At 43.7% G+C, this 72,089-nt stretch overlaps 1 protein-coding gene across 1 annotated transcript; it reads right to left on the reverse strand.

Annotated features, from left to right (window-relative positions):
- Positions 1-10,940: 10,940 nt before the first annotated feature.
- Positions 10,941-52,746, reverse strand: CREG2 (cellular repressor of E1A stimulated genes 2). The gene is made up of 4 exons (XM_021669813.2): positions 52,261-52,746; positions 48,780-48,949; positions 16,586-16,699; positions 10,941-12,447 (listed from the first exon to the last, which is right to left on the reverse strand). Exons 1-4 carry the CDS (start codon positions 52,699-52,701, stop codon positions 12,300-12,302), a joined length of 873 nt encoding a protein of 290 aa, XP_021525488.2. The 5' UTR covers positions 52,702-52,746; the 3' UTR covers positions 10,941-12,299.
- Between the last annotated feature and the right edge of the window lie 19,343 nt (positions 52,747-72,089).

Below are 72,089 nucleotides of genomic sequence, written 5' to 3' on the forward strand. Positions count from 1 at the left end.
TGATAATCTTGCTTTTGTAATTTATCTAATATTTTTGCCTTGGGGCTTTGGGATTTAATCTCAGTCTTTGAAGTCTAATCTTTTTCTTGGGCTATGTCTCAGAGTTGATATGAGTTAGTTTCCCGCTTCCCCAGCAAGCCCCTTCAATGGGCATTTTTTTTTTTCATTTCTTCCTGCCATTCCTGTGTGTCATGAAATTAGTACTCAGGTCCTATAACTACCCATATAGTTACCTTCTGGAATCAGAAAAGAGCAAGCAACTCTTTGAATTAAGATATCAATGTATGCTAAACACTAGACTATATTAGTTCTAACTAGCAACCTAAATATTGTATAGAGAAGCTGACTATAATAAATATTAGGCAAATAAGAGCCTGGAGTGGTGGTGCATACCTATAATCCCAGCTATGTGGGAGGCTGAGGCAGGAAGATTGCTTGAGCCCAGGAGTTTGAAACTAGCCAGGGCAAAATAACAAGACCCCTGAGGTTCTGTGTCCCCACCCAAATCTCATGTTGAATTATGATTTTTAGTGCTGGAGGAGGGCCCCAGTGGGAGGTGGTTGGATCATGGAAGTGGATATCCCCCTTGCAATAAGGCAGAGGGTCCCTTGAGCTGATGAACACACAAGCCATCTGCAGACGGTAAATCTAAAAGAGCTTGGTAACAGACACCCACTTGGGCTTCCAGAGTCGAAGACACCCACTGTTAGATGCTGCTGTGGGGCCAGAGCCCAAAAGTGCTTGGGTGGGCCTCTGCGCCTGCCTGTCTGCATGCTCCCCTTAGGGGTTTGAGCTGTGGGGCAACCAAGCGGGGGACACCCCTGTCACATGTCCTGTGAAGGGAATCAGGGAACTCTCCTGTTTCATTAGAACCTAACAAAAGCTGTATTTGTATTACTGACCTGAGGAACATGAATGTGCTGTTACACTAAAACACACAACAACAAAATCTTCCACAAAAAAATATGAACTTATTTAAGTAGATAATATCTTCATTAAATAAGGAATAGTATCAAATTTATTTTTACCTGGATTTGAACTCCCTAAACATTCTAACAGTGTGCATAATGTGCATTGCTGGCCTTAGAAACTGTGACATAATACATGTTTGCTGTTTTAAGCTGTTAAATTTTGGGGGTAATCTGTTACACAGCAGTAGATAATGAAAGCAGTGAGATGTAATCTAGATTACCTAAGCGGAATATTTGGAAATTGTTGGTTGCCATGGCAGGACGTCCCAGGACTTACTGAGTAGTTCTAATTAAATCAATATATAATACATTGTTGGAGACAGAATATCTCATGGCTTGTAGTACAGTGCCTTGAAATACAACTTCATCAGTGACATTAAGCATTCCCCATCCCTGTCTCCTGGCAGGAGACAGCCACCACATCTGGGTTATGAGAGTAATTTGTTTGCATTCTCTGTTGGAAAATCAAGATGAACTTACTTGCCTGTTTCTGAATTTAGTAAATAATATCTTCTGTTCGTATGCTCATCAAACAACTCTGAATAATCACTTGGCTTCCCTAGGGGCTAGGCAGGAGGGTGGGGTGCCCTCGTTATAAAATGCCAGCATTTAGGTCTGTGGATATTGTTCTAGCCAAAGGTCATCAGGGCAGATCTGATGGACAGGACAGGACAGACGTCCAGTGAAATCAGGCTTATTGGCTCTTGGAAATGAGGTAGACTGCATGTCAATGGAACTACTGGGCATTTCACCAAATAAAGAAAGAGATAAGGTTATGTGATTTGGGGGAAGGGATTAGGTAAAATTTAAATGAAGCAATGTTTTGATGGAGTCCAGGCGAACAGGCTATGGGTTAGGGTTCAGTGCTGGGCCTAAACTGCAAAGTTCCCTGTTTCTTGAAAATTAGGATGTTAAGCCGGGTTCAGTGGCTCACGCCTGTAATCCCAGAACTTTGGGAGGCTGAGGAGGGGGGATCACCTTATGTCAGCAGTTCGAGACCAGCCTGACCAACATGGAGAAACCCCATCTCTACTAAAAATACAAAATAAGCTAGGCATAGTGGCGCACGCCTGTAATTCAGCTACTCAGGAGGCTGAGGCAGGAGAATTGCTTGAACGCGGGAGGCGGAGGTTGCAGTGAGTGGAGATCGTGCCATTACATTACAGCTTGGGCAAGAGCAAAACTCCATCTCAAAAAAAAAAAAAAAACAAAGAAAAAGAAAATTAGGAAGTTAAATAGCTTTGCTGTGTTGTGTCTAGAAGCCATTATCTGCAGCCTGCATCTGCAGCCAGGTGGGGGTGGTGGGGAGGAGACTGAGGCTGCTTCTCCTTGTTAAAAGACTTGGATCCTCTGGGCAAAAGTGGAACATTTCATTTTTACTGATTTGATTTCTAGCAGCTAAGTTTCTGACTGCCTAAGACTTCAGAACAAGGTTTCTCACTGAGGCAGAAAGCAGAAATCACTCAGAACTGGGTTTGTGACATTTTACAGATGTAGCATGACCCTGGGAGAAACACTGTTTCCAGTTACCTTTGCAGCTGCCTTTGTCTGTGTCTGTTAGGTTGGCCTGATTCATGGCAGGGAAGAGTTTTCCTTTCTCAATTTGATTTGATTTTTACTTTCTCAATAAAGTGCCTGGAATGAGAATTATTTGGGTCTTTACAAAAATATCACCAGCTACTTTGCAGAATATAATACACCATTGATGAATACAATAAAAAATTTTTCTGTTAAAAACCAAACAAAAAACCCAAAACATTTGTACCTTTTTTTTTTTTTTTTTTGTACCTAAGTACTTTTAGGTCAATTACATGATTCTTTCAAAAGTATCTTGGCCAGCCAAGGTGGCTCACGCCTGTAATTCCAGCATAAGGTGGGAGGATCACTGGAAGCCAGGAGTTTGAGACCAGCCTGGCCAACATAGTAAAACCCCATCTCTACTAAAAATACAAAAATTAGCCAGGTGTGGTGGTGGGCACCTGTAATCCCAGCTACTCCAGAGGCTGAGGCACGAGAATCCCTTGAACCTGGGAGGTGGAGGTTTCAGTGAGCCAAGATCGTGCCACTGCACTCCAGCCTAGGTGACACAGCCAGACTCTGTTAAAAAAAAAATTATTACTAGTGGCTTTCATATTAAGATAGATCCAGAGCCTGGTTTCAGAAATAATTAAAATATAATAAGATGACACAGGAAATGTGAAATGTCATGATAGAACAAATGCTTTCATTCCATGAGAAACTAAGAGATCAATGTGCTGAAAATGTCTGTTAGGAAGCATGTCGGTCAGCGTCCAAGCAGGAAAACAGACACACTATTTCAAACAGAGGCTTAATTTAGGGGATTCGCTATAGAGAGGTTGGTAGGGCTGGCAAAGCAAAAGTCCTAAGAAAGGAAGGGGTGGAGCCAGGGCGGGGCCAAAGCTCCCCAGCCTGGCGAGAGGCCATCATGAGTCCACACTGAAGTTATGGTTCTTGTAAATATCATTGAATTAAAATCAAAATGTCAATCACAATCGAATACCAAAAAATACATAAATACTCCAGGGTAAGACTATTGGGTGGTAGTTCAGAGCATGAACCTAGGCTCACAATGGACCATAGCCTTGTGATTCTGAGTTGGCAAGTAGCGAGAGTGGGAGGACCTGCCTCACAAGGTGGCCGGTAGGACCAGGGAAGACGCGGCTTGTGAAGGATGCAGATGGAGCCTGGTCTTGGCCACCGTCCGGAGCAGGAAGAGGGTGGGGTGCTGAGAACGGAAGGAAGAGAAGGAAAACTGCAGGAGGGGAACATAGGTCTGACTGCGCTCTGGAAACCTCTAAAGCGCTCTGGAAACAGAGAGGAGAAAGGAGGTTGGAGTCAGTCCTGGGTTTAATACCTGCTCAGCCTCCTCCCTGACCCTGGGATCCCAGGGGCGCAGGTCTGTGAGCTTGCTGAGCCTCAGGTTTCCCATGTGAAAAACTGAAGCATTTCTTTCTTGCAGGGCAGATGTGAACACTAGATGCGGTTCATGTCTGCACCTAGCTCGTGGCAGGATGCTAGGCTCCAGGAAAGGCGAGGTTTCCAAGATGGAGCCACCAGGGGGCGCGGTGGTCCTTTGCCTTGGCTGCAGTGAAAATTACCAGGCTTGCAAACCAAGGAGTTGGTCAGAACCTCCGGGAGGCTCAGGGGATAATCTGGAAGTGGTTAGGCGGGTGGGAGACCTCAGTGAGGCGGGGTAAGAAGGCGAGGGAGGAGAGTCACGGGAGAGAAGGAAAAAAACAAGCGTGTCCGCAAGGCTACCCACGGAGATCTGGGCAGGGGCTCTGGGCCAAAGCCCTCAGAAAACGAACTCATCCCTTCTTTCTAGCCATTTGCTGAGCACCTACCTGAAGCCAGAAACGGCAGTGTGCAAAATCAGCCCCTCTACTGGCTCCCAGTCTTGCTAAGGAGGCTGACACGTGGACAAATGTCATCTATACGATGTGCAAATGAGAAGTCCTATAACACCACCATGTCTGTAACCTTTATAGCATGCCAGGTATTGCATAATAATTGTCCAGTTTTACACAAGGCAAAACTGAGATTCGAAGGATTCACTCATTCCCGAAATTCACAAAGCTAAGAAATAGTGGATGCAAGCTAGTTAGGCTATTTTAAAGCTGTGTTGGTGCTTTACAGATCACTCCTCCTCTGGTAAAGCAACATAAAAACAACCCAGCTCCTTGAAAACTCAGGCCGGTAGCCCTCAGCAATAGCTGACAAGCAGGATGGCAGTACTCTCCCGCACCCCCATGGCTCCCAGTCAGCCTGTTTCCTCTTCCCTGCTGGCCTTGCCCCCTCCTGCTCACCTCCACTGTGACCCGCATCTGGCTCACCCCAGGCAACATGTTCCCAGTCACCTCCACCATCCGTGGCCACAGCCTCAGCCTGGCCTTGTCATTGCTGTCATCTCTCTGGAACTAGGCGTTCACATGTCTTTCTGTGGACAATGCTGAGCCTTCCAGATCGTGGGCTCAGGTCCCCTGCTGCAGCTGCCACAGCCGCCTGCTGCCTGCACTATCTTCCTTCCTGCCCTAGCCACTCTTAGAAAATACCCTAAATGGCGGGGCACAGTGGCTCACGCCTGTAATCCCAGCACTTTGGGAGGCTGAAGCGGGTGGATCACCTGAGGTCAGGAGTTTGAGACCAGCCTGGCCAACATGGTGACACCCTGTCTTTATTAAAATACAAAATTAGCCAGGTGTGGTGGAATGCACCTGTAATCCCAGCTACTCGGCAGGCTGAGGCAGGAGAATAACTTGGAACCCGGGAGGCAGAGGTTGCAGTGAGCCGAGAGCATGCCATTGCACTCCAACCTGGGTGACCGACTGAGACTTTGTCTTAAAAAAAGAAAAGAAAAAAGAAGAAAAAAAAGAAAACACCTTAAATGCCTTTGTTTCCCCTTCTTCCATCACACCTGTCTCTACCTGCTCCTGCCCCCATCCAGGCAGAGTAACCCAGCCCCAGAAAACCATCCAGCAAGGCAGGTAGGAGGAGGAAGTGGCTGCTGCCACTGGAGAAATTCTCCAGGGAGTTGAGGGAGTGCTCATTGGAGAGAGCCCAGGTCTCTGGGAGCATACGGGAGAGGGTGGAAGGCAGCGGCAGGGAGCGCCTTGCTACAGGCAGGGCCTAGTCAGGGATGGCAGCCCTTGGATTTAAGGCCGAAGCAATCCTTGTGAATGTTATTCAGCTGTAGAGATGAGTGCTGAATTTATCCAGGCTGGAGTTTGTCACGTGGTTCTGATGAAAACCGTGGGGATGTTGAGAATACTGGCTGAAGTGACAGGGCACTGAATCTACAGAACGATGACCTGGGGTCCAAACGTGCTTGTTTACTTACTGCTTAGAAACCACATGTATCTTGAGTGCAGGGCCTGGCCGTGTTCTCCACTGCAATTCCATCCTGCTGTTGGCCACTTTCCTGATCAAGTGCTCTGGCGGCAGGGGAGAAAGGCTGGAAGGGCAGAAGTGTGGTTGGAGATGTCTGAGTGTGTGGTCAGAAGTGGGTCGCCCTGGAGATGGCCTGCTCCAGGGGGTGGCCCAGGATGTGGGAGACTAAGGTGGCATTGAGGGGGGTACTAACCTCTCTCAGTATGCCAAGATTTTCCTGACTTTATGGCCGAAAGTCCCACGTTCCAGGAACCTGCCCATTCCTAGGTGAACCAAGCCTGTTGGTTACCCTAAGCGGAGGACAAGAATATCCTGGAGAAGCCAGGGTGTTGGCAGGTGGTCTGTGGAAGCTACCCAGGATTGGCCTCGTGGGCACACATCATTTCTTGCCACACTTTATATGCGTGACCCCTTGTGCATGCTTTTTCATCAGTGGGATTGGGCTTTTTCCTAGCCCTAAACTCCAGGAATAACAACTACATTTTAAATGGCAAATATTTCAAGAGTAGGAATACCAAAGTGTGGCTACACTGGCATTTTCAAGTCTGCAAATTAGGTGCATTTTACTCAGAGCCTTAAGAAACCAACAAAAGTAACCCAGCTGATTATTTCTTTTCTTTTTTCTTTTTCTTTTCTTTCTTTTTTTTTTTTTTTTGAGATTGAGTTTCACTCTTGTTGCCCAGGCTGGAGTGCAATGGAACAGTCTTGGCTCACTGCAACCTCCGCCTCCCAAGTTCAAGTGATTCTCCTGCCTCAGCCTCATGAGTAGCTGGAATTACAGGCACCCACCATCACCCCCCGGCTGATTTTTGTATTTTTAGTAGAGACAGGGTTTCACCATGTTGGTCAGGCTGTTATGAAATTCCAGACCTCAGGTGATCCACCCACCTCAGCCTCTCAAAGTGCTGGGATTACAGGTGTGAGTCACTGTGCCTGGCCTAATTCTTTCTTTTCTGTTGGAAAATTAACTGCTGATTATCTGTAGTTGTGTCTTTATTTTTTTTAGAAATCTAGCAATGGTGATTTGCAGTATGACGTAAAAGGACTATATATTCATATCATAATTTCATTTAATCAAACACACAAATCATATCAGGAATGAAATAGTCTTTGGTTAAATAGATCTAGTCTTGAAAACAGATTTTGCATTCTACATGCATTACATGGCACAATCACATCATTACAACTCAAATTTTACAATAATTGACTTTCTGTTATGGCAATCAAATAAGCATAAATAAATTATTCCAGAGAGGTTTTATTTTCAGAACAGTATTTGATAGTTCAATTATTTAAATAAATACAGACATTTTGGAAAAATTTTAGAAATATCTTTTTTTTTTTTTAAAGGGACAAGGTCTCACTCTATCACTCAAGTGTGGTGGCATGATCATAGCTCACTGCAGCCTCAAACTCCTGGCCTCAAAGCAATCCTCCCACCATAGCCTCTTGAGTAGCTAGGACTACAGGTGTGCTGAGTCTTTTTTTTAAAAAAGAAAAACAACATTCTTTGTAGATATGGGGTCTCATTATGTTGCCCAGGCTGGTCTTGAACTCCTGACCTCAAGTCATCCTCCTGCCTTGGTCTCCCAAAATGTTGGGATTACAGGCATGAGTCACCTCACCCAGCGTAAATACTTTTCAACCAAAAAGCGACTATCTTATAAACTGCCAATATATACAAGGCATATTGAAACAAGTAACATCAGAATTATACTCTATGTCAAAATCATGGATATGTACAGTCACTGTAAATAAAAACATGGTGGTCTGGATAGGCTTTAATTAGCTTATTCACTAAAACAGAATTCTTTTCCGCAATATTTAGAGGAAGATTACTCGAAATATAGTTCTTCTCTATAAAATCAGTGGAGAATCATTATATGTAGACTTGGATGCCTATATATACCTACAGCTTACTCAACATATTTATATCAGAAATTTGAAGATGTCCTCTCCTCCTAAGTGACCCACTTAAAATCTATACAGCAGATTTGCTGAATTCTTGTTAATTTGTATTTAACATTAAATTGAATATAGTTAGAAAAATTTTAAAGAATTTTGCATCTTTTCAGCAAATGCATATATTAACGGTTAACAAATGAAATACTATCCCTTTGTTCTAAATTTTAGCCTATAGCTCAGTTCCTCATTTTATTAGGGACTAATAAGAGAGAGAGTATGAATGCTTTATTAAGCTAATCCTTAAATCTTGTTTATGTTAAGCTTTTTACTCAGAGATAATTGTAGATGCTGAGATAGTTGTAGATAATTGTAGAGTCACATGAAGTTGTTAAGAAATAATACAGAGATCCTGTGTTCTTTTCACTGAGTTTTCCCCAATGGCACATCTTGCTAAACTATACTACAATATTCCAACCAGGATTTTCACATTGATTTGGTCAGGATACTGAACACGTCCATCACCATGAGGATCTCTTGTGTTATCTTTTTACAGTTACACCAACTCTCTTGTTCTCCCCATTCCTCCCTGGCAACCCCTTAACTATTCTCCATTCCTATAAATTTACATTTCAAAATGTTACGTAAATGGAACCATACAGTGTGTAAACTTTTATGATTGGCTTCGCTCTCTCAGAATAATTCTCTGGAATTCGTCCCAGTAGTTGTCCGTGTCAGTTTAGTTCTTTTTTTTAATTGCTGAGTAGTAGTCCAGGCGTGGAGGCACCACCCACTGCTTCGCCAGCCACCTGTTAAAGGCCATCTGATTGCTCCCAGTTTTTGAACGTTATCAATAAAGCTGATATGAATGTCCTTGCACAAATTTTTGTGTGAACCTCTTTTCATTTCTCTGGGATAAATTCTGGGAGCAATTGAGGGTCAGTATGGCAGTTGTATGTTTAGTTTAGTTTTATAGGAAATTGCCAAATGGTTTTTCGGAATGGCTGTTCCCTTTTACATTCTCACCACTAGTATATGCCTGACCCAGTTTATCTGCATCCTTGTCAGCATTTGGTGTTATCATCACTTTTTTATTTTAGCCATTTTGGCAGGTATGTAGATGTGTCTTATTGTAGTATTAGTTTGCAGTTCCCTAGTGACTAGTACTGTTGAGTATCTTTTCATATGCTTATTTGCCATTAGTATATTCTCTGCAGTGAAATGTCTGTTCATGTGCTCCATTTTCTAATTAAATTTTTTTAACTGTTCAATTTTGACAGTTCTTTACATATTCTAGATACTAATCTTTTGTTGGATGTGTGATTTGGAAATATTTTCTCTCAGTATGTAGCCTGTCTTCTCGGCCTTTTAACATGGTCTTTTGCAGAGCAAATGTTTTAAATTCTGATGAAGTTTAATTTATCAAATTTTCTTTTATGAATTGTGCTTTTGGTATTAAGTCTAAAAACTCTTTGCTTAGCCCTTGTTCCCAAAGATTTTCTATAGTTTCATAGTTTTACATTTTATGTGTACAGATACGATCTCTTTTGAGTTAATTTTTGTATAAGGTATGAAGTTTAGTCCAAGGTTCATTTTATTTGCCTACAGATGTCCACTTGCTCCAGTTTATTAAAAAGACTATGCTCTGTTGAATTAGTTCTGTACTTTTGTAAAAAAAAAAAAAATCAGTTGAGCCTATTTGTGTGGGCCCTCTAGATTCCCTATTCTGTTCCATCAATGTGTGTTTCTAGGCCACCAAATACCACTTTCTTGAGTACTGTCGCTACATAATAACTCTTTGTATTAAATAGAATGATTTCTCCAACCTTATTCTGCTTTTCCAAGACGGTTTTAGCTATTTGAATGCCTGTGCCTTTCAAATAACTTTTAAAATAAGCTTGTATAGGTCTACAAAATCCTCGCTGGGATTTTGATAGGAATGGCATTAAACCTAGAGATAAAGATGGGGAGAACCGATCTCTTTATTGTTTTGTATCTTCCAATCCAAGAACATGGTATCTCTCTTTCTTTGTTTAGATCATTAATTTCTTTCCTTAGTATTAAAAAATTTTCGCTACACAGATCCTGGGTAAGTTTTGTTTATACATAAATATTTCACTTTGGAGTGATTGCAAATGGTATTGTGTTTTCAGTACCCCCCCTCCACCCCCTGACATGTTCATCGTTAGCATAGAGAAATGCAATTGACTTTTGTATGCTGGTCTTGTGTCCTGAGACCTTGCTGCATTCACTTACTAGTTCTAGAGTTTTTTTTTTTTTTTTTAAATAGTTTATTTGGAATTTTCTATGTAGGCAATCCTGTCATCTCTAAATAGGGATACATTTTTTTTCCTTTCTGATCTGTATGCACTTAATCTCTTTTTCTTGCCTTATTGCCATGTCTGGAACTTCCAATACAGCCGCTAAAATTTTAATCAATGTAAATTTCTAGAGATTGCTGAAACACACTTGCCTGAATGGAATCCATCAAACTTAAAACTATGAATTTTCAACACAGTTCTTATCCAACCTTTTCAGGTTTCATTTCCTGTAATTTGGATAAATAGCATTTGTCAGTGGTTATAAATGGCATCCACTCTGCAAAGCCCTTTGAAGCAGCAGTGACCTTTAATGAGCTAAATGGAACCTGACTATAAAACAAACCTAGCATGGGGACCTTATCTGTAAGACAGGATCAGGAGGTAGCGAAGCTCCAAGTATTAAGGTTTGAGGTTGACTTATGCAATACATTTGAGCATGTCATTTGTTCTTCCAGCTTTCTCCCTTTTTTCTAAATTGGGAGTAGCAATAATTTTAAACTCTGAAAATATGAAGTTCCCTCAGAGGTACCTTATTCTTATATATTACACATCACCATTGTTAGGAACTCTTTTGAGTATTGGCTTATGACAAGGAAATCTCTGCATCTTACTATGTTTTTAGCAACAGATGCTTAAAATATATGTTGACAACTCAAACTCTCATCGTGTGTTATTTTGTTAAGCAAAAGTATATAACCATTAATAACACTTTTATTTACATGAACAATGTAGATTTCATAAATAAATAAATATATATAGTGATGTGTTTTTATGTTACACAACCTCCCTAACCTACCAAATAAAGTTTATAGCCATTACAGAAAGACAGGATACTTGGGACGGCTCAATCCTTTATAGGTTTTAATGATCAGAGGTCTTAGATATATATACATAGGTCCATGTGGGCCTTAGAAGTGTACACAGGTACAGTCTAATTTCTTGAAAACACTAGAAGCACCTACATGTAATATGTAGAAAGTTTAAATCTGTAGTAAGAATCAAATTTCAAAGACTGTTTTTTCCAAAAGCAAGAAACATCGTCTCTAGGCAGGCTAGTCCTTCTCTTTTACAATCACTTTGCTGATTTTCCTGGTTCAGTTTCTACCCATGCATTTCATTAACTCTTTCCTTCTTAAAACTGGATGTCTTCTAGGAACCATTCCACCCGTGTTTGCAGTGCACCGTCTGGGATGTGGACTCAACCTCTCTGAGTCTGGTTTTCTTGTCTGTAAGAGGCAATGATGATGTGCGTCTCATTGGTTGCAGGGCTTAAACGCGATGGCTTCCCTTGAGGGCCTGGCCCAGGGCTGGGCAGGCAGCAGGCCCTCAGTTACCGGCTTCCTTTCTTCCTTCTCTAATGTGCTGCCTTTACTTTCCCAGCTTCACCCTCTCCCCTTTCCCCTTTCTCCACCACAGAATGGGGCACTTCTTATTCTGGATGCCCCGTTCACGCGGGAGAGAGGGGAACCCTTGCCAGAAGTGTGAGCAGCTCAACCTTTTGGGACGCTTAATGTCGAAGCTACTCGTTCCTCTTTAATGCACTGCCATGGTTGGTTATGTAGAGAAGGGCTGTGCACAAAGCATCCTAGGTTCTTAACTGTTTTCACGTTATGGTGGGGAAAAAAGTTGCATCAGTGACCAGTATATTCTAGCCAGTATGACTTAATAATGCATTTGCAATCCACCAGCAGGAGGAGTAATCCACAGACACACAGTCCTCCACCCTCACCCTAATACAATGTTGTGGCTGTGTGATGCACAGTCAGCTCCTTCGTGGTTGCAGTCAGCTTAGAACCAAGACTGCGTTTGGCACAGCAAGCAACAAAAGTACTCTCACAATACACAGTAATCACATTGTACGTACAGGCAGTTTTTTTCTTAAGGAAACAGCAACGATCTCAACATGTCATTTTGACCACCACTATTATACGATTTCTGAATAGGTGAGTCTGGATTGAATACAATGGAATAAAAACTATCTATGCGAAGTATCCATGTGAGTTGGAGATCTGCAAATGACCACTTTAATCTCACATCTAGCATAGAGTTCCCTGTTCCCCTTCTCTCATTCTGCTGTAGGGATGGCAGGGCTGCTGTGAACCCTTCAACAAAGAGACACTGGTCAATAGCTGTCTGGCTTCATCACTGAAAAGGTTTTCATTTAAGTGCAAACACTAAGGACTTTCTTCTTACTCCATCAGGCCTTTCTGGGAACTGCTTTGAAATATTCCTCCTTTGAAATATCAGATACGCCTCCATACCATTTCTGAAGCCAGATATGTTCTACCCTCATCTTCATAAAGAACCATTCATACTGACGAGGCCACTTCCTCATCCCTGGGTGCCTGCAGAAATAAAGAGAGACCACAGTAAAGCTGTTATTATCAGAGAGGGGCACCCTGGGCCAAGTCACAGAACCTCCAGAGTCCAGGCCTCATTTGCACTGACAGCTGCTCAGATCAGCCAGAGCCAGAGCCGGGGAGCTGGGTATCAGTGCCTGGGACCTCGGTAGGAAGGCAGGGACTGTAGACCCTACCCCATGTGGCTAAAGGCTCAAGTCTTGAGCCAGGCTCCTTGGTGTGAATCTCAGTTCAACTGCTAATGAGCCATGATGCCCGTGGGCTATTGGCACTCACAAGCCTCTGTGTCCTTACCTGTCACGTGGGGTGATGCTGATGGGGCTCTTCATAGGGCTGTGTGGGGAAGGAGACAAAGAACCACACATAATACACCCACAGAGAGTAAGTGCTCAGTGGAGGCTGGTTACCATTATTAGGAAATGTAAAGAAAGGTTTTATGCATCTCTGTAGGAAATTTTCACAAAATGGAGTGTGCCCGTGAAATCAGTCTGCCCATGGAAAGATTTCTAGTCATGGAGCAGGCTGAGAGCTACTGAGGCAAGTGAGAGCCAGCTAGATTTGACAGGCGACGTCACATCCTGGCTCGCACTGTTTACTGACTTGCCTCTCCCCGATGCATACCCCTAAACTTGCTGCAGTGTCTTTGAGGGCAGGAACTGTGGTTCACTTCTTTTTTTTTTTTAACTTCATAAACATTTCCTTTATATCTAAAAATGGTGTAAACATAATTCAAAGACCAGGTCCAAACTGGGAAAAACATTTATTACAAAGGAAATGCAACCATAGGTTGATGATCTTTATTTATTTATTTATTTATTAGAAATGGGACCTTGCTCTGTTGCCCTGGCTGGAGTGCAGTGGCAGGATCATAGCTCACTGTAGTCTTGACCCCCTGGGCTCAAGCGATCCTCCAGCCTTAGCCTCATGAGTAGTGTGCCACCATGCCCAGCTAATTTAAAAAACAATTTTTGTAGAGATGTAGTTTTACTATGTTGCCCAAGCTGGTCTTGAACTCCTGGTCTCAAGCAATCCTCCTGCCTCAGCCTTCCAAAGTGCTGGAATGGCAGGTGTGTGCCACACACTCAGTCAATCGTCTTTTTAAAGAATAATTTATTTTGAAACAATAATAAACATACAGGGAAATTGAAAGTACAGTATCCAAAACTATTTTCTTTTCTTAATCCATTTGAACAAAAGTTGCTAATCTGTCACTATAACACCCCAAATATTATTCAGCCAAGATAGTAACATGATTGCTGTTGTTTTAAGCAACATACTTTTGTACTGATAACTGGAACAAAGTTTGATACCTGGAAGTGGTGCTGGTGCAACAAACCCTAATCCATGGGGCACTGGCTTTGGCCCAGGCAGTGGGTGGAAGCTGGAAGGATCCCGAGGAGACTGACAGTGAGGGCTTATAAAATGGTAGTAGTGCCCGGCTGGATGCAGTGGTTCACACCTGTCATCCCAGCACTTTGGGAGGCCAAGGCGGGAGGACCACATGAGGCCAGGATTCAAGACCAGCCTGAACAACATGGCAGACCCTTTCTCTACTAAAAATACAAGAATTAGCCAGGCGTGGTGGTGCACACCTGTAATCCCAGCTACTTCGAAGGCTGAGGCACAAGAATCACTTGAATTTGGGAGGCAGAGATTGCAGTGAGCCAAGATTGTGCCACTGCACTCCAGCCTGGTTGACAGACAGAGACTCTGTCTCAAAAAAAGTTTGTGCCTGTAGGTAGTCCCAGCTACTCAGGAGGCTGAGGCAGGAAGATCCTTTGAGCACAGGAGTTGAAGGCTGCAGTGAGCTATGATCATGCCACTGCATTCCAGCCTGCACAAAAGAACAATACCTTGTCTCTAAAATTAAAAATAAAAGTATAGGAAGGCTACTGAAAGTTGGAGGTAAAGGTACCTATATTACGTAGTGGCAGGCAAACTTGGCAATGTTGTTGTTTGTTGTTAGGCAGAAAATAGGAAATGTTCATATCCTTCCACTTTTTGATAGGGTTGTTTGTTTTTTTCTTGTAAATTTAAGTTCCTTGTAGATTCTGGATATTAGACCTTTGTCAGATGGGTAGATTGAAAAAATTTTCTCCCATTCTGTAGGTTACCTGTTCACTCTGATGATAGTTTCTTTTTCTGTGCAGAAGCTCTTTAGTTTAATTAGATCCCATTTATCAATTTCAGCTTTTGTTGCAATTGCTTTTGGTGTTTTAGTCATGAAGCAAAGGAAGATATTTATGTGGCCAACAAATATATGAAACAAAGCTCATCATCACTCGTCATTAGAGAAATGCAAATCAAAACCACAATGAGATACCATCTCACGCCAGTTAGAAAGGAGATCATTAAAAAGTCAGAAAACAACAGATGCCGATGAGGCTGAGGAGAAATAGGAACCCTTTTACACTGTTGGTAAGGTGTAAATTAGTTCAACCATTGTGGAAGACAGTGTGGCGATTCCTAAAGGATCTAGAATCAGAAATACCATTTGACCCAGCAATCCCATTACTGGGTATAAACCCAAATGATTATAAATCATTCTACTATAAAGACACATGCACACATATGTTTATTGCAGCACTATTTACAATAGCAAAGGCTTGGAACCAACCCAAATGCCCATCAATGATAGACTGGATGAAGAAAATGTGGCACATGTAAACCATGGAATACTATGCAGCCACAAAAAAACAATGAGTTCATGTCCTTTGCAGGGACATGGATGAAACTGAAAGCCATCATCCTCAGTAAACTAACATAGGAACAAAAAACATCGCAGATTCTCAGTCATAAGTGGGAGCTGAACAACAAGAACACATGGACACAGGGAGGGAAACATCACACACCTGGGGCCTGTTGGCGATTGGGGCAAAGGGAGTTAGAGCATTAGGAGAAATATCTAATTCATGCGGGGCTTAAAACCTAGATGACACGTTGATGGGTGCAACAAACCACCATGGCACATGTATCCCTATGTAACAAACCTCCATGTTCTGCACGTGTATCCCAGAATGTAAAATTAAAAAAAAAAAGAAAATAGGAAATGAACCTAATGAACCCACTGATCTAGGATCTAGGAAAGATTTTGGCCCCTTCTCATTGCTTATAATAACATGTGAGAGGAGAAGAACTAAAGAGTGAGAGTTGAGTTTAAAAGCTAGCAATAAAATAAATAACTAAATAAAAACGTTTGTGCACACACACACACATCGACATCTATTTCTTTAAGTATTGAAAGCCATGAGTTCATGTGAACATACCCAATCCCAATCATTCTAGTTTCCTCTGATTGTGCCTTTAGCCCTTTTCCGTGTCCTTACGAGCCGTGCTTATTCACTGCATCCCTGCATGCAGAATCTTCCTCTTCCCATGAGGTTGTGAATTGCTCCTCCAACTCACCACTTGCCTTCTAGCCTGTTTCCATTGCTGCACCAGCCTGCACCCCAGCTCTGAGCCTCCACTTCCGGCTGCTCCTGAGTGGACACCTGTGGAAAGGCCACCCCCGCGTGCATGCGCCGTCCTCAGCCTGCACGAGCTCTGACCTCCAGGCTTGGCCACCCTCTCACTTGTGTAGACCCCTACAGCAGTGGTTCTCAAACTTTAGCAGCATATCAATTTCCTGGAGCATGCATTGTACAATATAGATTCCTGAGCCTTATTTCTGGAGAGATTGATTCAGTAAGTAGGTCAGGGTGGGGTGAGTAAAGCCGTGTCTAAGTCAGCATCCTGCTGATGTAAGGGTGAGAGCACCACACTGAGAAATGCTGCCATCCCCGGCAGGCAATATGCTTTGTTTAGAGTGGATGCTTGAAAATGTTTGTTGTGTTGACGAAGACTCAGCTATTTTCACGGCAAGGCAGGGAATTGTCAAAGGTTGGAAGTAGGTAGGGATTGTGCCTGGAATAGCTCAGTGGTGTGCTCTCCAGAGGCATTCGCCTGGCTTCCGCGGCCACTGCTAGTGATCTCCACAGCCAGGCTGAGCCTGGCCCTGTTACCACTGAAGGGCAGTGTAGACCAATCATTGTCACTGCATCAGAGGCATCAAATGGCATAGCCTGACCTTGGCTTATTGTTATTGTGTATTTCTGGGCAAATCAATTTTAAAGCATCTACACACCTTGAAAACATGGCTTGCTTGGCAAATTCTACTTCTTCTGGAGACACTGCAATCATCTGGCCGGTGAGTGTTAACCGGACACATCTTGGATCCTCTGGGTCAACGATGTTTTTTCTGCACGTGAAAAACATTTTTTGTATATTAGAAGAAGGATAGGACATCAGCCGCAATTCTAAGGATTTTATAAAATTAAAAATAGTCACATTCCTGGTTATATCATTCAGGTTATGTTACAGATAGTTACTTTAAAATACTCAGGCAGAGGCCGTGTAATAGGTGCGCTTGTGTAGGTGAGCTATCAGTTTGGTTCTGGGGCAGTGAGATAACATCTGAAGTATGCTAGCCAAAAGTGCACATTTGAGGGTGGAGGAAATTGAGATGGGAAAGTTCCCTGATCCCCTCCAGAGACTTGCGACAGCAGGGTAGGTTGTGGTTTGGTGGGTAGGGGTGGCTTGTTTTGCTGAGCTCAAATCCTTAGAGGAGGGGGAGTACACAGGTGAGCAGGTGCAGGAGCTGGGGCGAGTGCCTTTAGGCACTGGCAGGAATGAACCTCGTACCAGCCTGTGGTGGCGTCTAACAGTTGCCTGCAAACTCTGGAGCCCCAGAGGGCATGTGCTACAAACAGTGCTCTTTCAGTGGTTGCCGGGGATGGCTAAGTGTTAACCAACGCGGTGGAGAGTCAGGGTATCATACACCCTACCCTCTTGGTACCTGGGTTCTTGTCCGGCATCCAGGAAGAATCAGACCATACAGACTTAAAGGATGGTGAGTGCAGAGGTTTTATGAAGCAGTGGAAGTGGCTCTCAGCGGAAGAGCTGGAAAGGGGCTGGTGCAGGAAGGTGATCTTTCCCTGAGGCCTGCCCATCTCCAGCCAGGCTCCTCTCCAAAGTCTTGCCATCTGAAGTTAAGCCGTGTCAATCCATAGTCTCCAACTCTCAGTTACTTCTTCTCTAGAAGTTCAGCTGCTCTTCCCAATCCCAGCTAAGGTCCACGGTTTATATAAGCACAGGATATGGAGGTGGGGCAGACCAAAAAGCAACATTCAGGCACAAAAACAGGAATGCCTGTTCTCATTTAGGGCTGCATGTCCAGGCTTAAGGGTGGAGCCCTTGCCAGAGACCCTGCCCTTTTGCTTCCCGTCCATATCAAAATGGAGAGTTATTATAAAGGGAAGGATGTCTCAATTCTGCTATGAATAAGTTCTAGAGATCTGCTATCCAGCATAAGAGTTCACAAAATGATATTGTGCACATAAAAATTTACTAAGAGGGTAGATCTCACGTTAGGTGGGGTTTTTTTTTTTTAAGCTGCAGAAACAAAACAAAGCAAATGAACTCAAGAAAACTTTGGGAGGTGTTGGATGTCTGCGTAATATGAATGGCATCTCTGGAGTAGTACAATGCATCTGTCTGGATCCCACAGTGACTGGAATGAGGGGTTTCAAATGTTTGCCATGAGAACCTGCACTGGAGGTTTCCTTAATCAGCAAGAAGTGTGTGAGAAATAAGAACGGTAGTGTGATCATGTTAGTCACTGCTGGCTAAGAAATGTTTCTGTGGTAACAGATTTATCCTAAGACTTGTCCGCATTGTAAAGGTCGCCTGGCAGTGAGGATGTGGGGAAGGAAACTTTTCCTTTTCTTTTTGATATGGAGTCTCTTTATGTTGCCCAGGCTAGAGTGCAATGACACAATCTCAGCTTACTGTAAACTCCACCTCCCGGGTTCAAGCAATTCTCCTGCCTCGGCTTCCCAAGAAGCTGGGATTACAGGAGCATGCCACCACACCCAACTAATTTTTGTATTTTTAAGAGACAAGGTTTCACCATGTTGGTCAGGCTGGTCTCGAATTCCTGACCTCAGGTGATCCACCTGCCTTGGCCTCCCAAAGTGCTGGGAAGACAGGTGTGAGCCACCCGGCCTGTGGGGAAGGGAACTTAAAGCTCTCATCAATCTCTAATCATGTCAGGTTGCCTATTTCTGGAAGAAGCATAAACAGGAGAATCTGATTCTCCAAATGTTGTTCAGATAGTGGCTTCCTGTAAGTTCACAAGAGAAAGCTCTTGGCCACAGCTTGTGCCTTATGCATGTTGCAAGCTGTGTCCATAAGTGTTTGGGAAAATGGTTCAAGGATGAGGCAGCACGATGATAATACTAGTCACTTACATTCACATAGTTTTTTTGGTATTTCGAAAAGGCTTTGATGTATATCCCATCATCTGCTGATATAGCAAGATTTGTTAATTTTTATACCAAGGACATTTGTACATCACCTCATTTTATTTGATCTTCATGATAACCGTAGGAGGTTATATTGTTAGCCCCCGTTTAGAAGAAAATGAGACTCAGAGGGGTTAAGTCGTCCAGGGCCATGGAGCTTGTAGGGGTGCAGCCAGGCCTCTAGGACCCTAGTCCTCTGGTCTCAAGTAGAAAGCCAGGCTACCTCTCATCTGGTCTGTTATTTATTTATCTCTTTTTCTGAGACAGAGTCTCACTCTGTTGCCAAGGCTGGAGTGCAGTGGCATGATCCTGGCTCACTACAACCTCTGCCTCCCAGGTGTAAATGAGGCCTCAGTTTCCCAAGTAGCTGGGATTACAGGCACACACCACCATGTCCAGCTAATTTTTGTATTTTTGATGGAGATGGGGTTTCACCATGTTGGCCAGGTTGGTCTCAAACTTCTGACTTCAAGTGATCCACCTGCCTTGGCCTCCCAAAGTGCTGGGATTACAGGTGTGAGCCACCACTCCTGGCTCCATCTGGTTCCTTATATCTGGGTATATCCCAGACTTGACTTCTCCTCTATGTCCCAGATCCAATCAATTCCCAAGGTTTATGGATTCTTTATCCAATTATCTGATTATAAACTTTTAAATATCTTGCTGGGACATTTTCTCAAAAGCTTGCCTTGAGGGCAAAAAAAATGCTACAACATAGGGAAAAAAAGAGCCTGTTGCAAGGATGTTTGTTATAGAATCATTTATGGTGGCAAAAATTAGAAGTAACCAAAATGCTTAGCAGTGGGGAAATACAAATAAAGTTTTATCAATACTATAACATACAGCCTTTAAAACAGATGAGGTAGAACTATAGATGTCCATGATAAAGATATAAGTAAAAATGTTACAGGCAGTGAATCCATATGGGTCTGCAGCAACCTCAATTCTTACCTCCTCAAAAGAAAGAATTCAACAGAGTGGGGCATAAGGCAGAGCGAGAACTGAGGCAAATTTTAGAACAGGAGTGAGAGTTTATTACAAAGTTTTAGGGCAGGAATGAAAGGAAGTAAAGTACACTTGGAAGAGGGTCAAACAGGCAACTTGAGAGACCAAGTGCATGGTTTGACTTTTAACCTAGGGTTTTATATGTTGGCACACTTCTGGGGTCTTGCATCCCTTCTCCCTGAGTCTTATGCTGGGGTGGGCCGTCTGCATGTGCAGCGGTCTGCCAGCTCTTGGGAGGGGAGCATGCATAGTGCATTTATGGGAGTTGCACACGTGTTCACTTGAGGTGTTCTTCCCTTACCAGTCAAGTCTTCCTATAAGGTCATATACCAGTTAAACTCTGCCATTTGCCTCTTAGTGCACATGTGTGAGGCCCCTCACCCAACTCCTGAGATACTACCAGGAAGCTGCTGTTCACCATCTTCAGGTTTTTTCTATCTATTGGGAGACAGCCCTTCCCTGGAGCTGGCTATGACTAATTATTATTTTAGAGAGACAGTTAACAACCACCTGGCCATCACCTGATGGTTACCTGACATTTCTGGTGGGGGTACGAGTGGACCCTCTCCTGGTCTGCTCATGTCTGACTAGCTACTTACTGTAACAAAAACAGTTAGTTGAAGAAATTTTAAAAATCTCTGGACCTGGGCCAGGTGTGGTGGCTCAAGCCTGTAATCCCAGTACTTTGGGAGGCTGAGGTGGGTGGATCACGAGGTCAAGCGTTTGAGACCAGCCTGACCAACATGGTGAAACCCCATCTCTACTAAAAAAAAAAAATTAGCCGGGTGTGTTGGCAGGCGCCTGTAATCCCAGCTACTCGGGAGGCTGAGGCAGGAGAATCGCTTGAACCTGGGATATGGAGGTTGCACTGAGCCAAGATCACGCCATTGCACTCCAGCCTGGGGGACAGTGAGACTCTGTCTCAAAACAAACAAACAAACAAACAAACAAACAAACAACAAAAACAACAACAACAACAAAAAACACATCTCTGGACCCTCAAACTCCTTATACCAAAGGGAAGGTTAAGCCTAGAGGTTGAGTCATGCAACCCCCTCTTCCAAATGAATCGCTGTTACCAGCATTATGCATCACCCAGACTCCCTGGGAAAAGGTAAAAGGCCTCAGGGGTCTCCAAATGACTGCCCCCACAGACCATTCATAAGTAAATTTTTTGCTGGCCTCTCATAAACAAGGACATGCCAATTTTAACTTTAGGTCTGCAATCGAAGTCTAGCTCCTGAAACTAAGTCTGATTCTACGCTGACAATGTCAATTGCAAGCTTTTCTTCCCAGGTGCAGAACAAAGACAAGACTGGATCAATCATTCCTCCACTTACCCAGAGACATCTGCATAATTAATTCTTCCTTTACTCCCTTTTTTCTTTCAAACATTCGCTTTATCTTATGCAAAGTGTTGACTTACTGGGCTCTAACTGAAGTCCCACAGAGATACAACCATTGCCTTACCACCTACCTGCCTCTTCCTACATGCCTTTCTCCCCTTGAAGAAAATGTACAAATGGTAAACCTCCTGAAAACCTCTTTAGGAAAATAGCCACAAATAGGTCTGTGGCTTGTGTGTTCTGGGACATGCCCTGAGGTTGGCTTAATAAATCTCAATTGATTGACACTTGCTTCAGGGACTCATTTTGGTTATCAAGAAAAATATGTGCTGTGCAGCTCCATTAGAAGAAGAAAGAGGCTGGGTGTGGTGGCTCACACCTGTAATCCCAACACTCTGGGAAGCTGAGGCGGATGGATCATGAGGTTAGGAGTTCAAGACCAGAGTGGCCAACATAGTAAAACCCCATCTCTACTAAAAAATACAAAAATTAGTTGGGCATGGTGGCTCATGCCAGTAATTCCAGCTACTTAGGAGGCTGAGGTAGGAGAACTGCTTGAACTGGGACCCAGGAGGCAGAGGTTGTAGTGAGCCGAGATTGCGCCACTGTACTCTAGCCTGAGCTACAGAGCGAGACTCCATCTAAAAAAAAAAAAAAAGAAGAAGAAGAAAGAAAGGGCTGGGTGTGGTGGCTCACACCTGTAATCCCAGCACTTTGGGAGGCTGAGGCAGGCAGATCACCTGAGGTCAGGAGTTCAAGACCAGCCTGGCCAACATAGTGAAGCCCTGTCTCCACTAAAAACACAAAAATTAGCTGGGCGTGGTGGTGGGCACCTGTAATCCCAGATACTCAGCAGCCTGAGACACGGGAATAGCTTGAACCTGGGAGATGGAGGTTGCAGCGAGTCAAGATTGTGCCACTGCACTCCAGCCTGGGCGATAGAGCGAGACTCAGTCTCAGAAAAAAAAAAGAAAGAAAATTATAATCTGTGGTATTTTTGATACTGCAAAAATGTGGTTGTTAACTTGTAAATGTTTCTTGTGAGTTAAGATGAAAGAATGACAGGATGTAACCTGCATAACAAAAGCCACATCTGTATCTTTGTAAAAGTAACTGAGTTGCAAAGGAGAAAAGAAGTGAAAATAGTAAGAAGAAACTGAATTCACGTATATGAATAATATTTAGAATTTCGGTCAGAATGAGGCTGTCATTAGTTGCATCCAATTTATTTGTTCACTATTAAAGCTAATTTCTTCATAAAATTGTTGTGATGAAAGCAATGAAGTTAGCCCTCAGATGTAAGTCATTATAGAGTAATAACAGTACATTTACATAGGGAGCATTTTTGCTTCTCTACTGTGGGTGATTATATAGAAATAGAAAGGAGATTATATATTTTTAAAGGTAAATAGAAAACTTGGCATTTACACAGTGGAAAACCCAGCTAAACTCTGTATCACTTTCTTCTACATGTGGTAGACAGGCTAATGGTTCCCCAAAGCTGTCCACATCCTAATATTTGGAACATGTGAATATGTTCCCTACAAGTCGGTTTCTAATCAGCTGACTTTGGATCGGAAGATCAGCCCAAGGCAATCAAAAGATCATTATGTGGAAAGCCTTGAAGTGATTTGACTAAGGAAGACCCACCTGGCCGTGGCTGGCTTTGAATAAGGAAGGGGCATGAACCCTGGGGTGCCAGCAGCTTCTCAAAGCTGAGAAAAGCAAGGAAACAAGACTCCTGGTGAGACCTCTTTTGGACTTCTGACCTCCAGAACAATAACATGATAAATCTGGGTTATTTTAAGCCAGTAAGTTGTAGTAAGTTTTTACATCAGCTATAGGAAATGAATACAGCGCCTAAAGGAAGTTGGATGGCAGCCCCTCCCTTAGTCACAGAAGTACAACACACATGTGGTTACTGGCAGCTGTGCCCCTGAAATGGCCAGCAAATGCAACACCAGCTAGTAGAGAGGGCCCTGAGCACCCTGGGGACCCTGATGCATGCTGTCGATTGATGAGAGGGTACTTTGGTAAAAAGGGGTTGTAGGAGGTATTGCCTTTCCTCTGGGTAACAGATCTCATCTATTTTTTTCTTTTTTTTGAGATGGAGTCTCGCTCTGTTACCGAGGCTGGAGTGGCTGGAGTACAGTGGTGTGATCTCAGCTCACTGCAACCTCTGCCTCCCGGGTTCAAGCAATTCTCCCGCCTCAGCCTCCTGAGTAGCTGGGATTGTAGGCACCCACCACCATGACTGGCTAATTTTTGTAGTTTTAGTAGAGACGAGGTTTCACTGTGTTGGTCAGGCTGGTCTTGAACTCCTGACCTTGTGATCCATCCACCTCAGCCTCCCAAAGTGCTGGGATTATAGGCGTGAGCCACCACGCTCGGCCAGATCTCATCTTTTGTTTAGGTATCTACTTCCCTTTCACATACAGCTTCAGGAACCTTAGTCCATCCATCCCCAGGCCCTGAGAACCTGGATTGCCTAAGCCAACCAGCAAATTCCAATCCCTGCCTGTAATGATGGATTCAGGGACTGGCACAACAGCAAGTTTGGTCACGAAAGCTCAAGGAGCTACTTGCTGAGGACTTCTGGGGTGGAAACCCCCCCAACTTTCTTTGGAGTCCACCTGGAGAGATGCTCACTTTTGTTGGACATAAACAGAGGAGCATCTGTACCTGGAGGGCAGCCACACTGGATTACAGTGGAGCCACTCTTAACATGAAACAGACACCACAGGAGAGAGGGAGCGGGAAAAAGCCTCATTTGGTCGACATTGTTTAGCCCCTAAGAAAAGCCTACCTCTGAATTTTTCAGTTAAGTGAACTGTTAAATTTCTCAATTCTTTAAGTCCATACGAGCTTACTTTTCTATTTCTTTCAACTGAAAGGTTGCTCACTAATTACATGGCTTCATGTTTCTGGAGCTCTGTTTGTCTCTGTTCTTAGACATGGTGGAGACATGCCCACCTAATGTTAGATGTATTAATAGCGATCAATGAACTATTTTTCATAAAGGCTGTAAAGAAGCATCGTGGGGTGCTCCATTGGGCTCTCTACCTCCTGCAACTTGAGTGAGCTTACTTATTTTCCTTGTGTTTCACTGGTGTGAGTGACCCTAGGAGCTGAAGGACGTGGGCTGTGCTGATTGCAGCTCTCCTTCAGGCCAGTGGACATTCTTTTGGGTATTTCTTCCCTTTTCACCTGACTTTAGAGTTCGCCACCCATGCCCTGTGAGGATGGGCAGCTTGTAAACCAAGAGGATTCAACTTTCAAGAGTTGGACCAGAAAAACCTGATCCATGCTCTCATAGTGGCCATCTGGGGAGCCCAGAGGGATGTCCTACCTGCCCGAGGACTGAGGACTGTGGTGGAGAGTGGCAGGAGCTGTCCTGACGTCTGCCCTCTGGACCCTGACTGCACTCACTCATCGAGGCTGCCCTGGTGCCTGCCTAGCACTCAACAGGTGGCATCTGCTGGGTGAAGTGCTTGCATACCCAGCCAGGGGTTTCTTCTTATTTATTTATTTATTTATTTATTTATTTTGAGACAGAATCTTGCTCTATCACTCAGGCTGGAGTGCAGTGGCGCGATCTTGGCTCACTGCAACCTCTGCCTCCTGGGTTCAAGCAATTATCCTGCCTCATCCACCCAAGTAGCTGGGACTACAGGCACTCACCACCACGCCTGGCCACAGGTGCATGCCACCATGCCCAGCTGATTTTTGTATTTTTAGTAGAGATGGAGTTTCACCATGTTGGCCAGGATGATCTCGATTTTTAACCTTTTTATTTTTATTTTTCCTATAACAGATACTAATATGGTATGTGAAGATTTAATCCAGGGAGTCAAGGGACCAAAATATTAAAAGGCTCTGTTCTTAGTGGGTGGGTTTCATGCCCACAGGCATGGACCCCATTGTATCGGGGTTCCAGAATGCTTCTGAATTGGGAGAATGATCAGTCACAGCACTTTGTATGCAACAGAGTGGATTACATGACCTGTGAAGTCATAAAGGACACAATAAAGCAGTGCTCTTGTATTCAAATGATCTTCAATTAAATGTGAAGTTTGTGTTCTGGATAGTTAAACTTCTCTGAGATAAGTAATCCTCCTCTTGCTACAATTTATTTGACGCTCATATTTTTATGGGCTATGATTTTGTAAGAGCTTCAAGAGGGTGCGTTTTTCTAAAAATATGTATAACCTTCCCACACTCTTTATATCTTGATAGTATATTTAAAAGTCTGTTTTATTTTTATATGTTTGTGTTCAGTGGTAAAGAAAAATGTTAGGGGAAAAGATGTATTATGTTCTTTGAGGATTTAGGAAGTTATACCAATATATATATAAACATACTGAGCAAATGACAGCAAAATATTTGTTTGACCTTACTTTGATTTTTTATAATATAGAAAAAATTGGTCGGGCAGGTAGTGCACACCTGTAGCCCTAGTTCAGGAGGCTGAGGCAGGAGGATCACTTGGGCCCAAGAGATTGAGGCTGCAGTGAGCTACGATCATGCCACTGTACTCCAGCCTGGGTGACACAGTGAGACCCTGTCTCAAACACACACACACACACACACACACACACACGAAAAAAGGAAATAGATTGGACCACCCAATCCTGTGAATGATAAAATCACCATCATTGTATAATGGTTCTCAACTGGGAGAACTTTTGAGATGGAGTCTTGCTCTGTTGCTCAGGCTGAAGTGCAGTGGCACAATCTTGGCTCACTGCAGACTCTGCCCTCTGGGTTCTAGCGATTCTCCTGCCTCAGCCTCCTGGGTACCTGGGATTTCAGGTGCACACCACCATGCCTGGCTAATTTTTGTATTTTTAGTAGTGATGGAGTTTCGCCATGTTGGCCAGGCTGGTCTTGAACTCCCGACCTCAGATGATCCACCCACCTTGGCCTCCCAAAGTGCTGGGATTACAGGCAGGAGCCACTGCTCCCCACCAGGGGCCAGGAATTCTAAATGTCCTCCAATGCATGGGACGGTCTTACACAAGGAACTGTCCTACCCCAAATGCCAGTAGAACCAATTGAGACACGTCGCTAGGCTTTGTCTCTCCCTGATGTATACAGCCAGAGAGTGACAGATGGAAGGTGGGTGTAGACCAGGCTTTCTCAGCCTTGGCACTACTGACATTTTGGCTGGATGATTTTTTGAGGTGAGGGGCTGTCCTTTGCATAATCGAGTATTTAACAGCGTTCCTGGGCTCTATCCGCTAGATGCCAGCAGCACCCCTACCCCAACCCAAGTTGTAACAACCAAAAAGGTCCCCAGACATTGCCAAATGTCCCTGAGGAGGAGTCTCCCAGCTCCCTGTTTGAGATCCACTGGTGGAAATGCAGGTAAATCTTTCAACTTAGTGGAGGGAGAGGAGTGAGTTGCCTATTAGGATTTCGTACTGTGTCAAGTAAGTATGGGTGTCATCTGCAACTGAGAGAGAAGGAAGGGGAACGCTTAGGTTTCTTCTTTAAATAAGTGATCTTACTGGGGAAATGAAATGGGATTTTCTAGGAGTGTTGAGAATGCATGGGAGGATTCTGTCAGCTACGTGGTTTGCCTGGGCAGACCTGAGCCACCTGGGAGCAGGAACAGAGGAGGTAGAAGTAGGGTTTAGGTATGGCCAGGCAGGAGGCAAAAGGGTCAGAGGAGGTGTAGGTGGTCTCGGTGGTCTCAGAGCAATCGTAAAGATAGACCATGGAGTCTAACCTGGGCAAAGAGAAAGAGGAGCCAGGATGTGCTGACGGGTGGGACGATCGTGATGGGGGCAAAGCGTTGGCAGTTCCATGTGGTCCCAGCATGTTGCAGGAGGGTTGCACAGGCAAGAAGGATACAGAGTAGGAGTCTTGGAATGGAAATTCTGAATGTGATGCATTTGCTAGCAAATCTGGAGTGTGGGTGGTGAGAACCTGGCTGGAGAAGCTGGAGTGTAGGATGCACCCTCCACGCAGTGCTGAAGGCAAGTGCAATGGCAGCAGAGAGGAAAATGGTGAGGCCTGCAGCTTCCACTGCCAGTTTTACTCCTGTTCCCCAGGGTAACCGCAGAACAAACAGGATTCTCCTGTTCGGTGCTAGCCTTTCCAGCATCTGCAGAAAGCACTGTGTTGTTCCTGAGACTGCTCCTTTCCAGGCTGGCTGCTTTCAGACATCCTAGCTTATCAATGTCCCTGTTAAACTATGGGACCCAGAACTGCCCTCGAAACTCCAGCAGGAGGTGAGCAAGGTTGGGGAGGCGTCTCACCTCCACCGCCCTCTACTCCATCCTCCTAGGGATGCTATCCACAATAGTTTCCTGGAGTGGTCTTTTGACATGACATCTTTCCCAACCAATATTGCCTGTAGGTGGTCACTTCTTCCTATTCTTAGGGCACAGAAAAAACTTGTCTATTTTATTATCTTGTTTTTAATTTAATTTTTATTTTATTTTACGGCATGCCAGTATAATGCCTCATACGGTCCTAGTTAATTTTTTCCCAGTTTTGTTTACCCTTCTTGGCACCATTTTCCTGGTTATGACATTGACTTCTCTTGACAATTTTCTATGTCTTCCAAATATGTATTTTTCCATGTCTCTTTCCATGTCTCTGTATCAAGCTTCCAATCAGTTCAACCCCAGACTCCTTCCTCTAGCTCCCAAAACCCTTTCCCCCTACTTTTCAAGATATTGCGAAAGGTCAAGGAACCAGAAACCTCCTACATAGAGTTCAATAAAACCCACCCTACTAATAGACCCGTTTGGTCATTCACCCAATTGTTCATTCATCCGCAGTTTCACATCCACCACAGTGCAATTAGATATAAGAGAAATAAACAAATATAAATCTGCCCAAATTATTATTCCCCAGTTTACATTATTCCATCTTGTCTATGAGAATATGATCCTGCAAGTTTCTTCAGATGTCTCAGGGAAATCCACAATAGTTTCCTTGTGGGGATCGCCCCAACATTTCCTGATTCATCATCATAGGAAAACTATAAAAGAAAGGGATGGTCTTTTGACATGACATTCTTCCCAACCAATACTGCCTGTAGGTGGTCACTTCTTATTCTTAGGGCACAGAAACCATCTTTTCCAGAATCACTGTGTAAGTTGTGTTCACCCACAGATCCTCCCAACCTCTGATTTTTGAGACTCTGAATGATGCTTGCCCATTTTCAGGCTGTTGATGTCTCTTTTACTCCTCAATTCAATGTTCCCATCCATGACTTCCCTAAGGTTCTCTGAATGAAATGCGTATTGTTCAGAAGCCTTGCACATACAGTTGGCCTTCCACATCCATGGATTTTGCATCTGTGGATCCAACTAACCAGGCATTGAAAATATTTAGGAAAAAAAGCTACAGTACAAAATAAAAAATAATACAAATAGGCCAGGCACAGTGGCTCACACCTGTAATCTCAGCACTTTGGAGACCAAGGCAGGCAGATCACCTGAGGTCAGGAGTTTGAGACCAGCCTGGCCAACATGGCAAAACCCCGTCTGTACTAAAAATGCAAAAATTATCCAGGTGTGGTGGCATGCACTCGCAATCCAGCAATTTGGGAGGCTGAGGCAGGAGAATCGCTTGAACCCAAGAGGTGGAGGTTGCAGTGATCTGAGACTGCACCACTACACTCCAGCCTGGGAGACAGAGTGAGACTCTGTCTCAAATAATAATAATAATAATACAAATAAGAAATCAATATAGTATAACTATTTATAGAGCACTTAAATTGTATTAGGTATTATAAATAATCTAGAGATGACTTAAAGTACACAGGAGGATGTGTGTAGGTTATATGCATCTATCCCATTTTATATCAGGGACTTGAGCATCTGTGGATTTTGGTGTCTTTTGGTGCAGAGGCTGGAGGAGGGTTTCTGGAACCAGTTGCTCATGGATACCAAGGGATGAATGTATATGTGTAACTGGAAGAGTGGTCCATTACATTTCCTTACTCATCTTGGGCTGGAATTTTCTTTTATCCAGTGTCAAATGTTGTGATTCAACAGACACTGACCAGCCACACACAAGACAAGACCAGAAAAGGGGGGATGTGGATCCACTTCCCGGATAGGAGAGGAGCAGGCGTGCTGAAGAGTCTGCTCGGAGCAGTGAGGCACTGTCTAGCAAGACAGTTCAATGTGTAAGCCCTTTCCTTTGAGCTTTCACATTTCTTTATAACTTTGACAGGCTGAGAATACATTAAAATTTATCTTCATCAATTGAATCTCACACGTGTTTGAGCCATTTCAATTTCTATATTTAAAACATTTATATTATAAATAAGTGAAATCATGACACCTCCAACATACCAAAGAGGGCTGTAGCATACATTAGAATAAATCACCATGTTTCTATCTCCACTTCAAATCCACTGAAACTGTTACATCCATCCTGCGGTAGGTGGAATAACAGCTCCCCCAAAGATGTCCTGATCCCCCGATGCCAAAGATGTCCTAATCCCCAGAGTATGTGAACACAACTGCATATGGCAACAGGGACTTTGCCGATGTGATTAAGTTGGGGATCTTGAGAGGGAAAGATTATCCTGGATTATCCAGTGGGCCCAATGCAAACAGGAGATCCTCCTAGGCGGAGGCAGAAGTCTCAAGTGAGCACTAGGAGATGGAATGACAGAAGCAAGCCCTGAGAGTGAGGTAAGTACGGGGCCAGGTGCCATGGAATGCAAGCAGCCACTAGGAGCTGAAAAGGCAAGGAAACGGCTTCTCCTCTAGGCCTCCAGAAGGAAGCAGCTCTGCCGACACCTTGGTTTTAGTCTTGTGAGACTCTTTTCAGACTTCTGCCCTCTAGAACTGTAAAAGAATACATCGATGCTGTTCTAAAGCACAAAGTCTGTGGCAATTTCTTACAGCAGCAATGGGAAATGAAAACGCCCTTCCTCAACACCCCCATGAATATTCCCACACTGTGCTCCAGGCCCTGAACTTGTTGAGGGCTGCAGAGAGCAAGAAAGACGTGTTCCTGGCCTTCAGCGAGCTGCACTCCAGCAGGAGACGCAGACACCAGACAGCTTGACACGCAATTAATGATTTCATCACCTGCTATTACAGTATGGAATCCTGAGGAGCAATGAAGTTCTGAGGGTCAATGAAGGCTGAACCCTAGAAAATGAGTGGGAATCAGATAAGGGGTAGGCAGGGAAAGCATGATAGACAAAAGTGCTTTCCACCCTCCTGAATGGGATTAGTGTCTTATCATAAAAGAGGCCCCAGAGAGTTCCCTGGCCCCTTGCCCCATGTGAGGGCACAGCGAGAAGACGCCACCTATGATCCAGAGAGCAGGTGCTCACCCCAGACACTAAATCTGCCTCAGCCGTGGCCTTCCACCCTCCAGAACTGTGGGAAATAAGTTTCTATTGTTTATAGGCCACCCAGTCTGTGGTATTTTGTTACTATTATTTGCACAGACTAAGAGCCAAAAAGCCACTGAGACCAGGATAAAGACAAGGCGAGAGAGTGACTTCCGAGGCTAGAACTGTGCGGGGGTGGGCCATTTAGGCCTCACAGGACATGTTAAGATTTTAGAATTTTCTTCTAAGAGGAATGGGAAAGATTGAAGAATTTTAAGCTGGACAGTAGAATGATGAGATGGGTGTTTTGAAAATATCCCTCTGGCTTTAGAATGGAGAATGGGTTGATCCACGGAGACCAGTCAGGACAATCTGGAGTACATTGAGTGATGCTAAGGGCTTGGGCCAGGGGGTGGAGAGAAGCAGCGGTACAGGAGAGGCCTAGGAGATAGGGCAGGTGAGCCTTTCGGACTGGGTATGGGTTTGGGAGGGAGAAGGAGCCACAGCTGGCAGCTGAGTCTGCTCCAAACAGCCACGCAGATGGGGAGCCCAGACAGAGGAGGCCTCTGCGGAGGAGAGGAGGCTGGGCTTGACATGCCTAGGAAGCAGGTGGACTTGGGGTCTTGAGCTCAGATAAGTGGTCTCAACTGGGACTATACATTTGGGAGTCACCGGCACATATGGGTGCTGGCTTGAGAGTGGACTGGATAGAGCAGGAAGAGGTACAGACTGAGAAGACACCACTGGTTAATAAGAGCTTCTCTCTCTTCTCCAATCTTCTACAGACTGATGACTTGTAGGGGAGCTAACACATGCAACTTGAATGATGCTTATTTCCACGTGCGTGCATCTTCTACCTTCTCCCTCCCCTCAAAGGCAGTTGCTTTCTTCACATTTATCCATGACGATGTTTAGCATGGCTCGTTACCCAGCAGATGCTCAGTGAGTATTTGTCCACACGAATGCTTTATTGTAAGAGGTGGCCTGCACGGACCTGCGTGCATGCATTTAGAGCAAGTTTCATGTCTTGCCTCTATTTCAGTGCAAGCCTATAATGGACATGATATTCGAACAACTCAAATCAACTTAAAAAATACTTCCGCATTTGTGTTCTGCAGCTTCTGAATCAGTGCTTTCTGAAACTGAATGGGGGTTCTCACTGCCTCTGGGATGCAGCTGATCCCATAGAAGAAGGGAATACAGTGGGTGACAGCCCTGCTCTGGAACCAGGTTGCCTGGGAGTGAATCTCAGCCCCATGAGGATTTAACCTGTGGATCCTTGTGCAAGTCCCTCACACCCTCTGTGCCTCAGTTTCCTCATCTTTAAAAAGGGGCTAACAAGTGGTACCTCTCTCTTGGGACTCTTGTAAGGAACACATGAGTTATTTCTATTACTATGTATATGACATACTGTACTTCCCTTTATACACAGGAGGGGTACAGTGTAAATAGGGCACTATTGATTTCCATCTTTTTTTTCTGGTCTCTGCCATCCCAGTCCAGTGCAGAAGAGACATCTGTTACTGACCACACCTACCATTTATTAGTACTGAGCATGTGCTCAAAACTTTACACACATTGAAACATTTTATCCCCACAGTGGACTTAAGGTACTATCATTCCCATTTAGGGCGAAGGAAATTGAGACTCAGACAAATTAAGTTGCTCAAAGCCAGGCAGATATTAATTGGAGGGCTTAGGGCTCCAATTGGTGAGCCTCAGATCAGAAGTCCTTTTCTCTCATGTTTTAATTGTCCTATTTAACTGTGCATCAAGAGTACCCTGGCTGTTCCTTGAAAGTGCAGATCCCAAGGCCCTTATTTTCAGAGACTGCTGGAGCCCAGAATTGGTATTTTCAAGAGAATCAGGTGGCTCTCCTGGGCTCAGACCGCTCCCGAGCAGGGTTTAGTCATACCACAGCCCACCAGATGGTTCTAGAATCAAGCTTGTCAGGGTCAGGCTGGCCTCAGACCTGCTCCTAGGCCCTGAGCTAGCAGCTGGGCTGAGACCGCGGGCTTCAAGGTCACCCCACGGCCCACTTGGCTCATCCTCAGGATCAGGTGATCCTCTGGGACTGAAGCGGGGCGCCCTGGCAGCTCTCCGCCTGCTGAGGGTCTTGCTGAAGTGCTGACCTGATTGGAGGCCACCCTGAAACCACTTCTCAGATGTCTTCTGAGTTCCCTCTGACATTTCCACAGACACTGCCAGGACCTGTCCTGGGCAGGCAGGTCTCTCGCTGCTCAGACCTGGGTCACTATGCCTCAGCCTGGATGGTGGATGTCAGGATGTCGTAGAGGCCTCCATAGACCAAAGGAACCTCAGGGGGTGCTCTGCCTTTTTCCTCTTTCTGTATCACAGCAGATCCAGGGGGTGGCCCCTAGTTTCATACGTGACATATGCTATGGAGTGACGCCCTCCCTGCATGGCATGTTCAATTGTCCTTTCGAGAAGCCTGCTATTGATCTCGTCAGAGATGCTCCACAAACAATACATTTTAAAAGGGACCTGCCTGCCATTTGAAAGCATGATTCATTTAAAAGGAAAGAAGGTGGCTACAGGGAGAGCAGAGGCCAGAGGGAAAGGGAGGCTGAGCCAGGATTGGAGCTGTCTGTGGACACCATGCAGCAGAGAGCAGGGTGTGGCCATGAAGACTCACTACTGCACCGTCCATTTTCCTGTCTTGCTGTTCTCAGCCCCTCAGCCTCCTAGTCTGAACGGTGAAAGGCAGGAGTGGATGGCCAGGGCCCTTTTAGGCCATAAATACTTCTAAGCACCCTGGAGTCTCATCTCATTTTATAGAGGAAGCTCTGCTGCTTCAAAGGTCACATTGCCCAGCAGCCCCAGCATGCCTTAGGTCTGCCCATGCTGCAGAGACCTCAAGGACAAACAAGCAGGAAGGAAGTGGCTTCAAACAAACCAAGATCAGCAAGGCTGTCCTAGAAAACCAGGGAAGGGTATGGGATTTTCAGAGGGAGGAGCCTCGGACTGAGCAGTCCCAGGAGGCTGAGTCACAAGAGAGGAAGAAAATGAAATCCTTGGGAATAAATCAGTGATCACTAGGACTAGAAAACTGAGATACAGTCTTAAGATGAGAAGAAAGAGGTAAAGAAGGGAAGGATTGGCCGAGCACAGTGGCTCACGCCTGTAATCCCAGGACTTTGGGAGGCCGAGGCAGGTGGATCATGAGGTCAAGAGATCGAGACCATCCTGGTCAACATGGTGAAACCCCATCTCTACTAAAAATACAAAAATTAGCTGGGCATGGTGGTGCATGCCTGTAATCCCAGCTACTCGAGAGGCTGAGGCAGGAGAATTGCCTGAACCCAGGAGGCGGAGGTTGCGGTGAGCCGAGATCGCGCCATTGCACTCCAGCCTGGGTAACAAGAGCGAAACTCCGTCTCCAAAAAAAAACAAAAAAAAAAAGAGGGGAAGGATACACCAAGGAGGAGCTTAGTGTCTTATTTTTGAAGGCCGGGTCAGGTTGGGCAGGCTGAGCTGGAGATGATGGGTAGATGGATGGACAGACATGCAGATGGGGTTGAGGATGTCAAGGTTGGGGAAATTGCAGTCACACTGTGGGACCCTACTCAGCTCCCGAATTGTGGAGAGCCTTGGTATTAACTGTCAGGGGACTTCGTGTATGTGGTCACGTGTTGGAGCTTGCTGTCTTGATTCAAATGATGGTGACAAATAAGCAGGGAGGCAACAAGAGCTTGTGCCTTTAAGTGTTCATGCCTATGCACACCTGGCCTATAGTAAGTGCTCAATAAATCTCATTTGAAGCACAAATGTCTTATTTTCATCACAATATTTAACACATTGTCTTGTACACGGTATGCTTAATTCATGTTGAACTGAATTTATTCTTAGTATCTCTGTACCTTGTCTTTATACGTTTGGAGTAACAGCTTTCCCCAAATTCCTTTCAATTAATTGAAATCTTTTTTCATGTTTATACACTTTCTTGCCATTTCTACACACTAGATAACTTGGGTACACTTCTTTATCATCCCAGAAATGTTACTTCAATTATTTGCTTATCTGGTGGGGAAAGCCCAGCCTACAGGAGAGGAAGGACACTGACAGAGAGCATGGGCAATTGGAATGTCAGTATGGAATCCTCAGCATTTTCCTGCTTCTTCCAAGACAAAAGAAGAGAAAATTAGACAAAGACACGTAAGCACAATATTTGCAAGTCATATATCTAAAACTTCATATATACCTTTCATATCTAGAAGATATAAAGAACTCTTACAACTCAACAATAAAGAGATAACCAAATTTAAAAATGGGTTAAGTGCTTAAATAGACAGTTCCCTAAAGGAGACATACAAATGGCCAATAAGCACACAAAAGGATGCTCACCATCATTAGTCATGAGGGAAATGCCAATCAAAACCACGTCAAGATACTACTTCACACCCACTAGGACAGCTATGATAAAAAAGACAGACAATAATAAGTGTTGGTGAGGACACAGGGAAATCACAACCCTCATATATTTAGGAAAACAGCTGGGCAGTTCTCCAAAAAGTTAAACACAGTTACCATAAGACCAAGCCATTCCACTCCTAGGCATATACCAAAGTGAAGTGAAATCATATATCTGCACAAAAACTTGTCCATGAATGCTCATAGCAGCATTACTTATGAGAGCCAAAACATGGAAACAAATGTTCATCAACCAATGATGAATCAGTAAATAAAAATGGATAAATAAAATGTAGTAAATTCATGCAATGGAATATTAGCCATAAAAAGGAATGAATTATAGACACATGCTACAATATGATGAACCTTGAAAACATTATGCTAAGTGGAAGAAGTCAGCCATAGAAAGTCATATATTATATAATTCCATTTATGTAATGTCCAGAATAGGCAAATCCATAGAGACAGAAAGAAGTTTAATGATTGCCAGGTGCTAAAAGTCCTGCAATAAAACCCATATGTTCATTTTAAAAGCCCCGAAAGCCTTTTGGAGGATGTATATTTCTGGGTGTCATATCCTCATCACTTATTTGTATCATTTCTGCTTAAGATGGAGTCATGGCTAACAGATAAATAAAACATTGATAAGCTGGTTGGGGGCAGGTGGCCAGAAGATGGAGGAAAAGGGTAGTGTAATGACAGAGGAACTACAGTCATTAGTGAATTCATGTAATCGACAGGAACCACAGAGACAAACCTTAACAGGGTTGAAATAAAATTAGGGAGAGAGAAGTGACTGCAGGTTACTATGAGATATGACCTCACAAACGACAGGAAGGTGAAACAGAATATTTGAACACTGGCTTATCAAGCTTTTTCTCTGCAAAGTTCTCTGACTTTTCCTAGACAGCTCTTTTATTTATTTTTATTTTTTATTTTTTTTGAGACAGTGTCTGCAATTTATTTCTTTTGAGACAGAGTCACCCGGGCTGGAATGTAGTGGCACGATTGCAGCTCACTGCAGCTTCCACCACCTAGGCTCAATGGATCCTCCCACTTCAACTCCTGAATATGGGACTATAGGTGTGCACCACTACACCTGGCTAATTTTTTTTTTTTTTTGAGACAGAGTCTCGCTCCGTTGCCAGGCCTCAGGCTGGAGTGCAGTGGCGCGATCTTGGCTCACAACCTCTGCCTCCTGGGTTCAAACAATTCTCCTGCCTCAGCCTCCCGAGTAGCTGGGACTACAGGTGCGCGCCACCAAGCCCAGCTAATTTTTGTATTTTTAGTAGAGACGGGGTTTCACCATATTGGCCAGGATGGTGTCGATCTCTTGACCCCGTGATCTGCCTGCCTCGGCCTCCCAAAGTGCTGGGCTTACAGGCGTGAGTCACTGCCCCTGGCAGACAGCTCTTTTAAAAACTACTCAGGGCCGGACATGGTGGTGCATGCCTGTAATCCCAGCACTTTGGTAGGCCAAGATGGGCGGATCACTTGAGGCCCAGTAGTTCGAGACCAGCTTGGCCAACATGGTGAAAGAAACCTCATCTGTACTAAAAATACAAAATTGGCCAGGCATGGTGTTGCCTGCCTGTAGGCCCACTACAGGAAGTGCTGAGGCAGAAGAATCGCTTGAACCTGGGAGGTGGAGGTTGCAGTGAGGCACGATCACACCACTGCACTCTATCCTGGGTGACAGAGTGAGACTGTCTCAAAAAAATAAAATAAAATAAAAAAATAAATAAAACCACTCAGGTTAATGTTAGCTCTAGGAATACAGAAATGCACAGCAAAGGAGAAGAGGTAACATGAATCAGAACAGAGAGGAATTATTTAGACTTATATGTTCCTTTCAAAAGGAGGATTCAGCTTCTATATCCGATTAGGTCAGCCCTGGGCTTTGAAATGCACATTCTGTCTCAGGTGGACACAGACTCCAGACAGAGACAAATCTTGGCTCTAAGCAAGCCAGCTGCTGCAAGCAGGTGCCCACTGTGTGTTTGCTTGATCCAGCCCATCTAAAAATGACTGAATGAATAGAGTGCTTTCTAAACCCAGCTCTAGGGGAACAAATCTCAGGGCCTGCCTTTGGAATTAGGTTGGTCTGAGGTTTTCATCTATCATTTGACATTTTCTTCCTACAAGTATAGTTAAAAAGATGGAGGCTGGGGGAGGAGTGGCATTTGCATTTCCAGAATCTCTTTTTACTTTTCATAAAGAAGAAACAATTAAACTTGGTGCACATTGATTTAGTTGTTTGCATGAATGGTTTATCTTGAACCCATGACATAAAGGCAAACCAACCCTCCTGCTGACACCCTCCCCTCAGTTCCTCTGTTTCACAGAAGCAGCTCCTCTTCCTGTTGATGTGTCTGCAGCACAGAGGGCTGCCTATGAGACAGGGCAGGAATTTCGTCTATGTCCCGGCACGCCACCCCAGCTGCTCTGGTGTGAGCAGTCCCTCTCTGGTGTGTGATTCCTCAGTGCTGATTTGCATCTTCAATACGCGCCTGTACTAGCAAGTCGTTCTGAGGGATCCTGGTTTCTGAGAGGCTTCCATTCTAGGTCTCATTGAGGCCCTGTGAGCTTCAATCTCTTCCATGGTCTGGCCCCTCCTTTCAGAAACTAGATTCCTCTGCAAACTGGAATCTTTTCAGTTTGCAAAACCACACCAAGGCCTGGCCGATCAAAGGGCTCTGCCAAGAGCCACTGGTCATGGTAAGGCAGGGACACCTTAATCCCTGGGGAATAAGAGGGGGTGTGACCCATGACCACCTTTCATTAAGAGCCTTTGGAGGAAGAGGAAAAAGTACTCCTGAATCCTCCTTTCTTGATCATCAAACCAGTCTACCTACGAAAGTAGCATTTGTTCAAAATATCAATAGGAATGTTTTTAGGAGCCCTCAGGAACGAGGTGGCTGAGTGCCCTCTTTGGTGCCCAGGGAGGCCGAGCTCCGCTTCTCTGAACTCCAGTGGTCAGACCTTACGCCTCGGTATTTCCTCAGGACCACCCTACTCCAGGATGGGGTGGAGTGCAGCACATTCACCTGACACCGAGCCACCATTCTGGTTCCAAGGCGGTGTCTTTCCACTGGACTAGTGAAAGGGCTAACAGTGTTTTGCACCTGGGCCTGCTCCCAGCTGCTTATTTGAACTCTTACTTCTGGTTGCAGCCTTCCCTCTCCATAGTCACTGGGGCCTTGGACAAGTTGTTGTTGACTGTGTTCAAGGGGGTGCATCACAGAAAGCTGTCAAAGCAGGCCTTTCTGCACTTTCAGCTTTGCTGGGCTGTGCTGTTCAACTGTCATGATATGCGCATCTGCAAAGCCGCTGCCATGCTGTGGAAGCTCTGACCTTCTTGATGGAATACTTTAAACCCAGGCATTAATGCAGTCGAGGGACATCTGTCCATGTTATTGAAGGAAAGGGAAACTGGTGTCTGCCTCTTTGCCTCTGCTTTTTGTGTCATTCACCTCACAATAAGGAGGAAATAACAGAGAAGTCCATTGAACAGACATCTCTCAATCACATGGTTATTTCCAGAATTTAATCTTTTTTTTTTTTTTAAGACAGTGTGTCACTCTGTCACCCAGGCTGGAGTGCAGTGGCCCAATCTCGGCTCACTGCAACTTCCACCTCCTGGGTTCAAGCGATTCTCCTGCTTCAGCCTCCCAAGTAGCTGGGACTACCAGTGCACACCGCCATGCCCAGCTGATTTTATTGTATTTTTATTAGAGATGTGGTTTCACCATGTTGGCCAGGTGGGTCTTGAACTCCTGACCTCAAGTAATTTGCCTGCTTTGGCCTCCCAAATAGCTGGGATTACAGGTGTGAGCCACTGTGCCCGGCACATAATTTAATCTTTGAGGACAAGGTTTGAGAAGAATCATGTCCAAGAAATTGTGAGACTGAGGTCTGTATTCTGGTGGGGTTGCCTCCCAGCTTCTCACAAGACTCACAGTTAAACAACATAATATGAGCTTTTGCCTTTTAATTTAATAATCTCTTAAAGAGAATCCAGCTTTGTTACTATCACATGATCAAATTTCTCCTCTATTTGCCTTGGGAATAATGGACAGAAGGAAATACTGTTAATTCATGAAGAAAAACTGCAGAAAATTAGACAGTGTTTAATTTTAGAAAGCTTCCCTCTCTCGTCAGTAGACACCAGCTAGACTAGGGAAACTTTAAAATTAGCAAATGCTGATCTCTCATATCATGAATTTCTAAATCATAGGAAGAAAAGCTTGGAGAGCTTCTGAATATAGAGAAGTTTCATTTAAAGATTAGGCCCCCTTGGAGATGTATCAAAATATTATAAATTCTAAACTGAGACTTAATTCTCGAAGATGTTTTACTTGTTCTAAAACAATCTGTCCACAAACATAAAACTCTAAGTGATAAATTGTTATTTTTCCCACTGTGGGAATCTCTAATGTGAAAATGTACTCTATGAAAAGAAATTGTTTAAACCACACAAACTGTTGTATAATAAAAATGTATTTTGTTTTTTTAAAGAAGAAATGTTTTTATTTCAGGAAAAGCATCTGATAAACCTCTTTGGGTTTCATTTACATCCTGATCTTCAAATGAAAATTGATCCAAAATGATCAGGGAGAATATCACTCCGTGGATGAGTCCTCCCTGGTCCCAAGGGCTCGCTGCCCTGATTCACTAAGAAGATGCAAACCTCTAACCCATGCTGTTCACGGCTGCATGCTCTGTAAGGGAAGATATAACAGGGAAAGAGACATTTTTGGGCAGCCTTTCTTTGTCAATCAATATTTATTGAATTTTCATGAAGTGGGTTTCTTGGTTGAGCATAAATTTATTTAGTTAAGGGGCATGTGTTCACGCTTACATCATTGAGGGAGAGGGAAATGAAGAGGAGAGGGGGTTACTGATTGCCAGTGACTCTTTTAAGCTAGACTCTTATTCTCCATTTGCCATTTTAACCTGAGCTGGGAAATAGATGCCCACCCCTAATTCATCTCATTAATTAAATGAAGGCATCACAGCACCCAGGAGTAAACAGAATAATTGGATAAAACAGACTTTAAATAAAGTAACAATTATTAGGCAAGACATGTTTGTAGGCTCTGGCTCGTTGGGTATAATGTCTGAGAAGTGGAAAAGCCACCTTCCTTTCACGGTTTTTTTACACTAACCTTTTAACATTTTAAAAATATTTAATTGTCAAATAAAGATTGAAAACATTCAACATCTGCAATGTGACAATTTGATGTATATACAAATCACATTAATTCACACATCCAACCAGTGCTATACATTAGATCCCCAGAACAAGTTTGTCTTCTAACTGAAATTCGGTATCCTGTAATCATCATTTCCCCATTTCCCCTTTCGCCTGGTCCCTGGGCGAAAAGCCTTGTCTGCTTCTATGAGTTGACTTCTCCAGATTTCACGTGTAAGTGAGAACATTCAGGATTTGTCTTTCTGTCAGACTCTAATCATGACTCCATTTACAAATGACATAAGCCATCCTGGGCCTAAATCACATTTCTTCTTTTTTTTTTTTTTGGAGACAGAGTCTTGTTTTGTTGCCAGGCCAGGCTGGAGTGCAGTGGCGCGACCTTGGCTCACTGCAACCTCCGCCTCCTGGGTTCAAGCAATTCTCCTGCCTCAGCCTCCCGAACAGCTGGGACTACAGGCGCATGCCACCATGCCCAGCTAATTTTTGTATTTTTAGTAGAGATGGGGTTTCACCATGTTGGCCAGGATGGTGTCGATCTCTTGACCTCGTGATCCTCCCGCCTCGGCCTCCCAAAGTGCTGGGATTACAGGCGTGAGCCAACGTGCCTGGCCTAAATCACATTTCTTAATAGGCCTTTACTAGAAACCCAGGAAATGCATATAAGACCTAATTAATATCCTCATTATCTTAGAGTGATGTTAGCATCACTTGGGTGCTGCTTCCCCTCAGGGGTCCTGGGGGAGGGACAAAGCCGTCCAGGTAATAATGTGTCCCTCTCATCCTTACCCTTCAAGCAGTTGAAAGTCACTCTTCTACTCTAAATTTGCAAGAGTTCACACTTTATAACAATCTATGTAGAAATCTATATACAAAATACATATCAGCCCTGATGGCTGTGCTCACCTATTCTGTCTCCACCATTCTTGGAGTATCCTACCTCCAGTCAACCATGGAGCCAGAAGGCCCTCAGATATCCTCCCCTCCGCTCTATGTCATGCCAGTGGGAAAAGTGACATGCTGAACTGGCGGGGTATTTCATTCTAGCCCAGCAACTTTGTTCCACAGAAATCACTGACCTAGTGCTTTTCCAGCTGAAAGTCACATTCTACTTATCATCCAGTCAGATTCATCTTCCAAATTATCTCCTCCAAAAAGAAGGGCAGGGCAAATATGCCCAATTCTTATGCCCTGGGATAACACCTAATCATTATGCCCTGGGCTGGGAGTCAGGACAAATGAGTTCAATTAAATCCAGGAACTTCATTGTGACATTTTAGGGAAAGTTCGGGGACCTGTGGATCAGGGAAACGAAAAGATCTGGAAAAAATCCCTAACTAGGTGGGATGAACTAGGCCAGGCTGGACTTGAGAGATTCATTTAAAAACTCTTTAAGGTCCCTAGAAAGCTGTAAAATATGAAGAGATATTCATTCCTTTCATCATTCTCAAGATATTGCCTTCTCATGGCTGTGGTTAAGGAAATTATATCTGCTGGATTTTTTTTTTTCTTTGAGACAGTCTCACTCTGTCACCAGGCTGGAGTACAATGGCACGATCTTGGCTCACTGTAACCTTCGACTCCCAGGTTCAAACAATTCTCCTGCCTCAGCCTCCTGAATAGCCGGGATTATAGGTGCACGCCACCACGCTCAGCTAATTTTTGTATTTTTAGTAGAGAAGGGTTTCACCATGTTGGCCAGAAGGTCTCAATCTCTTGACCTCATGATCTGTCCCTGTCAGCTTTCCAAAGTGCTGGGATTATAGGCGTAAGCCACCGCGCCTGGCCCTGCTGGGCATTTTCTTCATTAAATTTCCTGAGACTCTTGAGGCCATGGATACTCAATGTCCTTCACCTATTTTGTCTTGGATCTAACTTTATCTTTAAGACACAGGTCTGTTAATGGATCTAAATATCACTTTTGAGTGACATGACTTGTCAACCTACATGTGGGGATTTCTAATGGAAAAGCATTTTCTTAGCTCCATGCCAAAGAACATATGTCAGCTTTGACTACAACAAGCTATCAGGTTAATGCTTTTAATTTGATAAAACTAGGTATAAATCAAATATTAAGTCAATCAGTTAAGAGGCAGACACTATTATTTATTCTTAGAGGGAAGCAGGCGCCTGACTGTGAAGGACCTCCTAGGCCATATTAAGGATTCTGCTGCTTTTCCTCAGGATCTGATGTAGATTTTAAGAGAGTACCCCAGCTGCTGGATTGAGGATGAGTTCAAGGTGATGAAGAGTGGACTGGGGAGACCAAGTAGGGACAACTGTAACATTTGATCTTTTTTTTTTTTTTGAGACGGAGTTTTGCTCTTGTTGCCCAGGCTGGAAAGCAATGGCATGATCTCGGCTCACTGCAATCTCTGCCTCCTAGGTTTAAGCAATTCCCTGCCTCAGCCTCCCGAGTTGCTGGGACTACCGGCGCCCACCACCATGGCAAGCTAATTTTTATATTTTTAGTAGAGACGGGGTTTCACCATCTTGGCCAGGCTGGTCTTGAATGCCTGACCTTGTGATCCACCCACCTCAGCCTCCCAAAGTGCTGGGATGACAGGTGTGAGCCACCCCGCCTGGCCAATATTTGCTCTTTTGAATAGAGAACAGTTGAAATGTGTAAAAGCTTCTATCTATCTATCTATCTATTTTCTATCTATCTATCTATCTATCTATTCATCTATTCATCCATCCATCATCTATGTATCTATTCATCCATCCATTCATCTATCTACTCATCATCCATCTATTGTCTATCTACCTATTCATCCATTATCCATCTATCCTCTATCTATTCATCCAACTACCTATTCATCCATCCATCCATCATCTATTCATCCATCTATCTCTTATCTATCTATAATCTATCTATTGTCTATCAATTATCTACCTATTATCTATGTATAATCGATTTTTCCATTTATGTATCTGCTTATTAAACGCGCACACATTGTAGATACAATTGTTTGGCACCAAAGGGAGCTGTGAAAGTAGCCCGCCCTCTCAATAGTCTCAGACTTGCTTTCCTCCCTCCCTGAGCCTAAGTTGTTCTTGCCCCAGTTATTGGAGGCTACTTGCTCCCGGGCTGTGTCCTTGGTGGAGGTGGCACTCACCAGCCCATGCCAGTGCAGAGTCTTCAGTAAATGGGGCTACCCTGATGAATGCAGAGGCAGGCTTGCCACTGAAATGCCCCCTCTCCCAGAGACACCCAGTGGGCTGTAGGAAATGACTGTGAAGGCACCCCCTTTCCTTCCTCAGAGGTCAGTGGCCTCCTGACTTCCTCCCTGTCAGGACTTCTTTTACAGTCCAGTAAAGCCTAGTTCTGGCTTTGTCTTCCCCCTTGGGATGAAACAGGGATAACCTACGTCCTCCCCACTGCACAGATCAGCAGAGGAGTAGGAGTCCCCAGAAGGCGCCACAAAGGATGGTTAAAAATGCTGTTGCAAGTTTTCCATACACAGGATGGAAGGCAGTTTTCACTTTTCTGAGTATGAGATTCCTTCTGAAGCTGAGGATCAGGTGGCCTTGACCTTTCATTATCATCATAAGACATGGACGCTTTTTTGAATCTCCTCCCTCCTGTGGGAGATTCAAGCTGTGAAGCTCGGAAGCACCTGACGATGAACTCTGCTTTTGCTGGCGACCTCTTCAGGCCCGGGGGCAGGCAGGAGGGGTTCTCCTGCTGGTATCTTGCCCGGCTGTCCTTCAAAACTCCCCCAGGTGTTTGGGTAGCTGCGGACACTTCTACCAGATGCCTGGGTGGCCCTAGGAGCCCCCTGCTTGGCTTATTTATTTGAGGCTGTGGATTCTCTTTTTCTTTTCTTTTCTTTTTTTTTTTTGAAGAAAAGAAAAGGAAGAAAGAAAGAGAGAAAGGAAAAAAAAAAGAATGAAGAAGAGAAAGAAAAAGGAAGAGAAAGAGGGAGAGAGAACGGGAGTATTGCTTTATTGCCCAGGCTAGAATGCAGTCTAAAAACGAGAATAGAAAACCTCTTTTATGCCAATAATTGTGTTTAACAATGGAGACAGGAAGGAATAAGGGAAGAAAATAACAAGTAAGCAGCCAACCAATATTTCGTTTAAACCTACGAAATGCTATGCAATTATTGAGGAGTGATTTACTTCCAATTATGGAGTCACTTTTGGAATAGGTGTGATATGGTACTGATAAGAATGTATGTTTTGTGTATTTGAAGTGGAGAGTTCTATAAATATTTATTAAGTTTACTTGTTCCGGGTCTGAGTTCAAGTCCTGGATATCCTTGTTAATTTTCTATCTCATTGATCAGTCTGATATTGACAATGTGATGTTACAGTCTCCCACTATTATTGTGTGGGAGGCTAAGTCTCTTTATAAGTCATTAAGAACTTGTCTTATGTATCTGGGTGCTCCTGTATTGGGTGTGTGTATATATAGGATCGTTAGCTCTTCTTGTTGCATTGATCCTTTTACCATTATGTAATGTCCTTCTTTGCCTCTTTTGATCTTTGTTGCTTTAAGGTCTATTTTATCAGAGGAGAGAATTGCAACTCCTGCTTTTTATTTATTTATTTTTGTTTGCTCTCCATTTGGTTGGTAAATCTTCCTCTGTCCCTTTGCGTCTTTGTGTATCATTGCATATGAGATGGGTCTGGATACAGTGTACTGATGGGTTTTGGCTTTTTATCCAGTTAATAATATATATGAGTTTAATACTGCCATTTGATGCTAGCTGGATATATTTTGGAAAGGCTGATACTGGTTGCTCCTTTATATGTATAGTGCTTCTTTCAGAAGCTCCTGCAAAGCAGGCCTGGTGATGGGGAAATCTCTAAGTACTTGGTTGTTTGCAAAAGATTTTATTTTTCCTTTGCTTGTGAAGCTCAGTTTGGCTGGATAGGAAATTCTGGGTTGAAAGTTCTTTTCTTTAAGGATGTTGAATACTGGCCCCCACTCTTTTCTGGCTTGTAGGGTTTCTGCTGAGAGATCTGCTGTAAGTCTGATAGGCTTCCCTTTGTGGGTAACCTGACCTTTCTCTCTGGCTGCTCTTAGTATTTTCTCCTTCATTTCAACCCTAGTGAATCTAACGATTATGTGCGTTGGGGTTGGTCTTCTTGAGGAATATCTTTGTGGTGTTCTCTGTATTACCTGGAGTTGAATATTGTCCTGTCTTACTAGGTTGGGAAAGTTTTCCTGAATGATATCCTGAAGAGTATTTTCCAACTTGGATTCACTCTCTTCGTCACATTCAGGTACACCTATCAAACGTAGATTAGGTCTTTTCACATAGTCCCATATTTCTTGGAGACTTTGCTCATTCTTTTTTATCCTTTTTTCTCTAATCTTGACTTCTCATTTTATTTTGTTAAGTTGGTCTTCGACCTCTGATTTCCTTTCTTCTGCTTGATCAATTCGACTGTTAAAACTTGTGCATTCTTCACGAAGTTCTCGTGTTGTGTTTTTCAGCTCCATTAATTCACCTATATTCCTCTCCAAATTGTCTATTCTCGTTAGCATTTCATCAAACCTTTTTTCAAAGTTCTTAGTTTCTTTGCATTGGGTTAGAACAAGTTATTTTAATTCACAGAAGTTTCTTATCATCCACCTTCTGAAGTCTACTTCTGTTAATGGAACGCACTCGTTCTCCATCAGGGCTTGTTCCGTTGCTGATGAGGACCTGTGATCCCCTGTAGAGGGAGAGACATTCTGATTTTGGGTATTCTCAGCCTTTTTATGCTGGTTTCTTCCCATCATTGTAAATTTATTCACCTGTCGTCTTTGTGATTTCCGACTTTCAAATTAGGTTTCTGAGTGGACGTCCAACTTGTTGATTCCCAGCGTCGAAATCTGAGCAATCCACTGCACTGGCCAAAACAGTGGTGTTGAGATTGTTGGTGCTTTTCTTCCCGGGAATCAGCCAAAAGGGGACCCAGTCCCACTCACTGTACACCAAGAACTGCCACGCTGAGGCGCCGGCAAAATCGCTGTGCCGGCCACAAGAGTCACACTGGTGACCCGTGGGGCTCCTCTGCTGGGAATCTCCTGGTCCGTGAGCAACAAAAATTCGTCTGAAAGTGTGGTGTCCTCTCATTCTCTGCACTTTCACTGGGAGCTACAATCCCAAGCTGCTAGTGGTCAGCCATCTTGTATCTCTCTCTGGATTCTCTTTTTCAAAGCAGGCCACATGGCTTTGACTTGTTAAGTCCCTATGTTCAACATTAACAAGATTCAGAAGGTGAAACCTAAAATGTAATGCTCCACTTGGAATGTGAACCTCACACAGGTGAGTCACGTCTGGGTTTACACCGATTATGGGAAGTCGTAGACCCTAGGGTGACAGCAAAAGCCCCACTGCTGGGTAACCTTTGCATTGAAGTATGAGGCTTACTAAGGCAAAACTTGGTTTTATAGGCATTTATTTACATCATATTTCAATACTTTGGAAGCTTAACCAGTGTTGGGGGTGCAGCAGTTCTGAGAAACAGCTTTACATGAAGATAAAAACTAAGGGGTACCCATGAGTGTGTCTCTTCCTTCCTCTCCCAGGACAGAGTAACAGGTGTGCTAAGATGCTCCTGCCCTTGGCCCTGGGGTGCTCACCTCCAGCCATGAACTGCCTCACCCAGTTAGCTGGCAGGCTGCACAGGTGTTTGCACGTCCCACATGTGGCCTGGCATGAAGATGGTCCACATAGGTGGCTCTAGACCATGCAAGCAAGTCTTCCCTAGGGGCTGAAGGAAGTCACCCTGAGACCCTTTCCCTTGTCAGGACCTCTCCTAAGTGAGATATCTCACTGCTTCTAGCTCCAGCTCCTGCTGCCGTCTGCCTGGGGGTTGCCAGTTGACAAATCCTCCCAAAGCTGGAGTGCTGCTGCAGATTTGTTCCAGGCATGTATTCTGTTGCCTGTCCCCAGAGTGGTTGTGCTCTGGGTTCTGGGAGCCACACGCTTCAGCACAACTGCTTTCAGGATACCTGAATGAGGAAAGCCTGAGAAGCTTAGAAAGGTATCCTGGATTGGAAGGCCGAGGCAGGTGGATCACCTGAGGTCAGGAGTTCAAGACCAGCTTGGCCAACATGGCAAAACCCCATCTCTACTAAAAATATAAAAATTAGCCAGGCCTGGTGGCAGGTGCCTGTAATCCCAGCTACTTGGTAGGCTGAGGCAGGGAGAATTGCTTGAACCCGGGAGGTAGAGGTTCAAGGCTGCAGTGAGCCAAGATCATGCCACTGCACACCAGGCTGGGAAACAAGAGTGAAACTCTGTCTCAAGAAAAACCAAAAAAACAAAAAAACAGAATCCTAGAAATACACTTCTAGTAACAGCAAGCTTGATTGACCAAGAACAGGGAGAATATTCCATGAGAAAGGAAACATTTCTTTTCCTGGCTTCTTGCTGTAACCTGGTGAGGAACAGGGTCAGCTGAAGTATCTCCACATGGTCTATCATGGCTGAAGGGAAACAATGGCTTATCCAGGCAGCATCTTGCTTGTATAGTTGCTTTGATTAGCCTCTGTAAGAACTAATACATTGTTTGGTTATTATGTTTTCTGCGCTGTACATAAAGAATAAGAGAATTTCAGAGGAGGGATGAGGCCTCTTGATTTTCTTTCTGTTTTTTTTTTCTTTTTTTGAGATGGAGTCTCACTCTATTGCCCAGGTTGGAGTGCAAAGACACAATCTCAGCTCACTGCAACCTTGGCCTCCCAGATTCAAGAGATTCTCCTGCCTCAGCCTCCCGAGTAGCTGGGATTACAGACACCTGCTACCATGCCCGGTTAATTTTTGTATTTTAAGTAGAGATGGGGTTTCACCATATTGGCCAGGCTGATCTCGAACTTCTGACCTCATGATCCCCCCGCCTCGGCCTCCCAAAGTGCTGGGATTACAGGCATGAGCCACCGAGCCCTGCCGTGGCCTGTTGATTTTCTAAAGCATCACTACATTTAGGTGGAGTGACTTAGGTCCTGGAGGTTAAAGGGCTCACCCCAGGCCACCCTGGGCATTTGCTGCTCCTCTGGGAAGGGTAAGGGGATCTCACATGCAGCCCCCATACCAGCTCCATGCAGACATCTCCCTGGGAGGATATGAGTTCAGGCTTTGCATTTTGAATTCAGACAAAGGGGCCTGGATCAGTGTTCTGTTACTACTTAAATGTCTTTAGAAACGTTTTCTTTCAGAGAGTTTTTGAAAAGATGTACTAAAAAATGCTGGCTCTTTATTGCACATATCTCTGGGGACAGGATAGAAATAAATTGGAAAGACAGTAAATAGACTCTGTGTCGCATGACTCTGTGCTGGGGAGATGAACTACTGGCTCTTCCTTTACCGACCCTCACTCCTACTCTAGCCCTTTTCCATAATAACAGGAGCCGTCTGGACTCCTGCCAGTGTTGCACAAAGCATTTTGCACCTATTTCCAACATTTGCAATAACCCTCGGAGGCAACGATTATTATTCCCATTTTACAGATGAAGAAACTGAGGCTCCTAGAGGTTAAGTAACTTGCTACAAATCACATTGCTTGGTGAGTGGTGGAATTCTAATTGATCTGATTTCAAGGGTGAACATTGATGTGCATCTTAGAGGTCTGTTAAGGTCATGTGACCCAGAGAGAAACCCATGCCCAACTCTCTGTCAAAAATTTCCCAGGACCCATGCAAGTGAGGGCAAACCCTCGTCTACCTGCAGAACTCCCCTTCTGATTCCAGCAGCGTCAGTGAGGCCATGGGGTTCTTCATCAGATCGCCCACCACGGGGTCCTTGGCTGTCATGTAGAAGAAAGGAATCCCAGTGCTATTGTTGATGGGGCCGTCACTGATGGGCAGGCAGTTCCCAAATGGTAGTCCCTGGATCTAACAAACACCAAAAAAAGGCTTTTTCAGTGCAGAGTTGTGGCTTGACTTGATCTGGGAGCTTAGCTCGTGCCTTTGGCTAGGAAATACGGCACCAGGGTTGAGGGGGGATCATGGCATCACAGTGGCTTTGACAGGTAGTAAATCAAGGTAAGGTGGTCCCCAGTCTGCCCAATTCACTCAGTGGTGGCTCTAGAATTCCTTTATAGGAGATGCTTAGCAATGGCATTCTGTTTGGAAGGGTGGTGAAAGGATTCTTCTTGAAGCTGCCTGTGCATGGCAAATAAATACTCACTTTTAAAATTTCATGTTGGGGGAGGAACAATGACATTTCTAGGGGTGGTGCTAAGCCTTTCCTACAAGCTGCCCGTTACAGTCCCACTGCCTTAACTCCCAAGGTTGGCTGCCGCTCCCATGTTTTTAGCAACTTTAGGGAGGAAATTTAAGTCTTTAATGTCTTGCCTGCTCTTTGGACTTCAGGAACTTCCTTTTATTGTTTCTTTTAGGGCTACATCACTTTCTCATTTATTAGCTGCATTTTAAAAATTGTCATCAATAATATTTCATTGTATGACCAGCAAGTTATGAGAAATTGATTTGTTACCATTTTTGCATAAAGGAAGTCACAGAAACATGATATGCCAGTTTTTCTTCATGATCACCCAGTAGGGTGGGAGAAGGGTGGTGCTATAGTTTGGATATCTTTCCCTCCAAACCTCATGTTAAAATCTGATCCCCAGTGTTGGAGGGGAGGCCCAGCGGGAAGTGTCTGGGTCATGGGAGTGGATCCCTCATGAATGGCTTGGTGCCCTCCTTGAGGTAATGAATGAATTGTCCCTCTGTTAGGTTCCTTGAGAGTTCCCCTGAGAGATGGTTGTTTAAAAAAGCCTGGTGCCAGCTGGGCGTGGGGGTTCACCCTGTAATCCCAGCACATTGAGAGGCCAAGGCAGGTGGATCCCTTGAGACCAACAGTTCAAGATCAGCCTGGACATGATGGCGAGACACCCATCTCTACAAATTTTTTTTTTTTTAATATTAACTTGGCATGGTGGGTGGCACACACCTGTAGTCCCAGTTACTTGGAAGGCTGAGGAAGGAGGGTTGCTTGAGCCCAGGAGTCTGAGGCAGCAGTGAGCTGTGATTGCACCATTGCATTCCAGTCTGGGAATAAATAAATAAAAATAAAAAGAGCCTGGCACCTTCCCCTCTCTCTTGCTCTCTCTCTCGCCATGTGATCTCTGCACACACTGGCTCCTCTTCACCTTCCACCATGAGTGGAAGCAGCCTGAGGCCTCCCCAGAAGCAGATGCTGCACCATGCTTTCTGAACAGCCCGCAGAACTGTGAGCCAAATACACTTCTTTTCTTTATAAATTACCCAGCCTCAGGTATTTGTTTATAGCAATACAAATGGACTAAGACAGGTGGTATATCATGTTTCTGTGATTGCAGATATAAACAAAAACATTTATTTATTACTATTATTATTTTTTGAGACAGTCTCTGTTGCCCAGGCTGGCGTTCAGTGGTGCGATTTTGGCTCACTGCAGCCTCTGCCTCCTGGGTTAAGTGACTCTTGTGCCTCAGCCTCCCCAGGTGGTGGGAGTACAGGTGTGTGCCACCACACCTGGTTAATTTTTGTGTTTTTAGTAGAGACAAGGTTTCACCATATTGGCCAGGCTAGTCTTGAACTCCTGACCTCAAATGATCTGCCCTCCTCGGCCTCCTAAAGTGTTGGGATTACACTTGTGAGTCACTGCACCTGGCCAACAAAAATATTTAGTGCTTAGGTTTTCCCAAATCCTGCCAGTCAAACATCCCAATTTTCCATGATTTTATTCCTAACGAAGTGCACCTTGTTGTTACTTAGCTCAGAATCCAGGAGTTACCTTTGTCCTTGAAGGGTTGCTTGATAATGGTGTGTAGTTATAAAAGGCAGGGCTTCAATTTTTTAGGAACAGGAATTGTTAAGGAATCTTCCAAAATGGTAATATAACTTCATTCATATATCCCATTTTTCAGCTTGACATAGCTGCCCAGAGTCATGCTTTGCATACATGGCAGTACATTATAAATGTTTTCTGAATTTATTGTTTAGATTAAACGTCAATAAGGATTAGAAAGAGGAACTCCTAACAAAGCTAAGAGAAGGAATGTTGAAAGTCAAAATATCTCCAAAACATTGGCGCTAGACTTAATTTCTTGAAAAGATCTGTGTTTTCAACCAAGATTAGTATCATCTTTAACCTTTGTCCTTTTACGATGTGTCTTAGAAGTGCAAAATACAGCTGTGAAAAATCATTTGGGTGCTGAGAATATCCAACTGGATCTGCATTTGACACTGAAGAGGTTAAGACCATTGCCAAAATCGAAATAAAGTTGCCATTTAGGTAGTTTTTAAGCAAAAAAAAAAAAAAAACAACAAAAAAAACAAACCTTAAAAACTGCCTGGTTAACCACATAATTTTACAGATGAGGAAAGCAAAGTGGAGAAGCCACTGACTCGGCCACAGTCTTGGTGAGACCCAGAGCTGGGGCAAGAACCTGGCCAGTGTCCTACACATTCTATAAAATACTAATTCTGTTTTTGTAGGAAGTAAATAGGAGTTCACATTACTGCCCTGTAGCTCTTTTATCTCTCTTAACACCCCTAAAAGCTTTCTGGAGGCGTGGAAGTTATATGTGCATTACTTGTCCACGTCATTCTACGTGGAATCATGTCTAACAGGTGAGTAAAGCATTTGCGAACTGAAGATAAAAAGTGCAGCGGATAGCTCATTCCAGCTTTTACACACTTTGCATAATAAACCTCCTTTCCAGAAAAAAATCTTGAACTCCATTTTCTTAAATGCAGATTTCCAACGAAGCCTTGGTGCTGTCTCTGTCCCCGTCTCCACTTCAGCTCCAGGTCAGGAGGTGATGGGGAGCTCCGGTCTACGGGTCTGTGCCCTGCGCTGGGAAGGGCTGTCCCCGCCTACTCTGAGATTCCAAAGGCGGCTCTGGCTGCTTTGGTTCAGGTCTCCGTCAGACGCTGGTTAGGTGTCCGTCTCTCTGCCTGGCCATCTCTAGACGGGGATTCGGTACCCAACCCTACCTGGCAGGAAGCCTGGTTGTCCACGTCCCTCTCCGACCCTCCCCCGACTTCGCCAGCTCACGGAGGCACCATCGCCTTCCATTATGTACAGTGTCGAGGGTCCCATCCAGCGCGTCTGGTGGACCTGGATCCCAGTCCCGAGCGGTCGCGAGCACGTCCCCATTCCCCGGCCTCCTCCTGAATGCCAAGCCCCCTCGCGCTCGCCGCCGGGCGCTTACCTTCTCGTGGGCGGACACGGTGGCCAGGCAGCCCCAGGCGCTGTCGTGGGCCAGGGAGCGGGCGGTGGCGGCTCGCAGCCTCGGGGCCGAGGGGGCACCGCCTGCCTGGCCGCCCTCACGCCGGTAGGAGAACATCCCGGGCGGCGCGGGGGGCGGCCTGGTGCGCGCGGCGGCCGCCCGGGGCCGCAGGTGCGCGTCCTCCTTGTGAGCCGAGGCGGGGAAGCTCTGCTGCCAGATGCTGCCCGAGTCCTCCAGCAGCGCGGGCATAGCCTCCTCGGTGGAGGCGCTGTCCAGCTCCTCGTCCACCTCGTTGGTGACGGCCCAGGACACGGAGCTCACGATCACGTAGCCCGCGGCCGGGGACAGCAGGGCACTGCAGCACAGCAGCCAGGAGAGGCGGGTCCCGGGCCGCGCCGGCCGCCGGCCGCGGCGCACGGACATCTTGCAGGCGGCACGCCCAGCCGCGGGGGCGGCCAGCAGCGCCAGCGCCGTGGAGCCCGGCAGCGCCCCCCTGCGGCGGAGGCGCGGAGCCGGAGCCCTCTTCCCACCCCCGCAGGAGTCCCGGGCGCGGTCCCCGGCGCAAGTCCCGGAGAATCCCTGCAGCCGCGCGCCACGCTCGAAGTCCAGACTCGTAGAAGACCAGGTTCCGCGCACACGCCGCGCATCCTATGGAGTCTTCCTCGCGGGCCAGGTCCCGGGATGGCTTCGTTTCCTGCAGGATGACACACGTTGCGCAGCCAGAGGGTGGGCGTTCAAATCCCAGCTCAATAGGCGCCTCCGCTCAACAGCTGTGGAACCTGCCAAGCCACTTAACCTCTCACTGCCCATTTCCTTTGTTAGCTGACAAAGGTAATGTCTACCTCGTAAGGTGATGGATGGGACGATTAAACGATTAATATTTGAAGAGGCTTAGAACAGTGCGTGGCATGGAGCAAACGCTATACAGTAGTCCCTTGGTACCCGAGGGGTATTGGTTCCAGGACCCCCGTGGATACCAAAATCCAGAGATGCTCAACTCCTTTATAAAAACTGGTGCAGCATTCGCATATAACCCATGCACATTCTCCTTTAATCTCTAAATTGCTTATTCAATGCCTAATACAATGTAAATACTACATAAGTTGTTGTTTACTATATTGTTAGGGAATAGAACAAGAAAAGAGCCTGTATATGTTCAGTACAGATGCAATTATCCTTTATCATTTTTTATTTTTCTGAGGAAGGGTCTTGCTCTGTCCACCCAGGCTGGAGTGCAGTGGCACAATCACAGCTCACTGAAGCCTCAACTTCCCAGGCTTGGTGATCCTCCTATCTCAGCCTCTAAAAGTGCTGAGTTACTTTTGGAGGTGTGAACTACTGCGTCCAGATTTTTTTTTTCCTTCTTCTTCTTCTTCCAATATTTTCAGTCTGTGGTTGGTTGGGAACCCATAGATATGAAGGGCTGACTGTATTTCGTTATCTAGACACAAGGTAGGGATTGTTACTACATCGTATTAGAGGAGAAAACTGAGTAAATGGTGGAGGTGAGATTAGCACCAATTCCTGCTGATGCCCATTCTCCTTCTCTGCAAGGACAATAACCTTCTTACAGTTTGCTGTGTCAGGAGGGCATCGCAGCCAGTACATCTAGTAGCAGAATCAAGTTATTTGCATTTAAGCTGAAACAATCTGGCCGAAGTCACGTGGACAAATACCGCCTTGGCCATGCCCCTTGTTCTAGGTGACCAGAACTCTGGTCCAAGCCCTGGAAAGGAAAACTGTGGAGAATATTGCAGGCTTTTGGCTGTTTTCTTACTCCTGCCTCCTCATGGGAGAAGTGACCCCTCTGATGGATGAGTTTCGAAAGGCAAGTTTAACCTGATTTTCTCAGCCCCTGCAAGGCTGTTCTTTTCTGAATGGTCTGTTCACGCTTCTCTTCTGTCTTGCCTGAGCTGCCCTGCCCCTTCAGCAGGTGGGAGGTCTCCCCGCCCTGTCTGTGACTAAGGGAGTAGGTTCAGTTGTAGAATCTAATAGGAATCATATTCAGTCAAAATTTCCCATGGGCTTTACCTCCATTAAGGTTTTTGATTCTTGTTTTATTTTCCAAATTAGCTCCACACTCAAAGGGGATTTAAGAGGGTGATCAATAATCACTCTTCAAACCTCATCACACAGTTTGTGCCAGAATGTAGTAAATGCTTCATCAGTGACAGCCAGTGTTGCTTGTTTTGCCCGCTTACCCCTGAATATTTAACAGCTTCCTAAACTCAGATTTTGGAAGATAACTCTCCATGGACTTCCTGCTTATCTGCAGATTCCAAACCTGTTTTAATAACTTTGAAAAGCTAGAGATAGTGTCTTTCTGGAGAGACATAGGGATTTATTTTGCAAAGACATGCCAGATAGTAAAGATATAGGTAGGAATATGTTTATATATACATTGAAATATATATACTTGAAAATCAAACATTTTCAAAATGATTGTACCAATTTATACTGCCACTGCCAGAGTGTGAAAGTTACTGTTACAGCTCTACATTCTCATTAACACAGATTACGTTAAGTTTTTTTGGTTCATCCACTGCACATCCCTCCGCACCAAATCTGGTGGATGAGCAATGGTATCTCATTGTTATTTTAATTTGCATTTACCTAATGACTAATATGGCTGATCATTTTACATATATTTATTGCTCAGTTTGAAATCTTTTATAAAATGCCTGTTAATGTCTTTGTCCATTAAAAAAAATGGTAAAAATGTAACATGAGATCTATCCTCTTAACAAGTGTTTAAGTGTACAGTACAGAATTGTGAACTATAAGAAAATTGCTCATAGACCAATCATCAATAAAAAACACAGTCTCAGGAGAGAGATCCAAGATGGCTGATCACTAGCAGGTCGGGATTGTAGCTCCCAGTGAAAGTGCAGAGAACCAGAGGAAGCCACACTTTCAGATGAATTTTTGTTACTCACAGATGAGGAAATTCCCAGCGGAGGAGCCCCACGGGTCGCCAGAGCGACTCTTGTGGCCGGCGCAGTGGTTTTGCTGGCACCTTGGCATGGCAGTTCTTGGTGCAGAGCGAGCGGGACTGGGTCCCCTTTCGGCAGATTCCCAGGCAGAAAAGCACCAACAATCTTAACACTGCTGTTCTGGCCGGCGCAGTGGATTGCTCAGATTTCAGCGCTGGGAATCAACAAGTTGGACGTCCACTCAGAAACCTAATTTGAAAGTCGGAAATCACAAAGATGACAGGTGGGTAAATTTACAATGATGGGAAGAAACCAGCGTAAAAAGGCTGAGAATACCCAAAATCAGAATGACTCTCCCTCTACAGGGGATCATAGTTCCTCATCAGCAATGGAGCAAGCCCTGATGGAGAACGAGTGCGTTCCATTAACAGAAGTAGACTTCAGAAGGTGGATGATAAGAAACTTCTGTGAATTAAAAGAACTTGTTCCAACCCAATGCAAAGAAACTAAGAACTTTGAAAAAGGATTTGATGAAATACTAATGAGAATAGAGAATTTGGAGAGGAGTATAGGTGAATTAATGGAGCTGAAAAACACAACTTGAGAACTTCGTGAAGAATGCACAAGTTTTAACAGTCGAATTGATCAAGCAGAAAAAAGGATATCAGAGTTCAAAGACCAACTTAACGAAATAAAACGAGAAGTCAAGATTAGAGAAAAAAGGATAAAAAAGAATGAGCAAAGTCTCCAAGAAATATGGGACTATGTGAAAAGACCTAATCTACGTTTGATAGGTGTACCTGAAAATGTGACGAAGAGAATGAATCCAAGTTGGAAAATATTCTTCAGGAGATTATTCAGGAAAACTTTCCCAACCTAGTAAGACAGGACAATATTCAACTCCAGGTAATACAGAGAACACCACAAAGATATTCCTCAAGAAGACCAACCCCAACGCACATAATCGTTAGATTCACTAGGGTTGAAATGAAGGAGAAAATACTAAGAGCAGCCAGAGAGAAAGGTCAGGTTACCCACAAAGGGAAGCCTATCAGACTTACAGCAGATCTCTCAGCAGAAACCCTACAAGCCAGAAAAGAGTGGGGGCCAGTATTCAACATCCTTAAAGAAAAGAACTTTCAACCCAGAATTTCCTATCCAGCCAAACTGAGCTTCACAAGCAAAGGAAAAATAAAATCTTTTGCAAACAACCAAGTACTTAGAGATTTCCCCATCACCAGGCCTGCTTTGCAGGAGCTTCTGAAAGAAGCACTATACATATAAAGGAGCAACCAGTATCAGCCTTTCCAAAATATATCCAGCTAGCATCAAATGGCAGTATTAAACTCATATATATTATAAACTGGATAAAAAGCCAAAACCCATCAGTACGCTGTATCCAGACCCATCTCACATGCAATGATACACGAAGTCGCAAAGGGACAGAGGAAGATTTACCAACCAAATGGAGAGCAAACAAAAATAAATAAATAAAAAGCAGGAGTTGCAATTCCTCTGATAAAATAGACCTTAAAGCAACAAAGATCAAAAGAGGCAAAGAAGGACATTACATAATGGTAAAAGGATCAATGCAACAAGAAGAGCTAACGATCATATATATACACGCACCCAATGCAGGAGCACCCAGATACATTAGACAAGTTCTTAATGACTAATAAAGAGACTTAGCCTCCCACACAATTATAGTGGGAGACTGTAACATCACATTGTCAATATTAGACTGATCAACAAGATAGAAAATTAACAAGGATATCCAGGACTTGAATTCAGACCTGGGACAAGTAAACTTAATAAATATTTATAGAACTCTCCACTTCAAATACACAAAACATACATTCTTATCAGTACCATATCACACCTATTCCAAAAGTGACTACATAATTGGAAGTAAATTACTCCTCAATAATTGCATAGCATTTCGTAGGTTTTAACGAAATATTGGTTGGCTGCTTGTTATTTTCTTCCCTTATTCCTTCCTGTCTCCATTGTTAAGCACAATTATTGGCATAAAAGAGGTTTTCAATTCCCTTTTTTAGACTGCATTCTAGACTGGGCAATAAACCAATATTCCTGTTCTTTTCTTTCTCCCTCTTTCTCTTCCTTTTTCTTCCTCTTCTTCATTCTTTTTTTTTCTTTTTTTCTCTCTTTCTTTCTTCTTCTTTAAAAGAAAAAAAAAGAAAAGAAAATTGCTCATAGCAAATCTCTAGAATTGCACCTTGCATAACTGAAACTCTTTATCCATTGAACAGCAGCTCCCATTTGCCTGCCCCACCTCCTGGCAGCCATCATTCTACTTTCTGTTTCTATGAGTTTGACTATTTAGATAACCACATACCACTTATATGTGGAATTAGATAGTATTTGTCATTCTGTGAGTGGCTTACCTTACTTAGCATGATGTTCAAAATTCATCCATGTTGTAGCATATGACAGGAGGTTATTCTTTTTAAGGGTGAGTAATATTCCATCTCATGTGTGAAAGGAAAATATCTTGGGCCCTCAGAATCAAAATCTGAGACAGGTCTCAGTTAATATAGAAAGTTTATTTTGCCAAAGTTGAGGATGCTCCCATGACACAGCCTCAAGAAGTCCTGATGACATGTGCACAATGTGGTTGGGGCACGTGGTTTTACACATTTTAGGGAGACATGAGACATTAGTCAATGTAAGTAAGAAGTACATTGGTTCTGTCTGGAAAGGCAGGACAACTTGAAGCAAAAGCAGAAAGACTTGAAACAGGGAGGGGGCTTCCAGGTCACAGATAGGTGAGACACAAGTAGTTACATTCTTCTGAGTTTCTGATTAGCCTTCTGCGTTCACACATACATATATCACATTTCCTTTTTTTTTTTAATCAGGGTCTCACTCTGTTGCCCAGGCTGGAGTGCAGTGGCACCATCATGGCTCACTGCAGCCTGGATAGCCTGGGTTCAAGTGATCTTCCCTCCTCAGCCTCCTGAGTAGCTGGTACTAAAGGCAAACCACCAGACCTGGCTCTTTTTTATTTTTTGTAGAGATGAGGTCTCACTATGTTGCCCAGGATGATCTCAAACTCCTGAGCTCAAGCAGTTCTCTGACTTCAGCCTCTCAGAGTGCTTGGATGACAGACATGAGCCACTGCATTGGGCCCACATTTTCTATTCATCGTTGATGGATGTTTAGGTTGTTTCTGCCTTACAGTTATTGTGAATACTACTGCAATAAACATTTGAGTGTAAATACCTCTTTGAGACCCTGTCTTGAATTCTTTTGGGTAAATACCCATAAGTGTGATTGTCGAATCACAAGATAATTCTACTTTTAATGAACCTCCATACTGTTTCCCAAAATGGCTACATCATTTTATATTACCACCAGTGGTGCACAAGAGTTCTAATGTCTCCATCTTCTCACTAACACCTGTTGTTATGTTTATTTATTTATTTATATTATACTTTAAGTTCTGGAGCACATGTGCAGAATGTACAGCTTTGTTACATAGGTATGCACGTGCCATGTTGGTTTACCACACCCATCAACCTGTCAGCTACATTAGGTATTTCTTCTAATGCCCCCCAATCCCCCGACAAGTCCCTGAGTATTATGTTCCCTTCCCTGTGTCCATGTGTTCTCATTGTTCAACACCCTCCTATGAGTGAGAACATGCAGTGTTTGATATTTCTGTTCTTGTGTCAGTTTGCTGAGAATGATGGTTTCCAGGTTCATCCATGTCCCTACAAAGGACACAAACTCATCGTATTTGATGGCTGCATAGTATTCCATGGTGTATATGTGCCACGTTTTCCCTGTCCAGTCTATCATCGATGGGCATTTGGGTTGGTTCCAGGTCTTTGCTATTGTAAACAGTGCTACAATGAACATTCGTGTGCATGTGTCCTTATAGTAGAACGATTTATAATCCTTTGGATATATACCCAGTAATGGGATTGATGGGTCAAATGGAATTTCTATTTCTAGGTCCTTGAGGAATTGCCACACTGTCTTCCACAATGGTTAAACTAATTTATACTCCCACCAACAGTGTAAAAGTGTTCCTATTTCTCCACATCCTCTCCAGCATCTGTTGTCTCCAGATTTTTTAATGATTGCCATTCTAACTGGTGTGAGATGGTATCTCAATGTAGTTTTGATTTGCATTTCTCTAATGACCAGTGATGATGAGCATTTTTCTATATGTTTGTTGGCCTCATGTATGTCTTCTTTTGTAAAGTGTCTGTTCCTATACTTCACCCACTTTTGAATGGGTTTGTTTGTTTTTTACTTGTAAATCTGTTTTAGTTCTTTGTAGATTCTGGATATCAACCCTTTGTCAGATGGGTAAATTGAAAAAATTTTTTCCCATTCTGTTGGTTGCCGATTCACTCTGGTGACTATTTCTCTTGCTGTGCAGAAGCTGTGGAGTTTGATTAGGCCCGATTTGTCTATTTTGGCTTTTGTTGCCAATGCTTTTGGTGTTTTGGTCATGATGTCCTTACCTATGCCTATGTTCTGAATGGTTTTGCCTAGATTTTCTTCTAGAGTTTTTATGGTGTTAGGTCTTATGTTTAAGTCTTTAATCCATGTGGAGTTAATTTTAGTGTAAGGTGTCAGGAAGGGGTCCAGTTTCTGCTTTCTGCATATGGCTAGCCAGTTTTCCCAACACCATTTATTAAACAGGGAATCCTTTCCCCATTGCTTGTTTTTGTCAGGTTTGTCAAAGATCAGATGGCTGTAGATGTGCAGTCTTGCCTCTGAGGACTCTGTTCTGTTCCATTGGTCTATATCTCTGTTTTGGTACCAGTACCATGCTGTTTTGATTACTGTAGCCTTGTAGTATAGTTTGAAGTCCAGTAGTGTGATGCCTCCAGCTTTGTTCTTTTTGCTTAGAATTGACTTGGCTATCTGGGCTCTCTTTTGGTTCCATCTGAAGTTTAAGATGTTTTTTTCCAGTTCTGTGAAGAAGGTCATTGGTAGCTTGATGGGGATAGCATTGAATCTGTAAATTACTTTGGGGGGTATGGCCATTTTCACAATATTGATTCTTCCTAACCATGAGCATGGAATGTTTCTCCATCTGTTTGTGTCCTCTCTGATTTCGTTGAGCAGTGGTTTGTAGTTCTCCTTGAAGAGGTCCTTTATGTTCCTTGTTAGTTGTATTCCTAGTTATTTTATTCTTTGTAGCAATTGTGAATGGCAGTTCATTCTTGATTTGACTCTCTTTAAGTCTGTTATTGGTGTGTAGGAATGCCTGTAATTTTTGCACATTGATTTTGTATCCTGAGACTTTGTTGAAGTTGCTTATCAGTTTGAGGAGATTTTGGACTGAGACGATGGGGTCTTCTAAATATACAGTCATGTCGTCTGCAAATAGAGAGAATTTGACTTCCTTCTTTCCTATTTGAATACCCTTTATTTCTTTTTCTTGCCTGATTGCTCTGGCTAGAACTTCCAATACTATATTTAATAGGAGTGGTGAGAGAGGGTATCCTTGTCTAGTGCCAGATTTCAAAGAGAATGCTTCCAGTTATTGCCCATTCAGTATGATATTGGCTGTTGGTTTGTCATAAATAGCTTTTATTATTTTGAGATATGTTCCATCAACACCTAGTTTATTGAGGATTTTTAGCATAAAGCGCTGTTGAATTTTGTCAAAGGCCTTCTCTGCATCAATTGAGATAATCATGTGGTTTTTGTCTTTGGTTCTGTTTATGTGGTGAATTACATTTATAGACTTGTGTATGTTGAGCCAGGCTTGCATCCCCAGGATGAAGCCTACTTGATCATCGTGGATAAGCTTTTTGATGTGCTGTTGCAATCGATTTGCTAGTATTTTATTGAAGACTTTTGCATCTATATTCATCATGGATATTGGCCTGAGGTTTTCTTTTCTTGCCGATTCTCTGCCAGGTTTTGGTATCAGGGTGATGTTGGTCTCATAAAATGATTTGGGAAGGATTCCCTCTTTTTGGATTGTTTGGAATAGTTTGAGAAGGAATGGTACCAACTTTTCTTTGTATGTCTGGTAGAATTTGGCTGTGAACCCATCTGGACCTGGGCTTTTTTTTGGGTGGTAGGCTGTTAATTGCTGCCCAACTTCTGCCTTTGTTATTGGTCTTTTCAGGGTTTTGACTTCTTCCTGGTTTAAGTTTGGGAGGATGCAAGTGTTCAGGAATTTATCCATTTCTTCCAGGTTTACTAGTTCATGTGCTTAGAGTTGTTTGTAATAATCTCTGATGATGGTTTGTATTTCTGTGGAATCTGTGGTGATATCCCCTTTATTGTTTTTTATTGAATCTATTTGATTATTCTCTCTTTTCTTTTTTATTATCTCCTAATCTGGCTAGGGGTCTATTTTGGTGATGTTTTTAACTCCTTCAGTTCTGTTCTGATCTTAGTTATTTCTTGTCTTCTGCTAGGTTTTGAATTTTTTTGATCTTGCTCCTCTAGCTCTTTCAATTTTGATGATAGGGTGTCAATTTTATATCTTCCCTTGCTTCTCATGTGGGCATTTATTGCTATATATTTTCCTCTAGACACTGCTTTAAATGTGTCCCAGAGATTCTGGTACGTTGTGTCTTCGTTCTCATTGGTTTCAAAGAACATCTTTATTTCTGCCTTCATTTCATTGTTTATCCAGTCAACATTCAAGAGCCAGTTGTTCAGTTTCCATGAAGCTGTGTGGTTCTGAGTTAGTTTCTGAATTCTGAGTTCTAACTTGGTTACACTGTGGTCTGAGAGACTGTTTGTTGTGATTTCCTTTCTTTTGCATTTGCAGAGGAGTGATTTACTTCCAATTATGTGGTCAGTTTTAGAGTAGATGTGATGTGGTGCTGAGAAGAATGTATATTCTGTGGATTTGGGGTGGAGAGTTCTGCAAATGTCTATTAAGTTTGCTTGGTCCAGGCTTGAGTTCAAGTCCTGGTTATCCTTGTTAATTTTCTGTCTCATTGAGCTGTCTTATATCGACAATGGGGTGTTAAAGTCTCCCACTATTATTGTGTGGGAGTCTAAGTCTCCTTGTAAGTCATTAAGAACTTGCTTTATATATCTGGGTGCTCCTGTATTGGGTGTGTATATATTCAGGATTGTTAGCTCTTCTTGTGGCTTTGATCCTTTTACCATTATGTAATGTTCTTCTTTGTCTCTTTTGATCTTTTTTGGTTTAAAGTCTATTTTATCAGAGACGAGAATTGCAACTCCTGCTTTTTTTTGCTCTCCATTTGCTTGGTAAATATTCTTCCATCCCTTGATTTTGAGCCTTTCTGTATCCTTGCATGTGAGATGGGTTTCCTGGATACAACCCACCGACGGGTTTTGGCTTTTTATCCAATTTGCGAGTCTGTGTCTTTTGATTGGGGTATTTAGTTCATTTACATTTAGGGTTAATATTGCTATGTGTGAATTTGATCCTGCCATTTTGATGCTAGTTGGCTGTTTTGCCCATTAGTTGATTCAATTTCTTCATTGTGTCAATGCTTTTTACCATTTGGTATGTTTTTGGAGTGGCTGGTACTGGTTGTGCCTTTCTATGTTTAGTGCTTCTTTCAGGAGCTCTTGTAAAGCAGGCCTGGTGGTGATGAAATCTCTGAGTACTTACTTCTTTGTAAGGGATTTTATTTCTGCTTCACTTAAGAAGCTTAGTTTGGCTGGATATGAAATTCTGGGTTGAAAGTTCTTTTCTTTAAGGATGTTGAATATCGGCCCCCATTCTCTTCTGGCTTGTAGGGTTTCTGCTGAGAGATCTGCTGTGAGTCTGATGGGCTTCCCTTTGTGGGTAACTCGACCTTTCTCTCTGGCTGCCCTTAGCATTTTCTCCTTCATTTCAACCCTGTGAATCTGATGATTATGTGCCTTGGGGTTGGTCTTCTTGAGGAATATCTTTGTGGTGTTCTCTGTATTACCTGGAGTTGAATATTGTCCTGTCTTACTAGGTTGGGAAAGTTTTCCTGGATAATATCCTGAGGAGTATTTTCCAGCTTGGATTCATTCTCTCCATCACATTCAGGTACACCTATCAAACGTAGATTAGGTCTTTTCACATAATCCCATATTTCTTGGAGACTTTATTCATTCCTTTTTACCCTTTTTTCTCTAATCTTGCCTTCTCGTTTTATTTCATTGAGTTGATCTTCGACCTCTGATATCCTTTCTTCTGCTTGGTCAGTTCAGCTGTGGAAACTTGTGTATGCTTCATGATGTTCTCGTGTTGTGTTTTTCAGCTCCATCAATTCACTTATATTCCTCTCTAAGTTGTTTATTCTCCTTAGCATTTCATCAAATCTTTTTTCAAATTTCTTAGTTTCTTTGCATTGGGTTAGAACCTGTTCTTTTAGCTCAGAGAAGTTTCTGATTACCCACCTTCTGAAGCCTGTTTCTGTTAATTCATGACACTCATTCTTCATCCAGCCTTGTTCCCTTGCTGGAGAAGAGTTGTGATCCCTTGTAGGAGGAGAGGCATTCTGGTTTTGGGTGTTTTCATCCTTTTTGTGCTGGTTTCTTCCCATCTTTGTGGATTTATCCACCTGTCATCTTTGTAGTTGTTGGCTTTCAGATTGGGTCTCTGAGTGGACATCCAGTTTGTTGATGATGAAGTTATTTCTTTCTGTTTCTTAGTTTTCTTTCTAACATTCAGGTCCCTCTGCTGCAGGACTGCTGAGGTCCCCTCCAGGCCCTGCTTGCCTGGAGATCACCTGCAGCAGCTGCAGAACAGTAAGGGTTGCTGCCAGTTTCTTCTGCTATCTTTGTCCCAGAAGGATGCCCGCACAATGTTAGTCTGAGCTCTCCTTTATGAGGTGATTCTTTGGATGTAAGGGGGTCAGGGAGCTGCTTGAGGAGACAGTCTGTCCTTTATAGGAGTTCAAGTTCTGAGCTGTGAGCTCTGTTGTTCATTCAGAGTTGCTGGGCAGGTACGTTTAAGTCTGCTGCAGCTGAACTCATAACCCCCCCTTTTTTTTCCCCAGGTGCTCTGTCCTGGGGAGTTAGGGCTTTATTTATAAGTTTCTGTCATGCTGCTGCCTTTTTTCAGGGCTGCCTTGCCCAGCGAGGAGGCAACCTAGTCACAGTCTGCCTGCAGAGGCTTTGCTGAGCTGCTGTGGGCTCTGCCCAACTGCTGTGTTAACTTCCCTGCAGTCCAGTTTATACGGGTATAGTTAGAACTGCCTCGATAATGGCAGCCCACCTCTGTAATGGCAGATTGTCTCTGTAATGGTGGACTGCCTTGGCAATGGCAGACTACCTCCATAGTGGTGGAGTGCCTCGGTAGTGGCAGACGCCCCTCCACCACAGAGCTGGACTGTCCCAGGCTCAGCTGTGCTTGCTGTGAAACTCTCAATCCAGAGCATTTCAGATTGCTGTTTTTTTTGTGGGGGTGGGACCAGCTGAGCCTGATCACCTGGCTTCCTGCCTCAGACCCCCCTTTTTTTTCAGTTGAACTGGTGACTCTATTTCCCAGGTGTTCCAGTCACCTGTTGAAAAGGCACTGGGATCTGTGTGATTTCCCGTGGGGCAACCCACTGCGCCAGCTGAAACAGCTGCACTGAGATTCGTGGCGCTTTTTTTGTCCAGGAATCTCCTGGCCTGGCTTCCTGTTTCAGTCCCCTTTTTTATCAGTTAAATGGGCGACTCTGTCTCCCAGGAGCTCCAATCACCAGCTAAAATGGTGCCCAGACCCATGTATTTTGTGCAGAGACCCGCAGTGCCAGGGCACTGGCCAAAACAGCCGCGCTGGCCAAAACAGCCATGCTGGCGACCCATGGGGCTCCTCTGCCTGGGAATCTCCTGGTCTGTGGGCAACAAAAATCTGTCTGTAAATGCGGCATCCACTCACCCTCTGCGCTTTCGGTGGGAGCTGCAATCCTGAGCTGCTCCTAATTGGCCATCTTGGATCCATCTCTGATGAGGTTTTTTTCATATGTTTGTTGGCTGCATAAATGTCTCCTTTTGAGAAGTGTCTGTTCATATCCTTCACCCACTTTTTGATAGGGTTATTTTTTTTCTTGAAAATTTGTTTAAGTTCTTTGTAGATTCTGGATATTAGCCCTTTGTCAGATGCATAGATTGCAGAAATTTTATCCCATTCTGTAGGTTGCCTGTTCACTCTGATGATAGTTTCTTTTGCCATGCAGAAGCTCTTTAGTTTAATTGGATCCCATTTGTCTATTTTGGCTTTTGTTGCCATTGCTTTTGGTGTTTTAGTCATGAAGTCTTTGCCCATGCTTATATCCTGAATGGTATTGTCTAGGTTTTCTTCTAGGGTTTTTATGGTTTTAGGTCTTATGTTTAAATCTTTAATCCATCTTGAGTTAATTTTTGTATAAGGTGTAAGGAAGGGATCCAGTTTCAGCTTTCTGCATATGGCTAGCCAGTTTTCCCAACACCATTTGTTAAATAGGGAATCCTTTCCCCATTGCTTGTTTTTGTCAGGTTTGTCAAAGATCAGATGGTTGTAGATGTGTGGTATTATTTCTGAGGCCTCTGTTCTGTTTCATTGGTCTATATATCTGTTTTGGTACCAGTACTGTGCTGTTTTTGTTACTATAGCCTTGTAGTATAGTTTGAAGTCAGATGGCATGATGCCTCCAGCTTTGCTCTTTTTGCTTAGGATTATCTTGGCTGTGTGGGCTCTTTTTTGGTTCCATATGTGGGCTTTTTTTTGGTTTCACAGTTTTTTTCCAGTTCTGTGAATAAAGTCAATGGTACCTTGATAGGGATAGCATTGAATCTATAAATTGCTTTGGGCAGTATGGCCATTTTCATGATATTGATTCTTCCTATCAATGAGCATGGAATGTTTTTCCATTTGCTTGTGTCCTCTCATTTTCTTGAGCAGTGGTTTGAAGTTCTCTTTGAAGAGTTCCTTCACATTCCTTGTAAGTTGTATTCCCAGGTATTTTATTCCCTTTGTAGCAATTGTGAATGGGGTTCACTCATGATTTGGCTCTGTCTGTTTTTGGTGTATAGGAGTGCTTGTGATTTTTGCACATTGATTTTGTATCCTGAGACTTTGCTGAATTGCTTATCAGCCTTAGGAGATTTTGGGCTGAGATGATGGGGTTTTCTAAATATACAATCATGTCATCTGCAAACAGAGACAATTTGACTTACTCTTTTCCTAAATGAATACCCTTTGTTTCTTTCTCTTACCTGATTACCCTGGCCAGAACTTCCAATACTATGTTAAATAGGAGTGGTAAGAGAGGGCATCCTTGTCTTGTGCTGGTTTTCAAACCAGTTTTTGCCCATTCAGTATGAAATTGGCCGTGGGTATGTAATAAATAGCGTGTATTATTTTGAGCTACATTCCATCAATATCTATTTTATTGAGAGTTTTTAGCATGAAGAGCTGTTGAATTTTGTCGAAGGCCTTTTCTGTATCTATTGAGATAATCATGTGATTTTTGTCATTGGTTCTGCTTATGTGATGGATTACGTTTATTGATTTGCATGTGTTGAACCAGCCTTGTATCCCCAGGGTGAAGCCGACTTAATCATGGTGAATAAGCTTTTTGATGTGCTGCTGGATTTGTTTTGCCAGTATTTTATTGAGGATTTTTGCATTGATGTTCATCAGAGATATTGGCCTGAAATTTTCTTTTTTTGTTGTGTCTTTGCCAGGTTTTGGTAGCAGGATGATGCTGGCCTCATAAAATGAATTAGGGAGGATTCCCTCTTTTTCTATTGTTTGGAATAGTTTCAGAAGGAATGGTACCAGCTCCTCTTTGTACCTCTGGTAGAATTCTGCTGTGACTCCATCTGGTCCTGGGCTGCTTTTGGTTGGTAGGCTATTAATTATTGCCTTGATTTCAGAACTTGTTACTGGTCTATTAAGGGATTTGACCTCTTCCTGGTTCAGTCTTGGGAGGGTGTATGTGAATTCATTCATTTTTTCTAGATTTTCTAGTTTATTTGCATAGCAGTGTGTATAGTATTCTCTGATGGTAGTTTGTACTTCTGTGGGATCGGTGGTGATATCACCTTTATCATTTTTTATTGCATCTATTTGATTCTGCTCTCTTTTCTTCTTGATTAGTCTTGCTAGTGGTCTATTTTGTTGATTTTTTCAAAAAACCAGCTCCTGGATTCATTGATTTTTTTGAAGAGTTTTTCATGTCTCTGTCTCCTTCAATTCTTCTCTGATCTTAGTTATTTCTTGTTTTTTGCTAGGTTTTGAATTTGTTTGCTCTTGCTTCTTTAGTTCTTTTAATTATGATGTTAGGGTGTGTATTTTAGATATTTTCTGATTTCTCTTGTGGGCATTGAGTGCTATAAATTTCCCCCTACACACTGCTTTAAATTTGTCCCAGAGATTCTCGCACGTTGTGTCTTTGTTCTCATTGGTTTCAAAGAACATCTTTATTTCTGCTTTAATTTTGCTAGTTACCCACTAGTCATTCAGGAGCAGGTTGTTCAGTTTCCATGTAGTTGTGTGGTTTTGAGTAAGTTTCTCGATCCTGAGTTCTAATTTGATTGCATTGTGGTTTGAGAGACTGATTGTTACAATTTCCATTCTTTTGCATTTGCTGAGGAGTGTTTTACTTCCAATTATGTGGTCAATTTTAGAATAAGTGCGATGTGAGAAGAATGTATATTCTATTGATTTGGGGTGGATAATTCTGTAGATGTCTATTAGGTCTGCTTGGTCCGGAGCTGAGTTCAAGTCCTGGATATCCTTGTCAATTTTCTGTCTCGTTGATATGTCTAATATTGACAGTGGGATGTTAAAATCTCTCACAATTATTGTGTGGGAGTCTAAGTCTCTTTGTAGGTCTCTAATAACTTGCTTTATGAATGTGGGTGCTTCTGTATTGGGTGCATATATATTTAGGAGAGTTAGCTCTTCTTGTTGCATTGATCCCTTTATCATTATGTAATGCCCTTCTTTGTCTCTTTTGATCTATCTTTGTTGGTTTAAAGTCTGTTTTATCAGAGACTAGGATTACAACCCCTGCTCTTCTTGCTTTCTATTTGCTTGGTAAACATTCCTCCATCCCTTCATTTTGAGCCTATGTGTGTCCTTGCATGTAAGGTGGGTCTCCTGAACACAGCACAATGATGGGTCTTGACTCTTTATCCAATTTGCCAGTCTGTGTCTTTTAATTGGGGCATTTAGCCCATTTACATTTAAGGTTAATATTGTTATATGTGAATTTGATCCTGTCATTATGATGCTAGCTGGTTATTTTGCCCATTAGTTCATGCAGATTCTTCATAGCATTGTTGGTCTTTACCATTTCATATGTTTTTGCAGTGGCTGGTACCAGTTTTTTTTTTTTTCTTACATGTTTAGTGCTTCCTTCAGGAGCCCTTGTAAGGCAGGCCTGGTGGTGACAAAATCTTTCAGCATTTGCTTGTCTGTAAAGGATTTTATTTCTCCTTTGCTTATGAAGTTTAGTTTAGCTGGATATAAAATTCTGAGTTGAAATTCTTTTCTTTAAGAGTGTTGAATATTGGCCCCAACTCTCTTCTGGCTTGTAGGTTTCTGCAGAGATATCCACTGTTAGTCTGATGGACTTCAATTTGTGGGTAACCTGACTTTTCTCTCTGGCTGCCCTTAACATTTTTTCCTTCATTTCAACCTTGATGAATCTGATGATTATGTGTTTTGGGGTTGCTCTTCTCAAGGAGTGTCTTTGTGGTGTTCTCTGTATTTCCTGAATTTGAATGTTGGCCTGCCTTGCTAGGTTGCGGAAGTTCTCCTGCATAGTATTCTGAAGAGTGTTTTCCAACTTGGTTCCATTCTCCCCATCACTTTCAGGTACACCGATCAAATGTAGATTTGGTCTTTTCACATAGTTCCATATTTCTTGGAGGCTTTGTTTATTTCTTTTCACTCTCTTTTCTCTAATCTTGTCTTCTTGCCATTGAGTTGATCTTCGATCTCTGATATCCTTTCTTCCACTTGATCAGTTTGGCTACTGATATTTGTGTATGCTTCATGAAGTTCTTGTACTGTGTTTTTCAGCGCCATCAGGTCATTTATGATCTTCTCTAAACAGGTTATTCTAGTTAGCAATTCATCTAACCTTTTTTCAAGGTCCTTAGCTTCCTTGCATTGGGTGAGAACATGTTCCTTTAGCTTGAAAGAGTTTGTTATTACCCACCTTCTGAAGCCTACTTCTGTCAATTCGTCAAACTCATTCTCCATCCAGTTTTGTTCCCTTGCTGGCAAGGAGTTTTGATCCTTTGGAGGAGAAGAAGCATTCTGGTTTTTGGAATTTTCAGCCTTTTTGCACTGGTTTCTCCGCATCTTTGTGGATTTATCTACCTTTGGTCTTTGGTGTTGGTGACCTTCGGATCAGGTCTCTGAGTGGACGTCCTTTCTATTGATGCTGTTATTATTCTTTTCTGTTTGTTAGTTTTCCTTTAAGTTAGGCCCCTCTGCTGCAGGTCTGCTGGAGTTTACTGGATGTCCACTCCAGACCTTCTTTACCTGGGTATCACCAGTGAATGCTGCAGAACAGCTAAGATTGCTGCCTGTTGCTTCCTCTGGAAACTTCATCCCAGAGGGGCACCCACCACATGCCAGCCAGAGCTCTCCTGTATGAGGTGTGTATCAGCCCCTACTGACAGGTGTCTCCCAGTTAGGATACACGGGGGTCAGGGACCCACTTGAGGAGGCAGTCTGTCTCTTATCAGACCTCAAACTGTGCTGAGAGATCCACTTCTCCTTTCAGAGCTGTCAGGAAGGGAGTCTGCTGAAGTTGCACCCACAGCTGCCCCTTCCCCCGGGTGCTCTGTACCAGAGAGATGGGAGTTTTATCTATAAGGCCCTGACTGGGGCTCCTGCCTTTTTTTCAGAGATACCCTGCCCAGAGAGGAAGAATCTAGAAAGGCAGTCTGGCCATAGCGGCCTTGCTGAGCTGTGGTGGGCTTCACCCACTTCAGACTTTCCAGTGGCTTTGTTTACACTGTGAGGGTAAAACCGCCTACTCAAGCCCCAGCAATGGTGGATGCCCCTCTCCCCACCAAGCTCAGGTGTCCCAGGTCAACCTCAGAGTGCTGTGCTGGCAGTGAGAATATCAAGCCAGTGTATCTCAGCTTATTGGGCTCTGTGGGGATGGGACCCACCGAGCCAGGTCACTTGGCTCCCTGGCTTCAGCCCCTTTCCAGGGGAATGAATGGTCCCATCTTGCTGGTGTTCCAGGTGCCATTAGGGTATGAAAAGAAACTCCCAAAGCTAGCTTGGTGTCTGCCCAAATGGCCCCCCAGTTTTGTGCTTGAAACCCAGGGCCCTGGTGGCATAGGCACCAGAGGGAATCTCCTGGTCTGCCAGTTGTGAAGACCATGGGAAAAGCACAGTATCTGGGCTAGAATGCACTGTTTTTCCCACTACAGTCTCTCAAGGCTTCCTTTGGCCAGAGAAGGGAACTCCCCTGACCCCTTGTGCTTCCCAGTGAGGCGACGCCCCACCCTGCTTTGGCTTGCCCGCTGGGGGCTGCACCCACTGTCCAACCAGTCCCAATGAGATGAACCGGGTACCTCACTTGGAAATGCAGAAATCACCTGCCTTCTGCGTCGATCTCGCTGGGAGCTGCAGACTGGAGCTGTTCTTATTCAGTGACCTTGCCAGCAGACCCAGAAGATCCCTGTTGTTATTTTTTATAATGTCCATTCTAATGGGTGTAAGGTAATATCATTGCAGATTTTGTTTACTATTCTTCTTTGTTTGTTTTAGAGACAGAGTCTTACTCTGTTGCTCAAGCTGGAGTGAAGTGGTAATGATCACAGTTCACTGTAACCTCAAACTTCTGTGTTCAAGCAATCCTATCTCCTTAGCCTCTGGAATAGATAGGACTATAGACACATGGCATCTTGCATGGCTAATTTAAAAACATTTTTTGTAGAAATGGGGTCTTGCTATGTTGTCCAGACTGGTCTTGAATTCCTGGTCTCAAATGATCCTCCCACCTTGGGCTCCCAAGGTGTGAGCCTCTACCTGCAGCTACTATATGGATTTTGATAGGGATTGAATTGAATTTATATATTCCTTTGGGTAGTAAGAACAATTTAACAAAATTAAGTCTTCTGATTCATGAATATGGGATGTTTTTGCACTTACTCGTGTTGCCTTTAATTTCTTTTATCAATATGTTATATATACTATATATATTGAAGTGATTAAGGGACATAAAATCATATATATGTATAATTTAGTTAATGGCTATAAATCTAAAGTCTATATATATAGGTCATATACATGTGTAGTATATATGATTTTATATATACAGTATATATGATTTATATGTAGTACATATATGATTTTAATTATATATACATTATATATAAAGAGTATATATATGATTTTCAGTTCCTTAATCACTTCAGATTTATGGCCATTAACTTTAAAGGGGCATTAGCACTGCCTGGTAGTGCTCTCCTACTTCTCTGATTCATTCTCCTCCCCCTTTTTAGGAAACTCTCACACAGTTTCTACTTTCTTCGGGTCTCTTTTCAAATTACACCTTATGAAAGAGATCTTGCTTGAATGCCCTATAAGAAGCAGCATCCGGCTGGGTGCCGTGGCTCACATCTACAGTCCCAACACATTGGGAGGCCGAGGTGGGCCTATCACCTGAGGTCAGGAGTTCAAGACCAGCCTGGCCAACATGCAAAACCCCGTCTCTACTAAAAAATACAAAAATTAGCTGAGCATAGTGGCATGCACCTGTAATGCCAGTTACTCGGATCGTGCCACTGCACTCTAGCCTAGGCGACAGAGCAAGACTCTGTCAAAAAAAAAAAAAAAAAAAAAAGCAGCAGCAATCCCATCCCCATAGTGAATTTTCACTATAACACTTCTATCTACTTAAGATATTTTGCTTTTTCTTGCTGACTAGTTCAGTGTCAGTCTTCCTGTACCAGGAACATAAGCTTAATAAG

This window comes from Aotus nancymaae, unplaced genomic scaffold (genome assembly GCF_030222135.1).
Source record: "Aotus nancymaae isolate 86718 unplaced genomic scaffold, 86718_ANA_hifiasm-v0.15.2.pri h1tg000131l, whole genome shotgun sequence".
Classification (NCBI taxonomy): domain Eukaryota; kingdom Metazoa; phylum Chordata; class Mammalia; order Primates; family Aotidae; genus Aotus; species Aotus nancymaae.

Excerpts from the sequence above, each read along its gene's own strand:
- CREG2 (XM_021669813.2), bottom strand. The coding sequence starts at position 52,701 with ATGTCCGTGCGCCGCGGCCGGCGGCCGGCGCGGCCCGGGACCCGCCTC. Across the intron at positions 48,950-52,260 it reads CCGTGTCCGCCCACGAGAAG|ATCCAGGGACTACCATTTGG; the intron begins GTAAGCGCCCGG and ends GGTGTTTGTTAG. Across the intron at positions 12,448-16,585 it reads AAGCAAGCCATGTTTTCAAG|GCACCCAGGGATGAGGAAGT; the intron begins GTGTGTAGATGC and ends TTATTTCTGCAG.